Source organism: Macrobrachium nipponense, chromosome 18 (assembly GCF_015104395.2).
Source record: "Macrobrachium nipponense isolate FS-2020 chromosome 18, ASM1510439v2, whole genome shotgun sequence".
NCBI classification, from domain to species: domain Eukaryota; kingdom Metazoa; phylum Arthropoda; class Malacostraca; order Decapoda; family Palaemonidae; genus Macrobrachium; species Macrobrachium nipponense.
In genome coordinates, this window is record NC_087211.1 from 17,736,837 (window position 1) to 17,808,181 (window position 71,345).

General features: G+C 42.3%; 3 protein-coding genes across 6 annotated transcripts; 2 read left to right on the top strand and 1 right to left on the bottom strand.

Moving 5' to 3' along the window:
* Positions 1-1,899: 1,899 nt before the first annotated feature.
* On the bottom strand, positions 1,900-7,831 carry LOC135196726 (vitelline membrane outer layer protein 1 homolog). 2 transcript variants are annotated; one of them, XM_064223549.1, is made up of 5 exons: positions 7,707-7,831; positions 5,231-5,464; positions 3,839-3,951; positions 3,075-3,254; positions 1,900-2,276 (listed from the first exon to the last, which is right to left on the bottom strand). In XM_064223549.1, exons 2-5 carry the CDS (start codon positions 5,274-5,276, stop codon positions 2,034-2,036), a joined length of 582 nt encoding a protein of 193 aa, XP_064079619.1. In that variant the 5' UTR covers positions 5,277-5,464; positions 7,707-7,831; the 3' UTR covers positions 1,900-2,033. The 2 variants fall into 2 exon arrangements, with proteins under 2 accessions (XP_064079619.1, XP_064079618.1); XM_064223548.1 differs by lacking the exon at positions 7,707-7,831 and having other exon boundaries at positions 5,231-5,999.
* LOC135196524 (vitelline membrane outer layer protein 1-like) lies at positions 5,414-8,114 on the top strand. The gene is made up of 4 exons (XM_064223371.1): positions 5,414-5,489; positions 6,883-7,001; positions 7,197-7,373; positions 7,739-8,114. Exons 1-4 carry the CDS (start codon positions 5,414-5,416, stop codon positions 7,979-7,981), a joined length of 615 nt encoding a protein of 204 aa, XP_064079441.1. The 3' UTR covers positions 7,982-8,114.
* Positions 8,115-8,928: 814 nt separating this feature from the next.
* Positions 8,929-58,827, top strand: LOC135196894 (MTOR-associated protein MEAK7-like). Of its 3 annotated transcripts, none has more exons than XM_064223682.1 (10): positions 8,929-9,149; positions 18,512-18,647; positions 26,737-26,946; positions 30,828-30,968; positions 33,015-33,188; positions 34,241-34,375; positions 48,857-48,959; positions 49,846-49,967; positions 52,543-52,722; positions 54,044-58,827. In XM_064223682.1, the coding sequence occupies exons 2-10, from the start codon at positions 18,522-18,524 to the stop codon at positions 54,161-54,163; spliced, it is 1,311 nt and encodes a 436-aa protein (XP_064079752.1). In that variant the 5' UTR covers positions 8,929-9,149; positions 18,512-18,521; the 3' UTR covers positions 54,164-58,827. The 3 variants fall into 3 exon arrangements, with proteins under 3 accessions (XP_064079752.1, XP_064079754.1, XP_064079753.1); XM_064223684.1 differs by lacking the exon at positions 8,929-9,149 and adding an exon at positions 9,302-9,451; XM_064223683.1 differs by lacking the exon at positions 8,929-9,149 and adding an exon at positions 9,345-9,499.
* Positions 58,828-71,345: the final 12,518 nt, after the last annotated feature.

Genomic DNA, 71,345 nt, shown 5'->3' on the forward strand with positions numbered 1-71,345 from the left:
GTCTGTCAGGGGGTACACGCTCCCCATGGCACTCGAATGAATGTTAGATGCCGACCTTCAATGCTTAAGCAAAAACTGCTCCTCGACCAACTAGGATGTTTAATGAAAGCATTTTCAGCCATTTCATTAACTCCCTTTGCTGCTGATGTAATACTAATGTATTGGGTTTTGCAGCTCAGTAGTACCAAAACCTTGAACATTTACTACATAGCCAGAGGTAAATAATTATAGAAAATTGTCTTTATTTTTTATGGGATTCTTTATGTTTACAATGCCAGGAGAATTCTGTGCTTACTTCCATTCTGTACAGTTTTTCCGAGTTGGTTTTGTTTTCCACGTCATGCAAAGTGAAGGGGGTATATACATTACTGACATTACAAATACCCGAAAGGGCATGGAGGGAGGAAATTGTTGAAAACCCCTGGTTGTAACTGGTAGAAATGTCTGTAAGAAATATTATACAGTAAAAACGGTATTAAGGATGATGATAATATCAGTACTACCAGGTAGGGACTTCTTTGGTACAGACAAGCTTTTGAAAAATGCCTCGAAATTATTGCTTCAGAGCGGAAACTGTCAAAAAACCAACAATTTAATGCCTACAGTTTATCATTCGTGGCGTCCTCTAAATCATTCATCGACGACATGAGGTGTCACCTCCTCTTCATTAAAAAATAAATAAATAAACGCTTCAGTCTTTTAAAAACAAAACAGGTGGGCAGCACGTGACTTCGTCCTATTTTCTGACGTGTAGGTATACAGGAGGAGAGCTCATGAGCACACGATAAGATAAAAGAAAAAAATTAATAGGTACAGGACCTATATTAGTTTCACAGCACTGTTCATGATCCATCATTTTTGTTACTGACAGCAGAGACGCCTACAGACAAAGGATCATGACGAAGGGGGAACAACTTGTGATTTTAGCTGTTGTGTGCACCGCCCTCGTAACCGGTAAGAATAGTAAAGTGTTCTTTTTCTCAGCTTAATCCTGATCGCCGAACTCAGAATGTGTATTCCTGGCGGTCATAATAAGATAATGTTTGAATTATTGCGCTGGCTCGACCCTGTCATCTCTGAAATGGAGTGTATAGCTTCCACAGAATGCCAACCGGATTCTTTGTAACTTCTTTTTGTGAGACATTTAATGTGGCAGGAGTGACACCCGCAAAGCATTTGATATTTATTTATCATAACATAACAGTGAACCCTAGTGCGATAAACTCAGACCTGACTTTCTAACTGGAAAAAAAATTGTGCTAGTACCTACCATGAGTCCATGATAGAAGATTTGTCAGCACATTTTAGTTAATCTTCCAGCGCGTAACTAAACAGAACATTTGTTCTCAAACAGATGTGAACAAAACGACGCTAAACAATATTTGTTCAGCGATGAATGATAGATATGCTTGAATGAAGTCTACTATAGAAGTACCGGTGGTTAATTCTTAAACTATATACGATCTGATAGAGATAGGTCTAGCGCAGGCCGGCCTTATATATGCATCAGTTTACATTACTATAAAAAAGGGGAGAATTAGCTTACTCTCTTCCCTTGTTGAGTGTTTATTATTTTTATTTATTGATTTATTTATTTATTTAATTTATTTATTTATTTATTTATTTTTGTGTAAATGAAGGGAGTACCTGTGATGTCATTTAGCCGCTATAGTTACCTACAGTTTCCTACATGAGGTACACCTCCCAAAAAAGTCTCCTCAAATGTTTTGTAAGGGAAAACCAGCATATAACCTGTTTCTTTTTTTTATCAACTGCAGGTAAAAGAACAGGAAACTATGAATAAAAAGACCGGACCTTGAATTAGGAATGAAATAACCACTAGGTAAGAGACCATCAATGTTTAATAGATATCTTTTCCTTAATCAAATCAGGCTCAGCTGTCATAGGACAATCTATGCAAAACATTTGTCAGTTCTTTGTGTGACGTAAAAAACGACTGACAATTAAATTTCGGGGAAGAATGCTTTCAAGACATCTTGCACACTCAATGGACCTTTAAACTGAGTCTAGTACTACTGAGGTGCGTCACAGCAAAGAAACCTGACATCGTTCAGGGCGCTGTCATCCAGAAGAAGGCCCTGGTCCTCTTCCACCCTCGTCATGAGGCCGCAGATGACCTTGTCCTTCTTGCAGCTGACATGCTCCAACCACGACCCCCACTTGTTCCCTGGGGCCTCCAGTCCTTCGGCAGATCCGGAACACCACATGCGAAGAGCGTTGGCGGCAGTGTTGTCAGTATGGCCACCACTCTCACTCTTGGTTAGGAACAAGAGAATGAATGCCTAAATCATGAGGAACTGTTCTAGTGTCAAAAAAAAAAAAAATCACAGAATGTTTAGAAGTGATGGGTACATTTCTACTCAAAACAGCATCCACTTCTACATTCATACCTTATCTGCAGTATGGCCACTACAAAATCATAAATCTGAAAAGATCAAGTGGATGGACATTTCTTCCTCCTGTCGTCTCAACAGGAAACTTTTCCTAATTAGGAATACTTCTGGTATCCAAGTAAGCCAATTTAAGTCGCTTAATTCGACTTTCATTCAACAGCTATCAATACCTGGTGCCTTTCTGGTCTTCAGATTTTGTTCTGCTGTCTACTTTACACTCTGAAAAGCTATTTCAACCAGTAGACTCGAGTGTAAACTGGTCCCATCACATCTTATACCAGTAGACAATGCTTCCTTTATTATATCATTTTTAACACTTAAAAATACTCATTCCGTCAGTACAAAAACTTCACCATTAACTTATACAGCTGTTGACAGTAAGATTTTCAGCATTTACTCATCCTTTCTCTTTCCATTCACAACTTATCTGGAAAAGTTTCGATCTTATAGTCTCACAAAATATGTTTTTCTCTCTACATCTTGCCTTTCCCACCTTGTTAGGCTCCTATCATCTTTATCAGTCTCTTTTCTCCCTTACTTTCATCACCCTTCTCTATCCTCTCTTCTTATTCATATGGAAGTTCGGTGATCAGTTCTGTGAACTGCAGACGAAATATTGTATCCTTAAGGACCATTGTGGTCCAATCAACTTCACCTTACCTTGAGCTGATACCCTTTGAGGAACGATCCCCGTGGACAGGCCTTCACTCCGGTCCAACTTCCGCGGTTCATGCTGTCAGAGGTGACTTCCCCAACTAATGCCCCATCAGGGGTCGAGCACCGGAGTCTGATTGCATTGACGCTCGTGTCGTCATCGAAGGCGCCTTGTGCAGGCTCAAGCTATACAAAAAATAATAATAAAAAAAAGCAAGATTACCTATTAAGCCATAGCTCGGTGGCAGAACACTGGATTAACGTTTACAAGGCCAGAGGTTCCTTACTGCAGGCCATGCAGTCACCCCAAGAGTGAATAGTAGGTCAGGCGAATGAGCATAGGCCTAGAGACTACATCTCGGGATTTGCTGAGAACCGGAAGGCTCTGTTCCACTAGTGCCACTCTCTCAAATTTATATATACGTATATATATATATATATATATATATAGATATAATATATATATATATATATATATATTATATATAATATATATGCAGTAATTTTCATTAAGAAAAATAATTTAGCATACTATCAAAATTCCACTTAATTTAAATCTCTGTGTTTGTGACTATACGCTACCAACTACGCCACAAACAATAATTATAGACCTTATATTCAACCTGAATGAAATCAAAGCATTAGGTTACTAATGTAACAGAAAGGTCTACATCCAGCTCTGTCTGGAGGACCTTCTAATTCTTCATCCCAAAGGGATCTTATTTTTGCAAGCAGAAAAATACATTTAAAAAAAGAAGGTCAATACAAACCTTTATCTCGAATGCAGAGGCATAGGATCCATTAGGGCAGGCTTCCGTTGGTCCCCAGTATCCGAAATGGCTAGCGCCTAGGGCGTGGATGAAATCGTCCGGTGTATAGGCTTCTGCGCGTCAGTTATTTAGACCAAGAGCAGAAGATAAAATCACCGATATATCAAGGAATTGTTGCAATAGGCCTAAGGTCTGAGTAAGGTCAGTTGATAGATGTGGTGGACAGCATTCTTTGACAAAGGTCTTCTACAAAGTTTAATTGGGTTTATTATGTGATAATTTACGGAGATTATTGGAGACACGTTTTATCTTGAGTACAGTACTATTGGGTGTTGGGTGGTTTTGGGTAGAACCTCCCCTTCAGAAATTGAAAGATGGCGAGAAAAGGGTCGAAAAATTACAATATAACCTAGCAAAATTATTAAACTTATTTACAATGCTACGACACAGAAAAAAAAAAAAAACAGTAGAAAGGTTATATAATATCATCATAAATTAAGAATCCTTCTTGATCTACAGTAATAAATAAGAATCGGTAAATTCCGTTATGATTTTTTAAAATCATTCTCTAATCAAAAATGATATGAAAAAAATGGCAACAAAGTAGAAGGAAAAACAAGAATGTATATATATATATATATATATATATATATATATATATATATATATATATATATATATATATATGCAGAAGCCAGGTACTATGTCGTACCTCTAAGTAAATGGGGATACAATCCACAATGAAGTAAATTCCTCTTGTAGTTTAAAATATATATTACTTGTATAGGATTAAGCTTTCGACCATCAACTGTGGTCTTGTTCACTAAAGTGAACAAGACCACAGTTGATGGTCGAAAGCTTTAATCCTATACAAGTAATATATACTAAACTCAAGAGGAATTTACTTCATTGTGGATTGTATCCCCATATATATATATATATATATATATATATATATATATATATATATATATATATATATATATATATACTATATATCGAGCTACAAATGTCCTTTAATATCTAATTCACTCTACCTTGGAATTAATATATTTTCATATATGTTTAACCGAGGGGAATTTATTAAGCGATAATAGAATTGGCGGCCGACAGGAGCGAACCATCGACCTCTCAATTCCAGGACTGGCAGTGAAGCCTTAGCCAAGGCTTCACTGCCAGTCCTGGAATTGAGAGGTCGATGGTTCGCTCCTGTCGGCCGCCAATTCTATTATCGCTTAATAAATTTCCCCTCGGTTAAACATATATGAAAATATATTAATTCCGAGGTAGAGCGAATTAGATATTAAAGGACATTTGTAGCTCGATTTATGTATATGAATCACGGTAATGTGATAGACTTATATATATATACTATATATATAGAATACTAACCACATGCTGAAACAGCAACAGTAACGAGAATTAATAGTACTATCATGGCTGTTAGTACTACAATGCCAACTCCGACTCCTGCTGCTAGACTGATCTTCTGGCTCAGAGTCGCTTTTTTCTTAAATCTTCTGGCGTGGCATCAGTCAGGCCAAGGACCTTGAGTCAGGGTATGCTGAGAAAGTGATGGCGGTGGCCACTTATCCCAGCAAGCAGTTGAAACTGTTCTTGATCTGCCTGGATATTAGTGAAATAACAATCAGTATGGCAGTTTAGTCTATCAATACAAACAGGAAAATCGTTAAAATTCGGATTATTTCTTTTCTATGTATACGTGTAAATTGAAAAAGCCTTGTAATATGGAAGTATAACGTCAGAGTGGAAACTACAGCGATAAGATACACGTGATACAGTCGCATTTTATGTAACATGTGAGAACACGACAAATGGAGATGAGAAACTATAGAGCTCCTGATAAGACTCCTGTTATATCACTCGTATTCCCTTTGAGTGCCCATAAGTATAACCCTTGGTAAATACATTAAATATCCATAAGATCCTTGATGATTCAGCCAAATTTAATGGTGACAAAATTGATTTGAGGGAAACACTAGACTCATTCAAGAGCCTTAGTCAGTCAGTTATCTCACACTGGTGTTGTTATTCTGCGTACTACAGTCATATGGGCGTCTTATGGTTATGGTTATGGATATGGGTCGAGGCAATGCCTTTGCAACGGCGCCTCTTAATCTTTTTTTTTTTTTAATTGTTGAGCTCTCATTTTTTTTCTCTCTTTTTTCCACATCATGAATATGGTTTTTTTTTCTTATTTCATTATTAGCCTGTTAATAGAAATTTTCCAACTTTGTAACTTTCTTTCTCTTCATAGGGTTGCTGTAGCCCAATTGCTTCAACTCGTTCTTCTCTATAAGTACAACAATATAAGAGGAAATGAAATATGTCTTCTACTGTATTATGGCAAAAAGGACAACAGGTCTTCCGTCACTTCGTATCGAAACGTTCAAATTTCTCTGTCGTGAATTACCCCTGTAACATTTGTCACTGCATAATTTCTCCCAGTGACGTCGAGGTCAGTGAATGCGCCTCAGCTATGTATAGTCAAAAAAAAAAAAAAAAAAAAAAAAAAAAAAAAGTGTAGCTCATCGATCCACGACGTTCATCCATTCCTAATTATTTATAAGTTTCAGATTTTCACTTTTTTTCAACGGGAAATTTCACACGTAGCCCCTCCCAACTGTTATTCTTCAGGTAAAGTTACTCAGCATCCCTATAACTTTAAATCGCTGATGTACTTGAGGTGCTCTCAAACTAGTAAACGCAGTTTTAAATAGTCTGCTAATTGTATAAGTAAAGTCGTGCCATTTTTCCATTCTTTAACGCTTTTTTGGGGGGTGACAATTGAAGGTCCCATTTCAATCAACTCGCCTAACCTTTTACAGAATGATATACTGTATCAAATGCAAATTTAATTTGTCCGTGAACCATGTAAGAAAATTTTGTCCCCATTTTACGCCTTTTTTTTTGGCAAATCGAGATCCCATTTAAATAAACACCTTTATTATTTTATTTTACGTAGTAGACAGCAATTTGCCGTAAGTAAAGACGACATCTTTTCTACTAATCCTGTTTTCTAGGCCTAGACGTTGACAGTCCCGATGATTACATTCACACTCTCGGAGCAACACACTGGGGATATTGGGGGTTAACAGAGGCCTGTGCAAATGGTTCTTACGCCTATGGATTTGAAATCAAGGTTAGTGACTGAATAAAATAAAAAGAGAAAGAAAGAACAGCTGTCATAATAAAAATAGCAACGCGGTCTAGCTTTATCACCAATAATATACTGATATAATCCTGAATTACTTAGTGATAAACTATTCAAAATGAAGGGATTGAATTTTTGAATGGTGTGCTTGGCTTGTAAACCTTTCATTACGACTATTTCCAGGTGGAACAAGAACATGGGGCCTTCGATGACGACACCAGCATGAACGCCATCCAGCTCTTCTGCCGCACGAAGGAGGGAACTCACACCGGTGAAGTCACTTCCTCCACGATGGGATTCGGTTCTTGGACTGGCTCCCATCATTGTCACAGCGGATACCTCATCGGATATGACTTGAAAGTGAGTCATATTAGATCTCTGCTTCTCTCTTGAATCTCGTTGAAGGTCTTGCACTTAAGTTACCTCTCATAAAGTGTTATTGCTTATAACTATAAAACTAATTTATCCTTATAGCTATGTCTATTTATGGCTGCTTTTGTTAATAATCACACAAAGAATCTCTCGAGACACCTAATACACCGAGAAAACTTGCCAGTTTTGACTAGGAGCTTGACAGCATATGTTATTTTTAATGAAGACAGCAGATTTAGATATATTTTAGGTAAAACGTCTGCGCATCATGAAATAAACTTTAATTGGAAGTTCAGGACCACCAGCAAGGTATCTACCTACATGTCTAATCTTCGTACAATTTGCTAACTTAGGTTCACCAAGACGCCGGTGCTCTGGGGGACAACACTGCCGCCAACGGACTGAAGATGTGGTGCTCAGGGGACACGGAGCCTCTCGAAGCACCGGGAAACCACTGGGGTCATTACATTGGAAAGTCGGCTTGCCGGCCTGGGATGGTTATATGCGGTCTCATGACTCGCGTCCAGGAAGAGCAGGGTGCTCTCAGTGATGACACGGCTTTAAATGATGTCAAGTTCCTTTGCTGTGATCTCTAGTGAACCGATAGGATGAGAACTGTTTGGTTTTCATATTTCGACTTTGTCTTCGTTCAGCAAAATCCAGCTAACTGTTCGTCTGTGCATTCATGAAATTGATGGTTTAAACATCAATCCCAGGGGTCACTAATTACATAGCCTAGTAATGTCAATGCTTTCCTTATCCTACCTATTATGAAATTCGGCCGATTTGAATGATCTGTGGACTAGTTTAGTCGAGGTGATGTTTACGAAATTAGTACTAATGTGATGGAATCATCTCAGGTAATAGAAAACAGTGTAACTTTAACCTTAAAAGTCTACCTTTTTTTTCTAAAAGGAACATCTTGATCTCCTCTCACTGCCTCTGCCTGCAGTTAGTGCAGTACCAGTTGAGAGAGAGATAGAGGTAGAGAGAGAATGTCAATGATCTCATAAATGAATTAGAGAAGAAGGCAAAAAATGCAAGAAAATTTAGGAAGAAACTACGGGGTAGGAATAGGAGAATAATACAAACATTTCTACAATGGAAAGAGAAGTTAAAGCAGAGTCCAACGTAGCAAAGTGGAGAAAAGTAATTGAGTCGGTTTAAAGGGGAACTAGGTGAGAAATAAGTTACAGTATTTGCCAAGTAATAGAAGTAGTCTCAACCTAAGATTACCATGAACTGACCAATAAAAGGACTCTGTATTATGCAACTGTACGAGTATGTCCAAATAAATGAAAAATCAATCAATCAACGACGGAAACAGGTTAAAAATGAACAAAATACATGTTTGCTTCGTTGAATAAGTGTAAACCAAGATCATTTCTCACTTTACTGCCTAACACATGCTGTAACAATATTTAGGTTAAATACAAAGAAGGTGAAGACAGATACGGTGCTACAAACAATCATAATATAAAAATTCACACCAGGAGACCATCGAGCTCGAGATGGGGAGCTGCTTCATGGCATCATCTTCGCATTACTACTACTGTCTACTGCGGCGTACGACTGCCCCGCTACTAATATTATGCTGGCGAAATCTGCAATTACTATTACTACTACGGAGCCCAGCTTAAATTTACAGAATTTAATAGCTCGTAAACGACCATACTTCGAACAAATAGGAACTGTTGGAACGGGATAGAATATACAAAGGTCTAATCAAGTCTTGTGATTGAAATACGGACGCGTCTGGAGTAGGTACGAGGGAGTGAAAATGGTGTTGTCGGGATTTTTTTTTTTTATAATACTACTATGTTTATTTATTTCGACCCTCGTTCCGTTGTGTTATGATGTCTTTCTTCCATCGAACGAGATTTATATAAATTTGTCGCTGAATTTTATAGAAATTGAGATGGGGGAAGTTAGTTTTAGTAGCTAGGTTTGTTGGTGAGTCAGGGTCAGCGTGAAAGTGTCATGGGAGCGTGACTGTCGGGATCGTGTCTCCCCCGTACTATCGATCCTGTTAAGGGGACAGCAGAAGACTTTTGGCCTTTATTTCGGTGGGTTTCGGCCAGCTTAGAAGCAGATTGAAGATATATTCATCAAGGGTAATCGCTATGCTAAGTCTATCCTTAAGCTTAATTTATCCCCCCCCCCCCTCCTTAACCTAAATGTAGTGGACTTGCTTTTTTCCTTTGTAGGTAGACCCCTTGAGCTTGTAGCATTCCACTTTTGTGATTAAGGCTGAAGCTTTGTCATTGAAGATAAGGTAATTTTTGAGAAACCGTTTTGCGTTTTTCATGCAAAAATGACCTACTATACCTAGGTAAGCTGAGTATTTCTACAGAAGCACTCCGCACGGACTGCAAGGAACGTAACTGCGGATATGACATCCACTAGGGATTGGGGCGTCCAATGTATTTCGCAGTGTTTAGTACTGGACCCTGGGGGTTAATTACAGTCGTCCGAATAAATATTAATTAAAATTTTTGTTCAGTATTTAAAACTGCATAGAAAAACCGCAACTGCCATAGTCTAGGCCGCCGCGGATAAGTACCCTAGATCTACCGTAAGCTGCAATTTGCCCAATTTTTTTTGCTTATTTGTGCAGGTTATGTATTGAGAAGAATTGTTTTGTTTTGATGTGTTTTACCCAAGAAAAATATAAGTTATAATGTGGGAAGTGGCTGGAGTTTTCAAAAAAATAACCAAAGATAATACTAATAATGATAATAGGCTAAGTTCTTCTAACTTTGGTGAGACCTAATACTATATACAATTCAGACTAGGGCTATATGATTAAAATTTTTGGCTTGTATCTTGTCTAGTTTAGAATGACATACAGTGCCTATCTCATTAAAACTGAAGACTGCTAGTCCTATTGTGCGCCTCAATGTTCAGTTTACATAAAAAATAGCTGCCGTTTTTAGTACCAGTACCTTGGAGACGAGTGTAAAATCACAAAAAGACGTAACCATAATCAGAACCTTAAAAGTAGTAAAAATTCCAACAGGCAACTGGAAGGAACCAGGCCACAGTAGTATTCTTCACTTTTACCAATCATTCCAACACGTACTTTCACTTTGGCTTTCAACGCAATCAACACAAAATTGTCTTCAAAGGCGATGTTATAGTAGGGACACACACACACACACACACACTCCAAGGTCCATGGGTGTAAGCCCTTGGGCCGGGTTAGGAAACAATGCCCTAGGCATGGGACATGTCTTTAATCACATTTCAGGTAGGCCACTCTATCATGATGGGTGAAGCTCTGTTCTTGGGAAATATGTCTTTGAGGATAATTTTTTGATTGAGATGAAAGCCAAGGCTGATGCACATGTTAAGACTGTTCAGTAAGTTGCTATAGTACATTAACAGATCAGAGTGTTTTCTTCCATGTAAATTGGCAGACCGTGTGTTGTTTTGAGCCCTTTTTGCTATATTTTTATTTCTGGATTCACTCAGAACTTATAAAACCAATTACATATTTGTTCCGATACGTAATACAAACCATCGGTCCTTTAACAATAGGAAGTAGCTAGCGGCAGCTGGAACGGTCGTAAGCTTCGAACAAGGGGAGAACGGTAGTTAACTGCTTGTCCGACAGTCGCGCGGGAGGTAAACAAATCACTTTTGCTTTCGGCCGCGGGTGTGAAGGACGTGTTCGTCATCGCTCTCTGCCCGCTTCATCGTCGTATGCTTTGTTTATATTGTGTTTTCTACTAATGGTTTGTTTGACTTGAAAATGAAACTGTAAGTACACTGTTTTCATTTTCATTACTTAATTATGAACCAACATGGAGTTATCGCCGTAGATGCGGCGATTTCCTCTCTTTTCATGAATTGAACCCTTGAATTATGTCTCGGTGCCGAGGGCGGGTGCGCTCGCGCCGAGTCATGTATTTTGGGCGAAAGTGTGTAATTGAAAAATGTAAGTACTCTTTTCATTATATTTTTGCCCTGTGCGTTCGTTACCGAGAGTGTGATTGCGCTCGGCACGAGCCTTTTAATTTTGTATAATAGAATGCAATGAAAGTGGATTCGCAATTGCAATATTCTTTTCATTTTCATTTATTTATTTGCATGGAATTTAATTTGGATCAATTTTCGTTCTTACCCGGGAATTGATCCTTACGATTTTTTTATGTGAAAATGAAATCGCAAGTGCAGTATTCTGTTTCATTTTCATATATATTTTATGATAGCATCATATTATTGGATCAAGTTTCCGTTCTTACCCGGGAATTGATCTTTTTCCCCTTTAAGTTCTATGAAGTGAATCGCAAGGGCAGTATTCTGTTTCATTTTCATATTACTTTTCACTGCTGTGCGGGGGTAGGGGAAGCGAAGATCTGCCAGGAGGTCGTCGGAAAGCTCTCCCGCGACTCCCTTGGTATCCGATTCTTCGTCTTCCTTCCTGCACCCCGCTCAGCTTCTTCGTTGTATTTTGTATTTGGGGTCTTCCTTGCGTTCGGGGTGGGGCATGTCTTCCCCCCGTGCGTGAGGGAACCCCTCTTACTAATCTATCTATATTACCGCAGGTGCTACATCCGTGGGAGACGACCTTGGACAGGTATGGACCACCGCGGAGGCAGGGCGTGCCTAGCATCCACGGGCTGCTGCAGCGTCTAGCGAGGTCTGGGGCGGTCTCCACTACTACCACGGCCGCTTATGCTGCTCCCCCCCTCCTGGTCTACACTCCCCATGCTGTGTCGATGACGCCGTCTGCCGCTACTAGGGCCGCAGCCGTACCGAGGTGGGGTTGCGCCGCCGCCTGTTTTCTTCGTGTTGCCTGCCCCAGACTTCCGCTGTTCCAGCAGCTCGCCCCTGGACCGGCCGCCAGGACCCAGGTTCCGCTGGCTGCCGATGATTCTAAGAGGCGATCGCTGGGCTTGCCGTACCTGCCGCTGATGTGATTCCCGCTGTTGGCTTGGCTGTCCCTTCTGGGTCTACCGCTGCCGCTGTTCCTGCCGCTCCTGAGCTGGTTGCTGTTCCTGTCGCTCCTGGTTCCTGTGCCTGTCCATGCTGGTCCTGCCCACGGTGTGTCTTCCCCAGTCCCAGGTCCTTCCGGACAGGTGCAGTCGGGCCGTGTTGCTTCGGCAATAGCCCCGGCTCCGGCCTGGATGGAGGACCTGACGACTGTCCTGCGTGAGCTGACGAGGAAGAGGAGAAGAGGAAGCTGTCATCTTCGTCTTCATCGTCTGCTGCTGCCTCTTCCCCTTCGACTTCTAAGGCCCATAAGCCGAAGAAGAAGAAGGGGCTGCCTTCCCCCCTAAGAAGTCTCCTTCGGGAACTTCTAAGGGCCCGTCCCACCCCGGTGGGACGGGGGGTCCTTCTGCTGGTCCTCCTGCTCCTTCGGGAGCGGGGCCCGTCTCCCCTTCCGTAAGGAAGAGATAGACGGGGACCAGAGGAGTATCGGTTAGCGCTGGTACTTCCTCGCCTGGTGCTAGCGGCGATGCCGCTACGCCAGGTTCCGGCTCGGTCTCTCGTTCGCGAGAGATCCCGAGTGTACGTTCTCCCTCGGGAGACCGTGCAGCCAAGTTTCAGCGCCAGAGTTCGCTCGGCGCCAAGACGCGGCACGGAGCAGAAGGCTGGTGAGAGACGCTCAGGTGACTCTTGCCAGGCCAGCGGCCGCTCTTGCAGCGACCAGCTGGTAACCCGGGTTTTCCCCCCTAAGAAGGCTCCTTCGGGACCTTCTAAGGGCCCGTCTCGCTCCGGCGATTCGGGGAGCTCTTCTGCTGGTCCTCCTGCTCCCTCGGGAACAGGGCCCGTCTTTTCTTCTACCAAGGAGAAGAAGACGGGGACCAGAGGAGTACCAGCTTCGGCTGGCACTTCCTCGCCTGGTTCTAGCGGTTCTGCCGCTAAACCAGGATCCGCCTCGGCTTCTCGTTAGCGAGAAGTACCGAGTGGACGGTCTCCCGCGGGGGACCGTCCAGCCAAAGTCTTGACACTCGAGCTCGCTCGCCGCCAAGACCGAAGCGCGGAGCAGAAGACTGGCGAGTGTCGTGCAGACGACTCTCGCTAGGCCAGTGGACGCTCTCGCAGCGACCAGCTGGCTGCTCGGGTTGACGTGACGGTCGCTGACCAGCCACGGGTTGAGGCGAGGAAGGGGTCCCCGCGGTCGTCGGTACCAGCCACGGCTGGTACCAGCGGCTAGACGCACCGAGAGGACGCTCGCCGGTCTCACCGCGTCAACGAGCCTAGCAGGTCACCTGACGCCGCTCCCATCGGGACCGGGCGGAGACGGTAACCAGCAACAGCTCGCCTGACGCTAGAGATCAGCGTCGACGTTCTCAGCCGAGCCTCTCGCCCCAGGCGAGCGGCAAGGCTAGGCCTGCTGCTCGATCGCCACTGCGGTTGGACGATCAGCAGCAGCCCTCCAAGCACGCTGGTCCTGACAGCGAGCTAGGGGGGAGCGTCAGGTCTGCCTCTCCTGTACCTTCAACCTCCTCGGGCTACACCGGGAGGAGCGAGGTACCTATGAGTGATCGCGAGAGGTGCGCCGCTCGCGATCCCGCTATGACGCCGTATGGACCAGGCACGGTTCTAGGACCGACCAGGACATACGCGCAAGTAGCTGGAGGCGACCGTCAGGGGTCTGCCGCTGTTCCTCCTTCTGAAGGAGGAGTATCTCGGGATCTGTTCTTGTTGGAGGGACTGGACGGTCCTACTCCGCAAGACACGGTTACTCCCGAGATACAGAGGAATTTGCAGAAGTCATTAAGCTGATTCGTCAGCATAATGACCTTGCGGAAGGATTGCCGCTCCCACCAGCAGAGCCCACGTCTCTGCTCGAGTCGTTTTGGGGCCCGAGAGGGAACCCAAACCGACGGTGGGTCTGCCGCGATCGGAACTTGCCGATTCTGTCTCGAACCAGAGTCTCTCGTCTCCGGACAAGAAGGCTCTCTCAGTTCTGGCCGGTCGATCAAGCTACTTCCACCTCCTCTACTGCGACAGCGGCGTTTCTACGTGTCTTCGGACACCGTATTTGAATACTCCTTCGGTCCTCCTGAGAGGTTTCGACCTCGACGAGGACTGGAATGAGTCGGAGGACGGTATCGGCTCTCTCCTGTCAGGTGTCGATCAGCCCCACCCAGACGACGTTCACAGTGGCGGCAGACCCTTACCTACAGTGAGAGTTCGTAACCCTCCGCGGGAAAAACGTTTTCTCCTGACGATACGTTTTCCCAGACTCTGAGAGGCCATCGCCGCAAGGCGATGGCTGTTCCTACTCTTCTCCAACTGCTAGTTCCACTGGGAAGGCGAGCGAGTATCCAATTCCTCCCCCATTCCCTCTCTCCTTACGGTTACGAGGGAAAGGGGAGGGATCCTACAGAGATTTCTCTGTAGGATCCCACGTTCGGGACTGCGCTACCGGGGGGGACCTTCGGGTCCTACCTGACGTAAGCCCCGGTCGTTGAGGAGGAATCCTGCCCCATTCTCGTTTTCTACGGGAATCGAGAGGACCACCAGCCGATATCGTTTGACGAATTCGGTGGGGGTTTCGCAGACTGCTTAGAATTCTACGGAATTTCTAACGCATTCAGTATTCGAGTTTTACGATCTCTAAACACTTACGCGAGACCACGGTCCAAAGTGAGCGAGATGAGAATCCCCGATATACACGATAATCGGGAACCTCGCCTATGCTCGAATTCCTGGAATTTCTAGCATTGGGAAGAAGACTGCTGCTGAAGAAACTATCTCACAGTAGGCGACCAACCTGGACTAGAGAAGATCGGACGGGAATATCCAGTTTGGCTTGAACTATCGTCTTAGTATTCTGTTCACCATTGAAGCTTTCCTTCGAGGAAGACTTCTCCTTCACTCTCTTTGATAGAGATCGAAGGTGGTCGATCTCCAATCCTTATTTTGTTTTCTTGAAGGAAAGAATTTAGGATGGAGATCGTTGTTCAGAATCCTACAAATATACTACGTATATTAACCTCGCGACATGATTCTACTAAGCAGTTGAATTGTCCGAGGGGTAGGCGCATATCCTAGTTAATCTACAGATTGCGACTTATAAGAAAAGTATTCTAATTGAACTGCAACTCGGGGTTGCCTGCAACCTCCCAGGAGTTTTCAGTTTCAATTTTATATACTTATGGTTTTGTCACGACAACACCATTTCAACTTTTATATTTACCGAAATTCGTTTCGCCTAAATATAATTGCTCGAGCATATCTTTTATGCTCGGTAGTTCTAGCCGAACGCATTCCTTCGTGGAATAATGGATTACCTGGCAACTCAGGATGACGAGTCAGCGAGAGCTCAGGCTCAACTACTGCGTATTGGAACTGCCTGATAGCAGCTCAGTATCAGCTGGGCCTCCGATATGCACGGTCATGTATGTCTCTCTCTGCCCTGCTTTGATTGACTACCGAACCGTATCTCTGCCCAACAATCATGGACTTAGGTCTCTGATTAACGGGGATTCTCGCAATAATGAAGGACCATCTACTGCTGTGACGCTAGATTCCATCGCCTTCGACATTGCGAGAATTTTCAACAGAGATATCTCTTGGACTCTTTCATCTTTCTGTTTACCGCACGGTAACAGAAGTCTGTACAAGTCTCCCGCTGCATCGCACTGCGATAATGCGAATGATTTTGCAGACATCTGAGTTTGTCTTCAAAATATCTCTTATTCGTAGGTGTACAATTGTTCATTGTTCAACCGAATTACGAGATGTGTCAGAAGACATCGCCTACTCTCCGACCTGACAGCTCTACTTCCAAATGTTCAGCCCATGAGAAGCAGTTCTTCAGGCGGCTTTCCCCTGTGTTTTCATTACTGAAGAACGCCCCGCTTTCATTGCAACTACGACTTCTCACCGGACAGCAATGAAATAGCGGTTAGCGTTTTCAGTCATTTGTAAGCACAGGTTATGAATCTTGAGAATCCTTCTCTCGATTCATCTGTGAAGACGTAGGTTGCATTCAATATCTACCTTCGTCTTCAACGGTACATAGTTTTGTTTCTCCTTAGCTGAGATTCAACAACCATGAGATGTTTTACCTTCAGGGACCTCGGTCTCTAGAAGGCAATTGACTTTCGCCTGTTGGGCACATGCCTTAAGAGAATCATCACCTCGCTGTCCGGCATCGGTGACAAACAAATACATTATTTGTTTGGTCTCTCGGCATAACCCTTTAAAGGCGAAGGTCACGTGACTTACTCGGATGCTTTGACAACTTGCCTCCTACCGAACGCAGAGTCAGTCGGCAGCTGTCAGAGCGGCCGAGTCAGTTACGAATTACGCTGTTGACTTAGTTCGGTTGTTACAGAGCAATCATTACTTCGTTTTAATAGCTTGTCACAGTACCCATACCATTGACACCCACCATGGAGTGTCGGTGTCCTATCCACTACCGAGAACTTCGCTGCATGGGGATAGGAGGATGCGAGAGACTTCGTGGCAAACGGACAGACCAGTATGGGTACTGGACATCACCGAAGTAGAGAAGAAGGATAGGTCATGCGACTATTTCCTTCTTTTCCTCTGAGGAACTGCATGACTTCTCCTGCGAAGTCAAGCATCCAGGGGATGGGGATCCGTGACGCTCGATTTCGTACCGAACTTCGTAGCGAAGACTCAGAACCCTTCGGTCCCTGACGATTGGTTCGAGTCGTTCACAATCCCCTCCCTAATGGACTTCACCGCCTTCGATGCGAAGGAGATGCTGCCTTGTCCGCAAGAACTTCTCCGTGGCGCAGGTACTGAAGGCAGGGGTCTGGTCAACCAGACCACATGCCCTTCCTTCTACCTTCGGGATATTGCCCACAGGTCCTTGGATCTTTTTTCCTTGGGCCGGCCCATGGTGGCTGCTCAACACGTTGTGTAGCGAACCCAGACCCTCGCAGGCTGAACAGCATCGAGTCCTGGTGTGACCATAAGAATGGATGAGTGAATGAGAGTGTGACTGGCTCCTCTTCCCATCTTTTTCTTCCCCTCTACTGTGGTTAGAGGGACATGGTCGTCACCCTGCTGGATAAGGACAAGATGCAGGTGAGCTACTCAACAGAGCCCCATCCTATCCCTTTCACTAGGGATAGGAGCGTATATCCACCACTTCCTCCAACAAGGGGGAGGAAGTGGATGCCAGCTTGAGACAACCCATACTTTATGTTGCCTCTTGCAAACAGGAACAAGTTCTTGCTTGCTGGTACGAAGAGATACGCTTGCCTCTCTCTTAGTACTCGGCCCAGAGGTCTGACCATTGATCCTGCGGTGCACACCCCGATCAATCGGACAGAGGCTTGGATCCCTCCCTCGCTCTTACGACCAGGGAGGCATTCCAGGGATGGACGAACACCAGTCTGTTCATCAAAAGACTCAGATTCCTCCCACCAAGAAGTGAGTCTTCCTATTGTTAAAGGACCGATGGTTTGTATTACGTATCGGAACAAATGACAATTTGTCGAAAATTGCATTTTTCCTAACTATACAAACCTGAGGTCCTTTACATATAGTCCCTCCTCATGCCACCCCTCACTCTGCGTATTTTGCATGGGCCAAAAGCAAAAGTGATTTGTTTACCTCCCAGTCGCGCGGCGCGCGACTGTCGGACAAGCAGTTAACTACCGTTCTCCCCTTGTTCGAAGCTTACGACCGTTCCAGCTGCCGCTAGCTACTTCCTATTGTTAAAGGACCTCAGGTTTGTATAGTTAGGAAAAATGCAATTTTCGACAAATTGTCATATTACATTTTTTGTTCCATTGAATTCTCCAAACATGCAAAACTTTATAAAGCTATGATATTAACAGTTTGTCCCATTATCATTTCCAAACAACACTTGTCCACCAGGCTACATTAGTTCTAGTTTATGTAGATATAGCATTCCCTTAAATTTTAGACATACAGCCTCTCTCACCCAAGTGGCTGTAGGTACATATATTGATTTAAGAACAAGCTTCTTACTTTGAGAGTAATTAGAGACTGGAGTTTATACTACACATGAGGTAACTTGCTTTTGTGAAGAACACCTTCTGGGTAAATTATTGAAATTTTATATTACCGTATATAGAATCTTATTACTCATTCTCAAGTTACTGGTTTCAAGATACTGTACCCTGTATTTGAATTGTAAAGATTGGTATTTTATATTTCAGGTTTACTAACATGGGTGCTGAGGGAAGTAAAACAGAGAAAAATCAGCATTTCTCTGCTGAAGAACATCAGCTTCTTTTGCAAACGCTCAGCAAGATCGACAGTAATGGAGAGAAACTGTCTATTTCATCTTTGGAGGTGGGAGATTCTAATGCTCAGTGACTTTTTATATGGAATGTTGTTCTTTTTTGAGGTCAAGAAATACAAAGAATAGATATGTTTTGGAATAAGTTTAAGATTTTCTGTGTTCTAGGCCAATACATTTTGAGATTGTTTAACTGATTAGAGTAACCAAATTGTGCTGCCGAACATTCCCTATGCTTCACACAATATTATCCTTGAAGCACTTTTTGTATGTTCATGTGAGATAGCTTCTGTTTTGCAACCAACTTGTTAGTAGTTTGCAAAGGTAGTATGTTATAGGGATGAAATTGGTTCGTACATACCTTCGTATTTTGTATAGAGTATGTACTTCTTTTTAATGATCACCATATTCTTTGGAAGCTCGAATTTCAAGTCATTTGCACCTGCCTTGGGCCATTTTTTTTATCCAAAATAACTCACAGTTGCTCAATAACTGAATAAGCTTACCAGGAACTACCAAAGATTAAATGAAAAAAATAACTGATCAAGTGCAACAAGATCCAGACTCCATAAAGTTAAGAATAACCACCGAAAGAGAAATGAAAGTCCAAGATGTTGTTCACAGGCTTGTGGATTTAGTCATAGATAAAAACCTGGTTCTCTCACACTTGACTCAGTGCAAAGACATAGGACTAGTTGCAAAAGTATAAATGAATTACAAGGCACTTATTAAAATGGTAAAAATGACATGGCTAAGCAAGCCATCAAGACTCGCCAGTATGAAGATACAAGTCCAAATATATAACAGATATGTAATTAACAGGAAAAGTGGCTGGACCCCTTCCAGACTGTCAAAACAGGTAAATGGCCAGGTTTACAAGTCTGTAAGCAGGTTTAGGTATGTAAGGCAGTTATTCAAGCTGGCAAAGGAGCACACATTCAATACTTAACTTCAGTAGTTACCACCACCAGTTAGTCATGGAAGGGAGAATAAGGTTCAAAGTGAGGTTGATCTACTGACTTGAAGGGGTATGGATGAAGACAGAAAATGTCTAAGGTATGGGTCTTTGTTATATACTACCAGTGTTCATTGCCGGGGGCACTCGGAGACCCATATACAAACTTTAATAGGTGGAAATGGGTGCTTCTATTTCTGTGATGTGTCTGGAGGTCGCTACTACCATAGGAAGAAGGGGGTTTGTGGTGAAAAAATTTACACTTTTAAATATACTTATTGTAAACAAGCCTGTCACAGTGAATAGAATTTTAATAATGAAGAAATATATAAAAATAAGCATAGAATTTACATTAATTACAAATTTGTTCATGCCACTACCATGACAGATATATATATAGCTGTATTTTCTGACGTCCGACAGAAATTTCAAAACTCGCGGCACACGCAGTGGGCGGCCAGGTGGTAGTACCCATTCCCGCCGCTGGGAGGCGGATATCAGGAACCATTCCCATTTTCTATTCATATTTTTTCTGTCGCCGGTCGGTAAACATCTGTTTACAGACCTCTGCTCAGGATTTTTTGGAATTTGACTCGTTTCTAAGTATCTGATTGATTTTGTTGGTATTGAATTGGATTGTTGAATTGGCATGCGCGATAGTGGACCGTTTTTTGATTTTGGATTGACTTTCTCTATAAGATATGTCTGGATCAAGTGGTGTGAGTTTCAGAGTGTGTGTGAGTGCTGATTGTAAGGTGAGGCTACCGAAAGCATCGGTAGACCCCCACACAGTATGTATGAGTTGTAGGGGGCTTCATTGTTTGATTGATCATCGGTGCAAGGAATGTGAGAGATTGACTGATGATGAATGGAGAGCATATGAGTCCTATCGCCTTAAATTGGAGCGCGATAGGATCAGGAGGTCTTCCTCAAGGAGTTCTTCCAAAGGTAAGACTAACGTTTCTCCTGCACTAACACCTGTAGTGTTTACAACCCCTAAACCTGTGTTGCCTTCGGGCTCTGATTCTGTGTCGGGAGGAGCGGATGCTCTCTCTATGATTTTGGAGTCCCTTCGCACTCTGGAGACCAAAGTGAAAGCCTTGGAAACTGGCTCGGTGCAAGTGTTGTGATCGTGCCCCAGTGTTGTGGAGGGGCGTCAGATCGGCCCCATAATGCTTCTAGGCCTAGACCTCTATCAGACTCCCAAGACCCAGGGAGGAGGTATGTCGAAAGCCGCAAGAGGGTTACGGGGGCTTCCCACCGATCTGGCGTCCCTTCGGCAGACCATGTAGCAAAGACCCAGGCTGCCAAGGACCGTGCACGAGCACGCGTCTTGAAGGATTGCTTTTCGTCCTCCGAAGCGTCCTCCCCGCGCAAGGGGTGGAGCGCTCGGAGAGACTCTCGTCCGTTAAAGAGGACGTTTCTTGCGGAGGACGCTTCACGTCCTCTTTCGTCCGCTTTCGTCGGAAGACGCTTATGATGTCTTTCCTCCTCAGAAGAGAGGTAGGATCTCCTCCGATGAGGACGCTAGGTTGCGCGCACAGGCGCGTACACCTGAGAAACAGGTAGCTGTTCCTTTGAGAAGGAAGGAGGCGTCCCCTCGCCCCTCGTCTTCTCACAGGACCAGTCCTGCTTCCTCGTCTCATTCTTCTCCAACGAAGAACATTCTTTTGTCCCTTCAGGACCAGCTATCCTCGCTTATGGCTCAGAGGACTTGCCCAGCAGCAGTCGAGCCTAAGCGGAGGAAGGACCTTAGACTGCCTGTAAAGAGGACTAAGCAGTCTCCGTTGCCTTCGCCTCCTGCGTCTCGTTCGCCGATCGCTTCTCCTTCAGCGATTCGCCGATCTCGTTCGTCTTATAGAAGGACGTTACGACACATCCTCCCCCCCCCCCCACACCCCCTCCCCCTCCCGGACGTTTTTGAAGACGCTTTGTGCAAGGACGCTCGGCAGGACGTTCGGCAAGATGCTTGTCGGGACGCTCGCGCTAGGCAGGACGTTCGTCAGGACGCTCGGCAGGACGTTCGTCAGGACGCTTGGCAGGACGCTAGGCAGGACGTTCGTCAGGACGCTCGGCAGGACGTTCGTCAGGACGCTTGGCAGGACGCTAGGCAGGACGTTCGTCAGGACGCTCGCCAGGACGCTACACAGGACGATCGGCAGGCCGCTCTCCAGGACGCTAGACAGGACGCTTGGCAGGAAGTTCGCCAGGACGTCCAGGCCTCCTTTCAAGACGCTTTCGGGGATTCTGAACAAGAATTCTTACCCCCAGACACTTTGTTACGCGCTCAGGCACGTATGCCAGCGAAGAGAGGTAAAGACGCTTCTCGGGTAGGTGGAACTGCCGCGGAAGACGCTCGTCCGCCTCAGGACGCTCTTCCATCAGCGAGCAGTAAGCGTCAGAAAGAAGACAGCAGTGATAAGGCTGCAGCTTGCAAGGAGAGGGGTCCTTTGATCTTGCTAAGAACCGCCAATAGGACGCCTTCGCCTGACAGACGTTCTCCTCTTCCTTTGAGAGAAGAAGGAGAACTGGGTAGTTCGGCTGAATCGGGTGTGAAGATTGAACCCTGCTACAGCCCCTTCTACCTCGGATTACAAAGTCCTAGTCAGACTCTTGCGTTCTTCTTTTGAGGACAAATTTCAGCCCGCAGCTCCCAAGTCTCCTCCTTCACAGTTTTCTTCATCGAAAACGGGGAAAATCCCGGAGTTCGTAGAGATGAAGACTTCTCTATCGACGAAACGTGCTTTCAAGAAGCTCCAGGACTGGATGATAAGAAGGAGAGACCAAGGCAAGACGACCTTCGCCTTGCCTCCTACTAGACTTAGTGGTAAAGGAGGCATTTGGTATAAGACCAAGGACGAAGTGGGAGTTCGTATCCCTTCGTCGGCTCAAGGAGATTTCTCCAGCCTTGTAGACTTACAGAGGAGGTCACTTTTACCCTCTGCCAAGGTAACTTGGACCGCGTCGGAGACAGACCATCATCTGAAAGGTCTGCTTAGGACGCTGGAAGTCTTCAACTTCCTTGATTGGTGTTTGGGAGTTCTGGATTTACAAGCGAGAAGCCCAGAATCTCTTAGTCTGGGGGAGCTGTCCAGCGTGTTAGCATGTATGGACAAAGCCGTCAGGGATGGTTCGGAAGAGCTAGTATCTCACTTTGGGACAGCTTTGTTAAAAAAGAGAGCTTTGCTGTGCAACTTCACAGCTCGGTCAGTGACGCCAGCTCAGAAAGCGGACTTGTTGTTTTCGCCTCTTTCGAACCATCTCTTCCCCCAGACTTTGGTAAAGGACCTGACGAACAGCCTACAAGAGAAGGCTACTCAGGATCTTTTGGCCCAGTCTACAAGACGGTCGGCCGGACCTTCAACATCTTCGGCTGCAGTTCGTCCACCGAAGAAAGTAAAGCCCTTTCGTGGGGCTCCCCCCTCGAGAGCAGCTCCTCGAGGGAGAGGGTTTTCACGAGGAAGAGCTTCTTTTAAACCAAAGCCTTCCAAGTGAAAAGCATGTCCTTCAGACACCAGTCGGAGCCAGACTGAAGTATTTTGCGGGAGCGTGGAGAGAGAGAGACACGGACTCTTGGTCCCTCAAGATCGTGGAGCAGGGGTACAAGATCCCCTTTTTAGATCTTCCTCCTCTTTCTACGACTCCCAGAGACCTTTCTCCATCCTACCAAGGAGAAAAGAAGAAAGTCTTGTTCGATCTCCTTCAACAAGTATGATCGACAAAAGAGCGGTGGAACAAGTCGCGGACCTGCGGTCGCCAGGTTTCTACAACAGAATCTTCCTAGTACCAAAGCAGTCGTCAGGTTGGCGTCCAGTTCTAGATGTAAGCAGGCTCAATCTTTTCGTGGAAAAGATAAAATTCATGATGGAGAGCCTCCATCATTCTGTTCTGGGAGCCTTGAGACCGGGCGACTGGATGGTATCCTTGGACTTGCAGGACGCGTACTTCCACATCCCGATCCACCCTCTTTCAAGAAAATATCTAAGATTTGTCTTGAACAACAAAGTTTGGCAGTTCAGAGCGATGTGCTTCGGACTGACCACGGCTCCGATGGTGTTCACAGTAGTGATGAAGAACGTAGCGAGATGGCTACACTCTTCGGGAATAAGAGTTTCCCTATACCTCGACGACTGGCTGATCAGGGCGTCGTCGAGAGAGAAGTGTCTGAAGGACTTGCAGTTCACTTTAGCCTTAGCGAAGTCCCTGGGACTTCTGGTCAACCTCGAAAAGTCGCATCTGACCCCAACACAGTCCATCGTGTATCTGGGGATTCAGATGGATTCAGTGGCTTTTCGAGCGTTTCCGTCCCAGGAACGTCAGCAGCTAGGCTTAGGAAAGATCTCAGCCTTTCTAAGGAAGGAGACTTGCTCGGCGAGGGAATGGATGAGTCTGCTGGGGACCATTTCCTCGCTGGAAAGGTTTGTTTCCTTGGGAAGACTGCACATCAGGCCTCTCCAATTCTTCTTGGCAGACGAGTGGAAGGCAAAAGACGATCTCGATGCAGTATTGAGGATATCGATTTCGATCAAGAACCACCTAAGATGGTGGTTGGACCCTCAGAAGCTGCGAGAGGGTGTGTCCCTAAGTCTTTTGAGCCCCGACCTAGTGTTGTTTTCAGACGCTTCCATCACAGGATAGAGCAACCACTATGGGGGGAAGGAAGTGTCAGGCTCCTGGAGAGGGGAACAGGTAGCCTGGCATATAAATGTAAAAGAACTGGCAGCAGTATTTCTGTCCCTGCAGTTCTTCGAGAAGAGTTTGGAGAACAAGATTGTTCAGATAAACTCGGACAATACCACAGCACTCGCTTATTTAAAAAACCAGGGAGGTACACACTCCAGGGCGTTGTACTCCCTAGCGAGAGAGATTCTGCTGTGGGCAAAAAGGAAAGAGGTAACGATCCTGACGAGATTCATTGCAGGTGTGCAAAACGTCAGGGCAGACCTTCTCAGTCGTCGGGACCAAGTCCTTCCGACGGAATGGACCTTGCACGAGGACGTTTGTCGAGACCTATGGACGCTGTGGGGACGTCCACTGGTCGACTTATTCGCAACGTCAAGGAACAAGAGACTTCCTCTTTACTGCTCCCCGGTCCTGGATCCAGAGGCAATCGCGGTGGACGCGTTGCTGTGGAATTGGACGGGCCTGGACCTTTATGCCTTCCCACCATTCAAGATTCTGGGGAAGAAGTCATGAGGAAGTTTGCGGCCTCGGAAGGGACAAGGCTAACCCTGATCGCTCCGATGTGGCCAGCAAGAGAATGGTTCACAGAGGTCATGTCTTTCCTTGTAGACTTTCCAAGGACATTGCCCTGGAGGAAAGATCTACTCAAACAGCCGCACTTCGAAAGGTTTCACAAAAACCTCTCCGCTCTGAGTCTGACTGCGTTCAGACTATCGAAAAGTTGGCCAGAGCGAGAGGTTTTTCGAAGGCAGCTGCGAGAGCAATCGCACATGCGAGACGTGCTTCCACAAGAGCTGTTTACCAGTCGAAGTGGGCTTCCTTCAGGGCATGGTGTAAAAAGGAAGGAGTTTCCTCTTCCTCGACCTCTGTGAACCAGATAGCTGATTTTCTGCTATTTCTCAGAAATGTGCAGAAATTAGCGGTCCCTACCATCAAGGGATATAAAAGCATGTTGTCAGCGGTTTTTAGGCACAGAGGCCTAGACCTGTCTGACAACAAGGATATTCATGACCTTTTGAAGTCTTTCGAGACCTCGAAGGTTCCGCAAATGAGACCACCTTCATGGAATCTGGATGTAGTCCTGAAATCCTTATGTCAAACACTTTCGAACCGCTTCAGACAGCGTCTCTTCGGAATCTGACAAGGAAGGCTCTTTTCCTAACTTCTCTTGCGACGGCTAAGAGAGTTAGTGAAATTCAAGCGTTTAGCAAGTTAATGGGCTTCAAAGGGGACAATGCTGTCTGCTCATTGAACCCATCTTTCTTGGCGAAGAATGAAAATCCTTCGAACCCTTGGCCGAAGACTTTTGAAATCAAAGGTATGTCAAGTCTGGTGGGCCAAGAACCAGAGAGAGTCCTTTGCCCGGTAAGGGCTCTCAAGTTCTACGTGCATAGAACTAAAGAGGTTAGAGGTCCCTCAGGTACCTCTGGTGCTCTGTGAAGAGGCCAGAGTTACCTTTATCAAAGAATGCAGTGGCTTTCTTTCTAAGGGACACCATTCGGGAGGCTCATTCATCTTTCCAGAAGACTGATTTGAGCCTCTTCCGAGTAAAAGCGCACGAAGTACGAGCCGTCGCTACCTCTCTTGCCTTCCAAAAGAACATGTCAATCAAGGACATCCTCGATTGTACCTTTTGGAGGAGCAACTCCGTCTTCGCCTCACATTACCTAAGGGATGTGAGAACGATCTATGACGATTGCAATGCACTGGGGCCATACGTTTCTGCGGACACAGTATTGGGGTCCGGAAGTAGCTCTTTCCCTATTCCTTAGTTAGGTTAAGTTAGTTGTTGTGTTTTTAGGTTGTGGTTGAGTCTTATGTGAAGATCTCCCATCCGTTAGCTAGTTTTAAAGGGGGTTTGTGTAATAGTTGGTCAGGTGGTGGTCAGTTGCTTCGTTGCCCTCATTTGTATGGCCTCGATGATCTTGTCACGCTGAGGTCTCGCACCCGTTGACAGATCATCCAGAGCGCACCAGCACTACAGGTCTCCACCTGGCTGGCAACTCTGTAATTAAGCAAAAGCAGCCTTACGTGACAGTAATCACATAGTCTACTTTGCAAACAGGTAAGGAACCAAGATGTATATCATCTACTTAATGTTAGTTTCCCAAAAATCCTATTCTGTCTTTTCCCACCATCCGAAGGTGTGATTCAGCTATATATATATCTGTCAGGTAAGTGGCATGAACAAAATGTTATTGTTATTATACAATTAAGTTTGTTCATACTTACCTGGCAGATATATATAATTAAAGTGCCCGCCCTCCTCCCCTCAGGAGACAGAGGCATTAATAAAAAATATGAATAGAAAATGGGAATGGTTCCTGATATCCGCCTCCCAGCGGCGGGAATGGGTACTACCACCTGGCCGCCCACTGCGTGTGCCGCGAGTTTTTGAAATTTCTGTCGGACGTCAGAAAATACAGCTATGTATATATCTGCCAGGTAAGTATGTATGAAACTTTATTGTATCATAACAATATCATTTTATTATATCATTACAGGCTTACTTTACTCGTGAGGTCAGCGCTGAATATGCAGCTGCATTTATTCAGGCTTTGACAAATGGGAAGAAGGTTCAAAGCTTCCCAGTGTCAGGACTTGCAGAAAAACTAGGGTCTTTGATAAAAGGTTCAACAGAAGAACATATAAATTTGACATTAACTTTGGCACATGGAGGAAAGCTTGGTGTTAATAGTAACCAACTCCTAAAGGTATGTGGAAATCTTTTATATGAGTGTGAAGACAGTCAAATGATTTTTGGTACAGTTGTATGATGTATTGCTTAAATGTTATGCAGTAAATATTAATTGTAGAAACACTAATAATAAAAATTAAGAATTCCTTTAACTAACAAATCTGTATTTTACACACACTTGTATCAACCATTGATGAACGAATACCTTATTTTTACTCTCAGAAGTTACTACGTACTTAACTACAAAGTAAAATCGGCTACCCCAAAATGGGAAAGCCTCTGTGTAACTATATCAGCACTTGTGTTTATATGAATTACACTCCTTTTACTTTACCTTTGTTCCTACACAATATACAAACCCTCGGTCCTTTACATACACACATACAATTTTTTCTTGTGACTTACGAAATTTTATCATTGTTCTGTAGTACTGTATTTATATATACTTTTCTGAAGTTAATTTCTCAGAATTGGAATATTAATGTTTTAGTATGTTATCTGTTACATTTTTAAAAGGCATTGCAAAAATTAAAATGAAGAGTACGTAAAGTGCTTTTTTAATATTATTTTTGCTTTCTGGGATGAGCTTTTGCATAAGGAAGGATAGTAGGATTCAATATCACCATGTCTTACCATAGTAGTACAGTAATAGCCCAAACTTACGTGAGGTTAGGTTCCAGACCCCCTTGTGTAAGGGGAAGTTTCATGTAAGTTTGGCATGGTCTCTAAAAATGCTAATACAGGCAGTCCCCGGGTTACGACGGGGGTTCCGTTCTTGAGACGCATTGTAACCCGAAAATCGTCGTAAGCCGGAACATCGTCAAAAATCCTTAGAAAACCATACTTTTAATGCTTTGGGTGCATTCAAAACTATGTAAACTGCATTCTTATTGCATTTTTATTCAAAAAAAACCTTCAAATATTCATTATTTTGCATTTTTGGTGTCATATTTCTTCTGCCAGATCAGAGTTGTAGGCGTTGTAACCCTGGAAATAATTTTTGATGAATATAATTGAAAAGCTCCTTAACCTCGGAACGTCGTAAGCCGAACGCGTCGTAACTCGGGGACTGCCTGTAAGTGCTTACTTCTACAGTTTGAACGCTAAATATGACCCTAATCATGCTCCCAAAATATCAAGCCAACTATTAAATAATATTAAAGTTACTGTAATGCCCTTTAAATGTTAGCTTAATACATTACCCATGAAAAAAGAAATAAATGATTGGTAAAAATATAAGTGTGTGTGAAGATTACATACAACATAGTTCTCTCTTCTTTGCCCCTTCCGACCAACCATTTTATTTTTAGAAATCTTCTTAACTACTTTGCTACCCTGACTACAAGAGAGAGAGAGAGAAAAGAGTAGTATTTATATAAGTATGAAGCTAACTTTTAAATGTTAAAGTAACTGTAAAGGACAGTGTGAAGATTACATCTGCAGAGAGAGAGAGAGGAAGAGAAATAATTATTTCTATTATTTAATATTTAATTTACACAGAAAAGCATGAAAACATATAAATACATAAAAGACTTGAACAAACACCTTTGCAGGGTTTCTCCAGGTTTCGAAAATGTTACGTTTGAGTTCGCATGCCTGTGAAATACTCGTATATGACAATTAGTTAGGTTCCAATGAAAAGATCGCACTAGTATTGTGAATTCGCGCAACTCGAATCGCATACAATTGAGGTATTATTGTATAAAGGACTGGCAAACAGCAGGTCATGCAAAATGTTCATGGCTTCTAATGACAAAGGCCTTAAGTAAATAGTACTTGTTGCTGAGGTAAGGATTTCTTATTGAAGAATACATGTCCTGGATGCATCCATGGGTTAGTGCATTGATGACTAGATCTAGTGCAGGTCAAGGTGGCTTTAGGTAGAAGGAAGAATCTAAAACAACATATTTTGGGATTGTTTGCGGGCAAACAATTCCACTTCATGAAATACCAAGCCATACAGGCATGGCTTGGTTTTTTTGGTGGTCAGGTTAAACCCATGTTTTTTAGGATGCAGATGTTGCAAGAGATGAAAAAGCTGTCTACTAAGCTGCGACTGGTTGGTCAGCAGTGATATCAGGAACTTCCTGGACAATGAAAACAGAAGTTCTTTATGATGTTACAGGTATAATTCTTTTATTGGTTTTAACACCAGTGGTATATTGTTGCCTAGTATAAACTAGGTCGTTAGTCAGCATCAAAACGAGAAAGCCCAGACCTGAAGAAGTCAAATATGGAGTGGGGCATTAGTTAGCCAATGGCACAAGGAAGCATTCAACAGGTTCTGGTTGTGGTGGAATTATACAACCAGGAACAAGCCAGCACTATTCCAGTATATAGCACTTGGTCTTCAGAGACATAGGTTATGAATGGAAAAGTTGAGGCTGAGAAATTACCATGTCAGACAAACACATACAGAGCAGATAGATTACAGTCAGGATGGGCATAGTCATCCAGGTTGATCAACTGTGGATTCATTGTTTGTTCTTAGCTGACATGGGCAGTAGTACATCAAATCTTCATTTTCATGGGAAAGAGAGTGGGATCATCCCAAACAGACCTTTATTTAGTTTGCTTTATGATGTAATTTAGAAATAAAAAAAGACATTTTATTGTGTACATATATTCAGATTGATAACGTAAAGTAACTTACGCCATGTATCTGTACTTGGTAATTATTCATTATTTTTTCATTTTGTTTATGAAAATGAATTAAACACCAGAATTGATGTATAGGCCATGAAATTCAGTCTGTTTACAGGTCTCTATCTTCCAGATGGAATATGGATATTGATTGTCTATACTACTCGGTTTTTTTCCATCTGTCCAGCCGCCTGTGGTGTTTGTGCATGGTAACACTGCGTCCGGGGCTTTAGATAGTCACATTCAGCTTACATTCAACAATAATAACAATATCCTATTTCAAATATTAACGGTGTAATTCGCATACAGTAAATTATTAAAATGCTTTTCAGTTGCAAATGTACACCTAAATATCCTTTTATTTATCTAAAATTTACACATAGCGTAACTATTTAAAGCCCTGGAAGCAGTGTTACCATGTGAAAACACCACAGGCGGATGGACAGATAAAAAAAAACAGAGTATAGTAATTTCACTTCCTTGAAGAGCTGTGTACTTGCTTGTATATTGTATCTGTGAGATTTAATCCCCAGGTCACCATTATGTATGCTGATCCCAGCCTTGAAGTATGCGAAGAGGATAGGGGTCACTCCTATCACATTTATTTTTCGTATTTCCTAACCATATTCCCTTCTTTTAAGAGATTGGTACTCTGGAGACTAAAGCCTTTGCTTTGTTTGTGGAATGAAACGTTTATTGATTTATAATTAGACCAATGTGAACAACACAATTACAACCCCTCCTATGCAAGGTTACATTGCAGTCCATTCATGACCCACACCATATAAAATAGTACTGATTTGTAGCCACACTCAGAAGACCGCCTATCTTAGTTTACTCTTTCCCACCTAAATTGGTACCCAGGCAATAGCAAATTAATGGAGTTGTTTGAAAACATTACATTTTTTAAAAACAAGGATCACTTTTTTAATTCAACCCCATCAATTTACCGATAAGTGTCCTATTGAACTGTCATTACTTGTGCATAGTAAGTCTAGACAACAGTGAATTACTTACTACCACTAGAAGCATTGATGTGGGGATTCACAACCACCTTTCTCATTGAGTGCATTTGCATGAGTTGCTGATCAAAGGTTTTGGCAAGAGCAAACTGGTGGTTTTGTATTAGAATGAAAAATTTAGACATTTTCAAAACTGTTTTTAATTTTGAACAGTCATAGAACATTAAACATGAACTGTAATTTAAGGGTGTATGGTAGAATTTATTCATTTGCACTGAATTTCTTTTTGCAGTACATGGAGATGATAATTGAATTTTATGAGAAAGGTATACCCGAGAAAGGACGCTGGAAGAACAGTCCTGATACTGTTAGGACGCAGATTGCTTTCGCTGTGTTACTTGATTTATTCTTCCCCAATGAAGGCATTAAAAAGGTAATAACATTACATTTGTCTCTCATCTTGTACAGAAATTTAGTTCCAACTCTTAGTGTTTTTGTAATGTTTGACACTAAACTGACGTAAAATTCATCCATAATTAAAGACAGATCTTAAAAAATAAAAATAAATTTTTTCTAAAATTTCGGCAGTACTTCTGGAAATCATGAGGAACAACACAGTAAAGAATGAAATATTATGATGATAGAGAGAGAGAGAGCGAGCGCAAGCATAGACCTATCGATAGAGATACTTAATTCATTATATATTTACTTTGAGAGATTGAGTGATAATATTTTTTCAAATGTGTTTCAAAAGTGGAGAGAGAGAGAGAGAGAGAGAGAGAGAGAGAGAGAGAGAGAGAGAGAGAGAGAGAAGTGGTGATGGGGAAAGAAACTTGGAGAGAGAGAGAGAGAGAGAATGCAAGCATAGGCCTATCTATGGAGATACTTTATTCATTTTTTTTAGTTTTATAGATTGAGTGATAATATTTTTTCAAATGTGTTTTAAAAGTGGAGAGAGAGAGAGAGAGAGAGAGAGAGAGAGAGAGAGCAAAATCTGCTTATGAAAGCATAGACCTATTTATAACTACTTAATTTTTTATTTTCTTTGGGAGATTGGGTGGTGATATATATTTTTAAAGTATGTCATAGAAGTGGAGAGAGAGAGAGAGAATTATAGTATTGGTAACGGACTTGTGATGGGGAAAGGCAGAAGAAAGAGCGGTAAGTCGGTGCACAGATACCTGAAACGTGGTGATATGGGTGCCAAGATCGTGCTACACTATGCTAGATAAAATTTGAAGGACCATAGTATTCAAGTTAATTTTCTAAGAAATCATACCCTAATCTTGATTTCATTCGACAGTTGCCGTAACATTCAAAGATTGTAAAAAGACATGGAAAATTTCAAACACAGGCTGCGGTCATTCTTGCTCTCTTGATATAGTCTGTACTTTTGAAAATCGGTTTTCATCCACAAATCATTCACAAAAAAATCTGTTAAGTAAAAATATTTATTACCACAAATAACTCAATATGTATTACGCAGATAATTAAAGTTTTATATAGTGCAAAAATGATGATGTGTTGGGAGATCTTTCAGCATCATGGCAAAGTAATGCAGTCATGTAGGCTAACTACGAACTGCTTTGTAATGGGAGCATAGCCAGAAAATCTTTGAGCTGACATTCTACTTTAACTTTGATAAAGATTTATTTTTAAAGTAGCTTTGTAAACAGCCACTAGCATTCGATCCATGTCAACATCAAAGTAATCAAAGTGTGAAATCTGTTACGTAAGCCAGTATCCAGTGGCTTGCGTTTTCCCGCTTGAAGTTCTAGGGCTCCTCCTCATACATAGAAAACGCTCTTGTGGATGCAACTAGATTTGCTTAACTTACCTTAGCCATCGCAACATTGACTGCCATTGATGTCAGCTAACTTTAAACACTTTGGAATGCAAAAGTAAATTTGTAGAAACTCAAATAATTACATTCACCACTTACAATGATGCAATAATATTCCCGTTCATGAAGGAAAACTATTAAATATTGTCGTCTTGATACATAGTATTACAATCAGAAATTCACATTCTATCTACCAGATCTCTATGAACGAAGCCATCTGAGAAATTCCAATTACTTCAGACATATACCGTGTTTTTAAGTATCTGAACGGTTTTGTTTTGCAGTTTCAACTTTAGAATGTGAAAATACATTGTAAATTATATCATATGAGTAAATTTAGCGAGATTTTATTTTTTCAGTAAAAGCAAATGGGAAATTCGATGAATGAAAGCTAATGAAAACTGTATCTTCACTTTTCTTGTCGATAGTACTATAAATCATTTATATAGAATATTTATACTGCCATACTGAACCTTGGACTGTGGCTTTCTTCTCCACATAGAATTTCATTTGTCGTATATGTAATTTAGAATATTTTTGGATTTGAAAAGAAATTCAGTCAGAAGTAGTGAATGCATAATTTTATATCCTTTATTATTTTCTTTTGTATTCATATTGATAAAATTCATGTTTCAGGTTTGGGGAAAAGGTCCTCCAGAATCTCTCTTGATTTCTTATGATGCATTTGAGAGATGGTGGTTGGGTCACTGTATTTTTGGTAACCTTGAGATGGAGATGTTTAAGTATTTATTCAAGTTTAGCCCTCTTGGTGAGAGAAGATTACTACCACAAGCAACTCAACTTCCTAAGGTAATTATATATGCATGCACACACATGGTCCTTATAGACTGTAGTTGTTTCAGCACAAACCCTTGTTCAATAGCTTATCTTTTTTATGCTGAACTTCCACATTCCTCAGAGGAAATCCCCCCTCACCAGCCTTCTAGTGGCAGTTCAGCATTAATTGTGTGTTCACCACGTTTAGCACATATATATATTTGTAACATCTTTTTTTTTCTTAGTTTATATAGTCTTAATAGAGTATGTATTTTTAGTGGGTAAAACCTTCTTACTAATTGTTATTAAAAGTCTTGGTTCATTTCTGGAGAATCTTAGGAAATTTTGTGAGAAGGTTCAGAACCTTCTGCCTCCCTTTGGCAGGTAGGGTGTTATTAGTCATCAGAAAAACACTGCATAGGAATATCACTCCTAGCAGTGTATGGGATACAGCTCCAAAGGTAGCAGATGTATAAAGTATAAAGTGCAGAACAAAAAGCTAAGGGTTAGATCGCACACTTATCTGGCTCCACCAACAACACCAGATTCATGTGACTGTTGCCCACTCTCTCTCTCTCTCTCTCTCTCTCTCTCTCTCTCTCTCTCTCTCTCTCTCTCTCTCTCTCTCTCTCTCTCTCTCTCACCAGATAAACACAGGTCAAGCAAACTTGCTTAGCTAAAGATCTTGGAATCAAATACAAATTCAAGATATTTACAGCCAATAACATTTCTAGTATCAGTGACCCTAGTCATTGCAGTACAAAAGTTATACTATAAACAAATCATTACTCAAACTTTCATTGAATTAGAAATTGCAGTTATCTCCTTGAACCTTAAAGCATTTTGTCAGGCTCTGAAAAAAAAGAAATTCATGTAACATTTAAGAATATTGAGGTCTTTGGAATATATCAATGATTGATGTCTCCTCATTAGATTTGAAATGTATGTAGGATTTCAGGTTGGTGGGTCTTCTTATTAAACATGATTTGTTAACATGTTCTCATAGCATCTTATGCCAGTTTATTTATTTTTATATGAATTTTAGTTGTTTGGTAATGATTTCCTGATATACCAAAACATTGCAGGTGTTCCCCACAATGCTGTCGGCTGCTGAAGTCATGTTTCTTAACGGGGCTTTACCTATGAATCTGCAGTCCGAGTGGCGTTTCATATTTTCTACTGCAACACATGGGTGGAGCTTTAGTATATTTATGAAGCAGGTATGTATTACTGACATATTCAGAGCTGTAGATCTATTTTAGGTAAATTTTTGTAGTTTTGCAGATGGTCTGCCATATGAGATCCAAATATTTTAACTCAGTGATCTGAAGCAACAGTTCATACTGGTATTTTTTCAGTGCTGATTGTAAGAGTTACCAAGTAAATCTCAGTGTTACTGTTTGTTTGAAAGAAGTTGTTTGCTAGAAAACCAGCCATTATTGGATGGTTGGTATTTTCTGCAGAATATAATGCTAAGAGGAAAATACAGTAAAACTTCAAAGTTACTAAGTTGGGGAGGCAGCCTGAACTAATACCTTATAAATTAACTAATACCTTAGAATTATGAATAGAAGTAATATGGAGGTCAGATATGGGAAAATTTACTCAGCTTAAATAAAAAAGAAAGAAATTATAAAAAATTTTGTGTAATCTCCTAACTTCTGTATTTGTTCATATATTTTGTACATGGAACTTACCCAGCAGATATATACTTAGCTATAGACTCCGTCGTCCCCGACAGAAATTCGAATTTCGCGGCACACGCTGCAGGTAGGTCAGGTGATCTACCGCCCCTGCCGCTGGGTGGCAGGAATAGGAACGATTACCGTTCTAGAACCAGATTTTCTCTGTCGCGGTAGTGTCAACATACGTTTTTGCTACCTCCTGACTTGATTTTCGTTTTTTCATCGCCATCGACCTTCTGGGCTGTCTTTTGCAGGGAAGTACTGGGTCTTTGGTTTGGCATACGCTTTTATTAACTTTTTAATGAATTTGGCTTCGAAATTTCGAAGAATATATTACGTGAAACTACCGAATTTTTCGGTAGACACTCATATATTTTGCAATAAGGGAATATTGATTTTTTTTTTTTTTTTTTTTTTTTTCACTAATACGTGTATAAGTGTTAGAACTTGATGAAGGAAATATAAGATCTAACTTCCTACTTTAGGAAGTCAGAAAGCATATAACTAGATACGCTTCCTTTAGAAGCTTTAAGAGCTCTCGTTCTAACGAGCAGTTAGAGTATTGACAATTCTAGTAGTTGTTGCATCCTCATCACCTTCTTACTCCACAGAATCTACAAATTCATATGTGCAAATTTGAAGCTCAAAAGGCGAGCTCTTAAAAAGGTAAGAAGTGAATATAGTGTTCCCAGTGCAGTGGAGGGTGCGCTCTGATCGGCTCCGTAGCGCTTCCAGGCCTAGACCTCTTCCAAACTCCCAGACCCAGTGGAGGAGAAAGTCGACAGCCGCAGGAAGGTTAGGGAGAACCCCCACCGGTCAGGCGTCCCCTCGTGGCAGGTTCTGTAGAACGTCCCAGACTGCCAAGGATAGCCATGATAAGGCATCCTTAAAAAAGTGTGTCTCTTCATCTTACATCCGAAAAGACGAAGAATGTATGTTTGGAGTTTCGATGATCTAGCGCGTTCTCTGAAAGCTAAGAGAACACTGAGCAAGAGCCAGCGGCTGCCAGCCGCTGCCAGGAAGCCGCGTTCCAGCAAGCTAGCGTGAGCTACGTTCCAATAGCCAGCAGCGAGGCGCGTTCCAGCTGACAGACTAGCGCGAGCCGCGTTCCTACAACCAAACGCGAGCCGCGTTCTAGAAAATTTTTCTTGTTTGTTTTGTTTGTTTATATGGTGTTTTGTTCATGCAACTTACCTGTCAGATATATAGCTGATAATTTCCGACGACCGACAGAATTTAAAACTTACGACACACGTAGTGGGAGTCAGGTGGTTAGTACCCATTCCCGCCGCTGGGAGGCGGGTATCAGGAACCATTCCCATTTTCTATTCATAATTTTTCTGTCGCCGGTGTTGTGAACATCTGTTTACAGCACCTCCGTCTGGATTTGGAAACTTTTTGCTACTTGAGTATCCCTTTTGGTTCTTTTTTGGATAATTGACTTGGATCGGTGGCCTAGGCGCCACGTTAAGTTAGTGGATTGATTTGATTTTGGTTTGGATTTCTCTTGGATAATATGTCAGGGTCTAGTACAGGTAGCGCTAGATTTTGCTCTAGGACTGATTGTAGAGGTAGGCTACTGAAAGCTTCAGTAGACCCACATACGGTATGTAAGAGTTGCAGGGAGCATGAATGTGTGTATGAAAGCCGTTGCAAGGAGTGCGAAAGATTAACAGATTCTGAGTGGAAGGCGTATGATACCTATCTTAGGAAACTTGAAAAGGATAGGTTAAGGAGGTCTTCCTCCAGGAGTGTTTCAGGTGTGCAAGAAATTAATGTTTCTCCTGTTAACCCTCCTTCTGTTAATGCTCCTAACCCTGTAGTGTTGCCTCCGGGCCCTGAAGCAGTGTCAGTAGAGAGTAATACTTTGTCCTTAATTTTGGAGTCGATTCGTAATTTTAGAATCGAAAGTGTTGGCTCTTGAGAGCAAAAGTGATGTGCAGAAGTGCAGTGATACCCTTGTGTAGTGGAGGGTGCGTCAGATCGGCCTCGTTTCGCCTCTAGGCCTGGACCTCTGCTTGACTCCCAGGACCTGGGGAGGGAGCATGTTTCGAAGCCGAAGGAGGGTTACAAGGAACCCCCACCGATCTGGCGTGCCTTCGGCAGTTACTGATGAAAATCCCCCAGACTGCCAGGGAGCGTGCGCGTGCACGCTCCTCAAGGAGTGTTTTTCGTCATCGGAGGCTTCATCCCCACGTAAAGGGTGGAGTTCTCACGGTGCTTCCCGTCCGCTGAAAAGGACGGCGCGTGTTGTTGACGCTTCACGTCATAGTTCTCCGAATCTGCGATCTTCTCCTGACAGTGCGTTCGCTGCTTTTCCGCCGCAGAAAAGGCGTAGAGAGTCTTCGGACTTGGATTCGGGTAGTTCGTGCGAGCGATACAGTCGCTCCAGAGCTCGGGAGGAGGCCGTACCTGGGAGGAGGAGGGAGGCGTCCCCTCGCCGCTCTCCTGCTCACAGGATCAGTCCCTCCCCGGAGCAGGAAGTTTCGCCAACCAAGAGGATGATTCAGTCACTGCAGCAGCAACTTCAGGACGCTCTTGCTTCTAGAGAGTCTCTTCCGCGTCGTAGAAAGGATGAGAAGCTTCCTGTGAAGAAGTCAAGACCTTCTCTTTCTCCTCGCTCGCCTCTCTCTTCGTTCGAGTCTCCCTCTAGAGTTCGTTCTGCTCCCCAGCAGCTCTCTAGAGGAGGTGAGAAGTTCGTTTCTCGCTCTCAGGATGAGATATCTCCCGCTCGCAAGTCTTCGAATGTTCGCAAGCGAGCGGTGGACGCTGAGCGCGCTTCTGTGCAAGTGGAGCGCGCTTCCGTTGCCGCCAAACGCGCACCTGTTGTTGATAAACGTGCACCAGTGGACGCTCGGTGTGCGCCAGTGGACTCCAGGCGTGTTTTAGTAGATGTCGAGCGCGCACCTGTCGGCGCCAAACGTGTGGATTCGGACGCCAAGCGCTCGCTGGTGGCGCCAGTTCCTCACCAACGCAAGTTCAGGTGGAAGAAGGAACCCTACCTGTTAGTCATTTTTCTTCAGAGTTTCCTCCTACTTCTCCAGTTTCTGAGGAAGGAGTTAGCGATAATTTAGTCGAAGCAGAGGAAGAGCAGCAGCCAGTTCCTGTCTCATCAGACTATAAAGTTTTGATGCGTCTTCTGCAGTCGGAGTTTTGGAGAAACTTTCCAACCGGAAGCCCCTCGTACTCCCCCTTCTCAATTTTCTTCTTTTAAAGCATCGAAGGCATCGGGGTTCGTTAAAATGAAGAAGTCGCTTTTCCACGAAGCAAGCGTTCCGGAAAGTCCATGAGTGGATGGAGAAGAGGAAAGCCTCAGGAAAGTCCTCTTTGGCTTTTACCGCCATCAAGACTCTGCGGTAAAGGAGGCATGTGGTATGAGAGAGGGAGAGGACATAGGTGTTAAACTACCAGCCTCTGCTCAGGGTGATTTCGGGAGCATTGTGGACGCCTCCAGAAGAGCCCTTCTGTCTTCATCAAAAGTCACTTGGACCCATAACGAGTTCGACTTCCATCTAAAAGGCCTCTTCAGGACTCTAGAGGTCTTCAACTTTCTCGACTGGTGTCTTGGAGTTTTGGATGCCAGGTCAAGGAGTTCTGATACTATTAGTCTGGGGGAGCTGTCCAGTGTACTTTCTTGTATGGACAAGGCCGTCAGGGATGGTTCTGAGGAGTTGGCTACTCACTTTAGCTCGGGGATTCTCAAGAAGAGAGCACTCTTCTGTAACTTCACAGCCAAATCTGTCTCTCCAGCGCAAAAGGCGGACTTGCTTTTCGCTCCGTTTTCAGACCATCTCTTCCCCCAGACTATGGTTAAGGACATAGCATCGAGCCTTCAGGAGAAGGCAACGCAAGATCTTCTTGCTCAGTCTTCTAGAAGACCAGCAGCTGCTTCATCTTCTGGAGTTTCGTTTACCAAGAAACCGAAGCCCTTTCGTGCTGGATCTTCCTCGAAAACAGCCTCCCGAGGTAAGAGCCTCCTTCCAGAGGAAAAACCCCTGCTCCGCCAAAAAGAGTAGGAAGTGATTTGGAAGTCCTTCAGACGCCGGTAGGAGCCAGGCTTCTTCTCGTTCGCGAGAGCCTGGGAAGAGAGAGATGCCGACCCTTGGTCGCTAGATGTTGTGAGGAAAGGTTACAGGATCCCATTCTTGAAGTCACCCCCGCTATCCTCAACACCAAAGGATTTGTCTCCCTCTTATCGAGGAGAGAAACAGAAAGTGCTTTTCGATCTTGCTGGAACAAATGATCGAGAAGCAAGCGGTGGAACAGGTCTTCGACCTGGAATCTCCAGGATTTTACAACCGTCTGTTCCTGGTGCCGAAACATTCGGGGGGGTGGCGACCCGTCCTCGATGTCAGCAGCCTAAACCTCTCTTCGTCATAAAGAAAGAAATTCAAGATGGAGACGCCTCAATCTGTGCTGTCAGCTTTGAGACCGGGGGATTGGATGGTCTCACTAGACCTCCAAGACGCGTATTTTCACGTCCCCATCCATCCCCAATCAAGGAAATACCTGCGATTTGTCCTGAAGGGGAAGGTATTCCAATTCAGGGCACTTTGCTTCGGTCTGACCACAGCGCCGATGGTTTCACATTCTGATGAAGAATGTGGCAAGGCTGCTTCATCTGGAGAATATAAGGATCTCTCTCTACCTAGACGACTGGCTTATTCGAGCTTCATCGCGAGACCGGTGTCTGGAGGACCTGCACACGACCATGTCGTTAGCGAAGTCCTGGGTCTTCTGGTAAACCTCGAAAAGTCGCATTTGACTCCTTCTCAATCTTTAGTCTATCTGGGGATTCAGATGGACTCAGTGGCTTTTCGGGCTTTTCCGTCCCAGGGGCGACAACTTCAATGCTTGGAAAAAGTGGCAGACCTTTCTGGGGAAGGAAACATGCTCGGTGAGGGAATGGATGAGTTTGCTGGGGACCATTTCCTCACTGGAGAAGTTTGTTTCTCTGGGAAGGCTGCACCTCAGACCTCTTCAATTCTTCCTAGCCAACAGTTGGAAGAACAAACAAGATCTGGAGGCGATCTTGTGTTTAACGAGAGAGGTGAAGGATCACCTAAGTTGGTGGTCAGATCCACGGAAGCTCGCAGAAGGGTCTCTCTCACTTCGGAACCCGACCTAGTGTTGTTTTCCGATGCGTCGTCCACGGGTTAGGGGAGCAACACTAGGAGGGAAAGAAGTGTCGGGGCACCGGTGGATGAGGGGAACAGGTGCCCTGGCACCCCAATCAATCTGAAAGAGCTGTCAGCGATTTACCTGGCTCTTCAGGTTCTTCCAGGAAGAAATATCCGGCAAAGTCATTCAGATCAACTCGGACAACACCACAGCACTGGCATACCTAAGAAATCAAGGGGGAACTCACTCGCCTTCTCTGTTTGCCATCGCAAAGGAACTCCTTTTATGGGCGAAAGCGCAAGAAAGTCACTATCCTGACAAGGTTCGTGTCAGGAGTACAGAATGTTCGAGCGGACCTTCTCAGTCGACGAGGACAGCTGTTGCCGACAGAGTGGACCCTTCACCAAGAGGTTTTGCCAGTCGCTGTGGGACCTGTGGGTTGTCCGCAGGTGGATGTCTTCGCAAATTCCAGGACGAAAAGACTTCAGAGCTGTATTGCTCCCCAGTTCTGGACCCGGGAGCAGTCGCAGTAGACGCCCTACTTTGGAGTTGGTCAGGTCTAGACATATACGCTTTTCCCCTGCTCAAGATCCTCGGGGAAGTGATGAGGAAGTTTGCGGCATCGAAGGAGCGAGATGACACTCATCGCCCCCCTTCTGGCCGGCAGCCGACTGGGTCACAGAGGTGATGTCCTTCCTGGTAGACTTTCCGAGGACTCTGTGGGGCCCTTAAGGAAAGATCTACTCAGACAGCCCCACTTCGAGAGGTACCACAAAAAACCTCCCCGCTCTGAGTCTGACTGCGTTCCAGACTATCAAGAAGTTGGCCAGAGCGAGGGGTTTTTCAAGACCTGTGGCGAAGGCGATTGCCACCGCAAGGAGGCCCTCCTCAATCGCTCTGTACCAATCGAAGTGGGCTGTCTTCAGATCCTGGTGCAGGAAGAAGGGCATTTCCTCCACCACAACCTCTGTGAGCCAGATAGCTGACTTCCTTCTTTATCTGAGAGAGGAAGTGAAGTTGGCTGATTCCAACCTATTAAAGGCTACAGGAGCGTGCTTTCTGTAGTCTTCAGGCACAGAGGACTCGATTTGACTAATAATAGAGACATTCATGATCTCATTAGATCTTTCGAGACTAAGAAGGTCATCCAGCCTAAAGTACCCTCGTGGAACTTGGATGTGGTGCTCAAATTTGATGTTCGAGTCACTTCGAACCGCTTTCATTCAGTTTCTATCAGGAAATTTCTGACGAAGAAAAACGATCTTCCTAAACCGCTCTGGCGACGGCGAAGAGGGTTGAGCGAAATCCAGGCCATTAGCAAGCAGATTGGGTTTTCAGACAGTAATGCGATTTGTTCTTTAAGTCCCACGTTCTTAGCAAAGAACGAGAATCCTTCCAACCCGTGGCCGAGGACCTTTGAAATCAAAGGGTTATCAGAAATAGTGGGAAATGAACGTGAGAGATTCCTGTGTCCTGTCAGGGCTCTAAAGTTTCTATCTGCAGAGAACTAAAGCTTGCAGAGGTTCGTCTGACAATTTGTGGTGTTCAGTGAGGAAGCCTGATCTTCCTATTGTCGAAAAACGCACTGGGCGTTCTTTCATCAGAAGTACGATTAAAGAAGCTCATGATAAGTGCAGTGATAGTGATTTTGAAGGCTTCTGAAAGTGGAAAGCTCAACGAGGTGAGAGCTATTGCTACTTCGGTAGCTTTTCACAAAAATATGGCGCTCAAAGATATTTTGAATGCCACATTTTGGAGAAGCAATTCGGTGTTCGCTTCACACTACCTGCGGGAGTGAAAGTGACATACGAAAATTGCTTCTCCCTCGGACCATACATTGCTGCAGACACTGTTTTGGGGGCAGGAGGTAACACTCATCCTATCCTTTAGGGATTAGGGGGGGTTTTTAACTTGTGTTTTATGGTTGTGGGGTGACCGCCTGGGGCAGGTCTCCCTTCCATTAGCTTAGTTAAGTGGGATACCTTTGGTAAACTAAGCCAGGTGGTGGTATTTTTGTCTCGTTGCCCTCATTAGTATGGTCCATGGTCTAGTCACGTCGTGGTCTCGCCCCTGTTGACAGATCATCTGGAGTGCACCAGCTTCATAGGTCTCTACCTTGCTGGCAACTCTAGTAGCACAAGCAGACTTATGTGGCAGTAATCACGAAGCCAGCTATGCTAACAGGTAAGGAACCAAGATATCAAATATCTGCATATATGTGTTTCCTAAATCCTCTATTCTGTCTCTCCCACCACCAAAGGTGGGATTCAGCTATATATATATTCTGACAGGTTAAGTTGCATGAACAAAATGATATTGTAATGATACAATTAAGTTTGTTCATACTTACCTGGCAGAATATATAATAATTAATTACCCGCCCACCTCCCCTCAGGAGACAAGTTGGAAATTAAAAACTTCATGGAAGTAGAAAATGGGAATGGTTCCTGATACCCGCCTCCCAGCGGCGGGAATGGGTACTAACCACCTGACTCCCACTACGTGTGTCGTAAGTTTTAAATTCTGTCGGTCGTCGGAAATTATCAGCTATATATATATTGCCAGGTAAGTATGAACAAACTTAATTGTATCATTACAATATCATTTTTACGTTGCATGGAACCAATGGTTATTCAGCAACGGGACCAACGGCTTTACGTGACTTCCGAACCACGTCGAGAGTGAATTTCTATCACCAGAAATACACATCTCTCACACCTCAATGGAATGCCCGGGAATCGAACTTGCGGCCATCGAGGCAGCAGGCCAAGACCATACCAATCACGCCACTGAGGCGCTTACTTGGCGCAAGGCGCCTTCAAAGAGACGAAGCGCCAGCCTGGCGCGAAAAACAGACGGCTAGAGCAAGGAGCCTTATAGTAGAGTGGCAATCAGAACGATCCTTCCATTGAACGTTTCCGAGCAGCGGGCTCTTTCTAAAAGGGGTATAGTAGGCGCTCGGAACTATCAAGGCGCACGGGACCTTCCACGCAAGCGGAACGTTCCAGGAGCGAGTCTCCTTTCTAGCGTGCGGAACATTCCAGGCGCGCGGAACATTCCAGGCGCTAGGTGCAAGGAGCCAGGCGCCAGAATATTCCTAATCTTCTTATGAGAGAGAGGTCAGTCGCGAGGCTCCTCGTTGAGTTTTCAACTTGAGTAAGCAACTTTCCCTGGCAAAGGTGCAAGATGTCGCACAGGCGGCCGTCGCTTTTGCCAGAAGGATTCTGATACTAAGGGAAGCCATTTTTCATTATTCAGAGGACTCTCTCCTTCATTCATGCTCTTCCCTCGTTATGAAGAGGCAAGAGCTTTGGGAGTTTTCTTATAAGAAGCTCATCGACGTTTGGGTATGATGGCGGATAGGAAATATCTACTTCCTTCCGTAAACCCTACAGATGAACAGGAATTCTGTCTCTTCCACGATTTATGAGAAAATCACGAAGATTTAAAGAGTTCCTGGATTAACTTCCTTCCTTAAGGAGATATATTATACTCTTTCTATCGTTCTATTCGAAAAGAACGAAGATAGTAAAAACTTTTTCCTTTCTCTATCTGCCTCGGCAGGGAAAGAAGGTAGTAGAGTATCTGCTGTATGAGAATACGATATGGCAAATCATAAGCACATACCGTATTTACTTCTTTGCTGAGCAACTCAATTACCAGTATCCTTCCAGGAATTTCCTAGGAAGGACTACGCTTAAAGGGATTGTTAAGACAACACCTACTTAGCTTCTAGATTTATTGAAGTCTTGTTTCGCTTAGATATGCATTATAAGAACTTCCTGAAGTTCGATAATAATTTTATAAGATTCCTTTATTAAATGGAGTAGCTGGCAACTCTGGAAGAGTAAGGCCAGTCGGCTAACGAGACTGCTATCGCTTAGACACCAATGCAGTATCATGTAGGTGTCGGTCATGAGTGGTCGGTTACATGTCCTCTCTCCTGCGGGATGGAATGACTAACCGTGTCTCTCCCCTACAATCGTGGTTTTAGCCTCGGATTGAGGGGATAGTTAAGCAAACATAAATAAAATATTGTCTGCCTTTTGCTAAGAAACTTTCAATAAGAAAGATATTACAACATTTCAATGCTGTTTACCGTAGGTAACATTTTTTAAAGGATTCTAACGCAGCGGAACTCTATATTGTATAATGCTCTCATGCTTACGAAAGCATGGCTTATTAGAGTACATGCTTAGTGAGAAGATGAATGTAGTAGAGAATTCACTTTAAGACTACGGTATGGTCAAGTCTTATGCACATACCGAGGTTAACTACAGAATTCCTAGTATCCTTACAAAGGTTTCCTAGATTAATGCTGTTTACCACAATGTGACAGTATTATAAAGGATTCTAATACGGCAGACGCGCGAGAATATATAATTCTCTCATCCTTTCGAGAAACGCACACAACCTTTTAGAATCGGATATTGCTCAAGAGAAGTTGGGTGAGTCGGATGGGAAACATTCTCTTAGTGGCAGAAGTTGTTTCCCTGAATGGATATACTACGTATATAAAAGTTTTTTCCCACAAGAACGGGAATTAAACATTGATAGGAAATTGTCGGTGCTACCATAAAGGCATAGATGTTATGGCGCACATAACCTAAAAAGAACTCGAGGAAAGCGCCAGACTCGCGCAAATTGCGCCAGAAGAACCAATCCAAGATATTTTCTCGTTTTAGCGAGTTATTAACCTAAGAGTCCAGTAGCCTCTCGGACAGCAGGCTCGGTAACGGCAAGATTCGTTCCTGATTTCGTTACCCATTTAATCGAAAAGGGTCGCTTACAAGGAATGATGAAATGATTATTTTAATCACTTAGGCCAATTCCACGACTCTCTCATATCGCAAAGAGCATCGAGAATCTCTTTTTTTTCGTCTCCTGTTCGCGTTAACAAAAGAGAACCTATTTGGGAACAGACACGGAACGTAACGATCCTTAAGAGGTTTCGATGCAAGATTTTGCATGTCCGTGAGAACCTTCTTGATCGAAGATAATAACTGTTAACGTATGTCTAACATTTATTGAAAAGAGTTGTGAGAACCTGCGGAAAGTCTTCTTCATAGATCTCTTTGTAAGGTAGAAGACGAACAGGCTTCCTTTAGACTGCTTCTTTTTCCTCGAACCAAGAGAGGTAGCAATATAAGACATCTTTAAATTTAAAGAAGAGGAATAAACTTTAGTCTTTTTTCCCCTAGTTATAAATTCTTAACAGATATTAAGATAAATGGGCGTCAAAGGAAGAGAGGATGTATGCCTCATTTTGGCCTTGGAGAGGTTGATTCCAGAGAATCACGTTCTTCTCACAGCATGTTTCGTAAGGCTTTTCCAAGAGTATCTGGATATTCTATCAGAATCTATTATAAATAGACCTATAAAAACCTCTCCTCTCTGAGTCTGTCCGCGTGCAGACTGACCAGAAGTGGACATGAATGAGGTTTTTTTCAAGGTAAAATGACAATAGTCATGGCTAAGACATAGAATTGCTGCAGATCGTGCTAGATGGAATGAGGAAACTGTCCTCTTCCGATTACCTCTGTGAACCACATAGCGAGGTTTTTCTTCACTTTCAGAGGGAAGAATCACCTATGTATTATATCTGCTATCAAAGAACGCAGTAAAAGGCTATACTCTGTCTCTACAAGGGGAATTAGAGATAACAGAGGATTAAGATCTTCGGGATCTTATACGATACCGCAATACGACAAGAGTAGGATATCATGTACTTCGAATGGGATCTTTTTGTGGCCACAGATTCCGTGTTCCGACAAAATGGAACTGCTCCTCATCAAACTTCTTTGAGGAAGTTTATGAAGGAATTCTTTGTTTCTCTTAGCCCTAAACGACCAAGAAGACAAGTGAATTTTTTGTGCATTGGAATCTCGCATCAGATTCAATGGAGACTCGGCAATGGTTCTTGGCCAGCATAGTATGTCTGGCAAAAGAACTAAATCCCTCTAATTCCTGACGCAACACTTTCAGATAGAAGTTTCGTTGCACCCAGGCAGGGTACTTACATTTCATCTACAGAAGAAGAGATGGTTTAAAGTTGCCTACAGAGTCTTCGGGGTGTGCGATGAGGGCTCAAAATGCTTCCAGAGGTATTCAGAAGGATTCAATAAGAGTAGAAATCAGGGTTCCGCCCAATTTCAGCTCAGAGTCTCCTTCGACTTCCAGACTCCTTCCCTTCCTTCGGGCAAGGATAGGGAAGATTCTGCAACGAGGAACCTCATCAACATGTAAGAAGAGATCTCGTTAGCAAAAGAAGTGTTCACGAAGGATCCTCCTCGGAGGAAGATTCTTCTCTCTCGTATTGTTAGATATCCTGTCGTCTACTGGGTGTAGCTGACTAAAATCACCTCCCCTTGCCAGAGGCCAAAAGCTCAAAGGGGAAGAATTTCTTCCACCCTTCTCCAGTCTCCTGATAAACTATGTGGTTGTTCAGGACTCTCGGACAATCTAGCGCCAGCCAAGCGCAAATGCCAATACAGGCGAAAAACGCCAGAGGCGGACAGTTCCAAGGAACTCTGTCATGGTCGGATACTGAGAAGGAGCGGGCTCCAACCTGGCGCAAATGCGCCAGAGGCGAACAAATCGGACAGATATAAGAGTGTCCGATGTGGACATCGCCAGACAGCCTAGAGACTCTTCCAAGCTCGAAGCTCCAGCAAGTGTGGAGGAGCCAAGCCAGGTGCGAGGCGCCAGCCAGGCTCTAGGAGCTAGCCAGGCTCTAGGAGCCAGCCAGGCTCTAGAAGCCAGCCAGGCTCCATCCAGGTGCAGGCACTCCTTCAAGGATAGGCTCCAGTCAGGATTGAGGATCCATCCAGGCGCCAGGCTCCTTCAGTAAAGAGAAACCTAAAGCTCTGTCATGTAAGAGGGCTAGTCCCCATTGATAATGAATACAGGTAGGCTCTGCCATGTAAGTGGGTCAGCCCCCATTGGCACGATCCGAGAAGGCTCTGTCGTGTAAAGCGGGCTAGCCCCCATTGACATGATCCAGAAGGGTTTGTCAGTCATAGGTCCCTACCTCGCTGAAACTCTTGAGGCATGCAGACTCCATAGACAGTAATCATGAAGTCCTTCTGCCAGGCTCCAGGTGCCTTTCAGGCGCAAGGCACCAGCCAGACGCAAGGCTCCAGCCAGGCGCGAGGCGCTAGCCAGGAAGGAGGAGCCAATCAGGCACCAGCCAGGCGCGAGGCTCCAGCCAGGCTCTAGGCGCCATTCAGGCGCAAGGCTCCAGCCAGGCGCGAGGCGCTAGACAGGCGCTAGGCGCCTGCCAGGCACGAAGCGCTAGCCAGGCTCCAGGCTTCACCCAGAAGAGATCTATATCAAAGAACGCCCTGGCCTTCTTTGAGACATTGTGATCTCCTAAGCACTTGATAAGTGCATTGATGATTCCTTCAAACAGCTGAGAATTAAAAGCGCATGAAGTGCGAGCTTTTCCGAATTCTTGTTCTTTCCCTAACAATATGTCATAATGGACATATTAGCTGTCACATACGGGAGATGCAACTCTGGGTGTTTGACTTCCCATTATCCGAAGGATGTCAAGATAACCTTCGAGGGATCCTTCTCTCTTGGTTGATACGTGTCTGCGGATACATTGCTGGGATAGGGAGCAGATACTGATCCTTAACTAGTGAGTTAAATTTTATTTAACGTCGTGTTTTTTCTTTGGGTTGTTTGAAAGGAGTTTGTAGATAACTTTTTTCAACTTAAGCACTAACCCTCGTGTTAGGATCAGGTGATCGGGATCGGTGTTGTGCTCCTTAATTATGCCACTAGGCATAGGCATATTGTCATGTAAGAAGCTCTGTCAAGTAAATGGATAAGACCCCATCGACAGACCCACAAGAACTCTTAGCCATAGGTCACATCCTCGCTGAGGCTCTTTAGGCGAAGCAGATTCCTAGGCATTAGCCATGGAGTCTTCCGCCTGATCAAGTAGGAACCAAGGTTTTATTTATTTATTACCTACAACGTATGTTGTTTACCTGTCTATTCAGTAAATAGTTGTCTCTTTCCCACCACCAAGGGTGTCAATCAGCTAAGTATATATCTGCTGGGTAAGTTCCATGTACAAAAATGATATTGTTAAGATACAATAAAGTTTTGTACATACTTACCTGGCAGATATATACGATTGATGGCCCACCCAACCTCCCCTCAGGAGACAGGTGGAAGAGAAAATCTGGTTCTAGAACGGTAATCGTTCCTATTCCTGCCACCCAGCGGCAGGGGCGGTAGATCACCTGACCTACCTGCAGCGTGTGCCGCGAAATTCGAATTTCTGTCGGGGACGACGGAGTCTATAGCTAAGTATATATCTGCCAGGTAAGTATGTACAAAACTTTATTGTATCTTAACAATATCATTTTTCTCAAAAGAATCATCATATGATATGCCCAAAATACCCAGTTACTAACCTCAATGGTATGTCAACTCTTTGTCTGCAAGACTAGCATTGAGATAAAAGATGCATAAGAGGATTGTATTTAAAAAAAATTTTGTGTGAGATCTTGTAAGAACTGCTGAAGTTGGGAGTCATGATATGAAAGATTTCAGTACTAATAGTATATCCTAACAATGCCCAGTACATTTTATTACATGATCATTACTGTCAATATTATCTTTGTGAACATCAGTTGAACATATTTTGATGAGTGGAATACTGTTCTTCAATGAGGTCTCCTAGAATTTGATACATCTTTTAATTATTGCAAAATAGTGTGTTGCTTTACTTTTACTGTTTTGTGTATTCAAGTATGTACTGATCTCTGTTAATCTGTTGTCTTCCACTTGGAACTTTTATAAATTGTCCATTCTAAATTGTCCACTGTTATCTTGAAGCAGAAGCAATATATTTTGCAATGTCTTCTCTATGTTTTTCAGATTGTTGGTAAAGGGCCAACAATTATTGTTATTGAAGATCAGTCTGGCAATAGATTTGGGGGTTATGCATCTGTCTCTTGGGAGGTCAGACCACAGTTTCACGGTAAGCTTTTATCAAATGCTTATGTCAAGTTTCTGAGTGTGAGAAAAGTGAACATTTGTTTCAGTTTATATATGACAGAATTTCTGATTTTGTGTTTTCAAAGCATGCTGTATGATTTATTGCAGATATTCTATAATGCTTATTGTAGATATTCCTTGAATAAGATGGAAATGCCTGGAAAAGGTTCATTAAAAAAAGTGACCGTAGGTAGGGAATAGACTAGGAAGAGTGAGTTGATATTTCTGTAAAAAGATAGAAAGGTCAAATACTGTAAGCCAGCAATTATCTTTTTGTTAGCCACATAAGGCATATGATTCATTTCAAGCCGAAGTTAGTACACATCAAATGTTCCCAAATGTAAGGGAACATAGCTTATGCGAACACTATCTGCTTATAAGCTAATAGGTTTGGAAGGTCTCCAGCTGACCTGAAATCTAAAAAGACATTTCTTGATATCTTGTACAGTACCTTTTTCCATGGTATCATACGTTGATCTTTTTTTCCTTCTCAGTTTTGTGCCTTCTTATATATTCTCTTTACTATCCTCCAAAAATCTTTTCCCCCCTTAAAGCTATCACCTCATTTTTTTTTCTCAATCTCCCCCTTAATGTAATGGCTCAGCTATTTTCTTAAGTGGTGCAACTTAGGAAGATTTGGATAATAATAGTGGAGTAGTTTTCTACCTTGATTCAAAGACTAGACCTCTATGAATTCTCTGTTTTCCCATTTTTGCTCCTTGCACTGGCCACAGCACTTAAGTAGTAAATGTTTTATTATGTTCAAAATGAATGAAAGAAAAAGACCTTGTGTATTGTGTTTGATTAATGGGTAGTACAATTCATGATTGCAATACGTACTAGCTAATTATTGATTTTCCTAATTACAGGAACACAAGATTGCTTTCTCTTTTGCCTTCAGCCTCAGGCAGGAATTTTTCATACTACTGGATACAACAGTAACTATATGTATCTCAATTACTTAGAAAAGAATACAATGCCAAATGGATTGGTAAGTACGTACAGTATTTTGAGTTTTTGTCATATGTGGAAAAATAGGAGTTTTACAGAGAAAATTTTTTAGTACAAACCAGTCCATTTACATTTGGCTATTCCTGCAGTCAACAGCTCTTTAAAGAACTCTTCTTGTGGATGTCACCTCTAGTGGCAGCAGCTAAGGCATTCCCAGTTTTCCAGACTTATTACAGGAGTGTGGGGCTTGAGGGGCTGTCCCTTTGAGTAAACTGATGGGTTTGCATTAAGAAATAGATTTTATCACAAAAAAAATGTCACTTTTTTAACAGCTCTTAGTGCACATTTGCCTGAGTAGTTATATAGGCTGGAATATTCATTAAAGGAAGTTAGAGTCTGGGTGCTGAGACAAAATGCAATCTCCTAATTAAAGAAAGGAAGAAACAGGATCTATGCACTTACAATAGGTCAAAACTAAACCCATATATTACGGTAATGTTATACAAAGATAATTTAAGAAAATAACTCATATAAATTCTCCATAAAGAAGGCATAAGTTCCAATAGCCCAAGCACCATGTTCTTAAAGAAATGGAATACTATGATGGACTGGAAGGATGAGACTATGGCCTGCCACAAATAAAGTTTCAGAATTCTTTATACCTTTTTTACTCATAATAGCCTGAGAATCCAGCTTATTTGATAACTTGTTTGAGGAACCCATGATACAATACAGTGACAGGACTTCAATCCTTATTATGGTTTAAGCCAAGGGAACAGGTAAATTTTTTCACCCCTAGGTTCCTGAAGGTGATTGAGATGTCTGGGACTCACATACCTTCCTAGAATACCTTATCTACTCAGAAGGAATTATCTTTGCATATTCTGGTTAACAGAAGATAGTATGTTAAGTATTCCCTGCTCCAGTATCGAACAGGTAAAATTCAAGATAATTTAGCTTGAGAATTGTGGGGAGTTGGTAGTAGATATCACAGGGCTTAGAAACCGTGTTAATTATTTGTGAGCAAAAGCAGTTGGATGAGTCAAGAGGATGCTTCCTGTCTCATGGAGGCCAGAGAGGTAGAGAGGAGAGGGCTTGTGTAAAAGCATCCAGTTTCTCCAAAGCTTTGTTCAGGCAGGCATATGCTGAAATTGATGAAGTTTGTATGGTTAAAACTAAATGCTGTACAATAGACCTCATTGTCTCTATGAAATATTTCATGTAGATGAAAAACCCTGCAAGTAATCAAGGAGCAAAATCAAACCCCATGAATTTTGAGGGACAACTGTGATGCTAATATGCATTGAACATACAAAACCATGTACGGCAGAAATAATAATAATTATAAAAGATGTAATAACTGTATTCACACTGTCTGAAAATACTAGAGAGAAAACATGCTCAAACCAATCCCAAAATCAAGAAGACTTAGTGAAGTGAAACAAGGTCACTGAAAATTGTGCAAAACACAGACCAATACTGAAATTAATAAAATGCAAAAGCTCTTGCCTAAAAATTAGAGTAAACTTTAGCTGAAGTAAATGATATTCAAATGAAGTAAAACTTATACATAATCCACCAGTTATTGTATATGTATATATATTACATAATCCAAGAGAATTCATCAGTGATGGTGAATTGCTTTTATTCTAAGAAAAAGTTTTACTCATAAAGGCCAGCAACTTTGGAGTTTTACATAAGCCATTAACACAGGATACTTACTGAAAACCCAAGAGAATTGTTGCTGAAGCAAGAATAAAAAAGCAAAAAGAGCACATGTATGGAGCACTATCAAAAGTGATTGACCAAGATCAACACTAAGGAGGAGCAAGCAAGAACTTCAGAAAAATTGAGAAGTTTTATGAAAAATTCATGAAGATGATCAGAAAAAATTAAATTGTGAATAAGAAAATTGACATTCAAAATGAAGAATACGCCAATTTTAAAATTAATCAACTCCACAGCCAAGCTTCTGAACAGAAGAAAAACATGTCAAATTCATGAAATTTCAAAAGAACAGACAAAATGGGCAAAATAAGAATACTTACATTTAGAGTTTCCCTGTAGAACAAGGTTGAAAACTGCAGAGGATAAGATTATGGAGTAAAGTAAAGAAAGGCACATTTTAGGTGATAAAAAAAAGAAGCAAACAAAAAATGTTTGGTAGTGTCCTCCTTTCAGCTGCTTTTGATCTCTGAGGCATCTTATGACAACTGTGAAAATGATAATAAAGAACACTCTAGGTAGGTTTACTCACCAGTAAAGAACACTAAGTTCTTGCCTTAGTTTTATACTTGCTGTGGCTTTACTCACCAATTGAAATGACTCAGTTATTGCCTAACACTACATTGTTATGAACATTTGTAGCATAAGAAAAATAAGAGGTTTTTATTTCAGGAACATCAACATTATCTTAAATTATGTTTATTTGTATCTTTATATTTTTTTATTTATTTCAATCCGTTTTGAGTGAAATCCAGGCATATTACTTGATATCTACCATTTAGGACAGGAAAGGCTGTCACACTTCACTTTGAAGGAATGGTAGCTCACCTGCTGAATGATGTTTCATATTTAAATTTACCTATTTGTTTCTAAATTCTGTACTCTTGCAGGGTATGGGTGGAAGAGAAGAACTTTTTGGACTGTGGCTTGATTATGACTTTGGAAAAGGGACTGTTGCACCAACATGCACGACTTTTGCAAGCCCCCAGTTGTCTCCTAATCAGGAACTTGAGATATCGAGCATTGAAGTTTGGGCGCTTGGTCCAGAAGAGGAAGACTCAGATGAGGAGGTAATAATGTTTGTTGGGATTATTAAGGATATGATTTATACCCAATGGCATAGGATTACTCCATGTATGGTGTGATAAGCTCGGTTGTGTTAACCTTCCTCTTAAAAGAAAAAAGCATGACAGTTTACACACACAAGATATACACCACACTCATTTTCAGTACGTTCCAGTAACAAATCAGGATACTGTACCTCTCCTAACATTATTTTCACTTGAAAAGTACACTTTCCCCTCCCCAATTTTAGATAGATAGCTCCATGTTATTCATAAAGATACATACTCTTCTCATGCTTGTAACAAACAAGAATAACACAATATCACTTCTAGAGACTAACCTGAGTGTTTTGGGTTTGTAGTAAGATCTGAGGTGTAAGGTAGATGTACATGTATTTAATCTTAGTTCTTTCATAAGTTTTATACTTACCCTTATACTTCCTTGACATAACTGTCTTTTCTGTAATAAAATTAAAATACCTTTACAGTATCAATAAACACTACTGTATTTGCTTTTGTTTGATGTGATCAAAGCAACATCGTTTCAGGGTTATGGTATTCATTTTATTTTTCCACAACTTCTTTTTCTCTCTGCAAGTGATTATATTTAGCATTTAAAACAATTGATGGATTGTCACTGCATAGATGATAGTTATGTTACAAGAGAAATTTTGCAGTATGTTGTTGAAAATTATTTATTGAATGGCTGACCAGGTGTCTTATTAATAGTAAGTTCCAGAGGAATGTATGAGAAGAATATTTGTTTTCTCTCCATGATGGTACAGGTGATAGAAGTAAAAGAAAGAATTATAGGTACATAACAGGCCTTGATATCAATGGGAAGGTGTAAAGTACGTACAGTAATTGGATTTGATCGAGCAAGCACCGTAAATAACAGAGGTACTAATTGGGGAAAAGCATCAAAAGGATTCATTCAATGGCTTTGTGAGTAAAAAGGTAGAAGCTGTACTAGGGATGCATGTTATTCTTAGCTGGCCTTATGCCAGCACGGTTTCTTTCTATTGCACAGCATGTAAATGAACTCAGTGGCAGCAAGGCTCCAAAGGCAGCATGGTAAGTTGTAATTGGAATACAGTATATGTGCTGCAAATCGTATTTAAAGATTTTCTGGGTTTATTTGACAAAAATAAGTGATTTTAGTATATGATTTATTTTTTTTTATAAAGATCATAGTAATGGTGGTAAATGTTCTAGCATTAAATAGTTTCACCATTCCAAATGTGAAACTATTGAACCATCAGAGCATTATTACTGCAAATTCCTAGTTGTTTTGATAAACAAAATTCAAATGTGTCTTTCATTTCAGGAGGGAACACGTAAAAAGAAAAGCGCACTCGATAAAAACCCTGAGGCACGTGCCATGCTGGACATGATGGGTAAAGTTGCTGTTAGCGATGGCTATAGAGAAGAAGACAATGATGACTGAGTTTTTCCAGTATTGAGACTGGCATAATTCTCCATAGTAGTCCAGTAGTATAGATATAGATTCATTTTACTGTGTTCATTCCATGTATGGATAAGAATGAGTGTATACTAGGTTGCAACAATTTTAACTCTTGGTAAAGGGAAATTTGATTTATGAAGCCACATCTAGAGGATAGCATGAAGATGATATTTTACTACATGTGCGATAGCAAATGAGAGTTCAATATTTTTAACCCAGAGGTGTATGATAAGGTTACCCAAGGAAGGATCGTTGATTTTTGTATGAATTTTGTCTGGAATGTTGTTTTAGTTTTGCATTCCAAATATGTATGTGTCTTATTTTTGTATTTCAAATACGTATGTGTCACTCATTTGTTTTGGATCCTTAAAGTCTATGTAAGTAGAGTGTAAATAAAAAAATTTTTTCCTTAAAACTTTTCAAGCAGGCTCATTACATTGGTACCCCAAATGACCAACTTAATAATCAGTGAGTCAGTGTAATTCACACGTTTTGAATGCAGGTGTGCATGCACACCAGTGAACCTGGTTTATTCATTTGAATCGTAATAATAACAAGCTGTTATTAGGATTAGAATGCAGAAATTCTTTTAAATCCTATCTGAGGGATATGATACTGATGATAAACATTTTATTCATAATAATAATACGTAATGTTGTATGTACACACAGTGCCCTACAGGCATTACTAAAGGGTGTTTGCAGCATTCCTTCAGCCTGTAGCTTCACTCACTTTTGGGCCTTTTACCTTATCTGCATTCCAGCTTCCTTTCTTCAGCTCTGTCCAACCTCCTTTACCATTAATGACTTCTTGGTGCAACTGTGGTGTTTTCTCCCAGTTTGATCTTTAGGACCTTCTACTTCATATCCTTCATTTTCTGAATATCTTTATCTTGCTGTGCAACCACTCCAACTCCCTCTTTTCACTGTCTGAAACACTTCATTGGCCAAAAGTGCTTGGCTAGGGAGCCAGAATTTCTAAAATCAGATCCATGCAAACGATCATTTCAAAACAAAATGTTCCTAAGGCAACCCTCTAATGTAGAGGGTTCACTTGAGTTTCAAGCCGTGTTAGGTTCCTTTCAAGATGAGAGAATATACAGAACTGAAGCTAAGAAAGTCAATAAGAGTACAAAGAAAAATTATGTGTAATTTGTAAGGTTGACTGCTCTGTACGCATGAAAAATATAATGACGCTGACTTTTATAACAACCATTAAGTTACAAGACTGGTGTAGCTTTCCCAATGCTACATAGTTGTTTTGGTGGGCCCTTAATGTTTACCAGATATTGAGCACCTTGCTTTGAGGCAGGGGTCAGGATGTATGCTGTGAATTTCTAATTTACGACGATGTGCAATTTACCTTTCTGAAGTGCCAGTCAATTTGTATATATGTTTCTAAATTTTTGTAATCAGGAGTCTGGGAAAGGTCAAGGCTTACAGTTTTGATATAGTAATGGCATGCAGAAAATTTGTTGAAAACATCTTGTTTAGGATTAAAGACATCTTTTTCATGATGGTGGTTTTAGAGGTGTCGTGAGGGGGAGGGGCTGGGGGAGGACATGTTCCTGGGCGCAGCATTGAGGGGGCACCAAATTGAAGTTGGGAAGACATCTATTGAGGGGGCACCAAATTGAAGTTGGGAAGACATCTATTTTGGGAGAAATGGAGTGATGAAGCCAGTAACTTAGAATCTTCAAGTTTTTATGAGTTTTCAGTATATATTTTATATTTAATGAAGATTGACTCCCTTTAATGTTCATTATATATAAATGTAATCATCGTGTGTTAATTACTAAACTATCAAATTTTATTACGTACCTATAAAATAAGTGGTTTAGTGACTGTGAGTCAGAGCAAAGATATTGGATAGTTCCCCATCAATCTAGTGTTACTTTCTTTCGTGAGGATTTTTTTGTGCATAACAAACTGCAGACTACAATTATTTCTACATTTTCATAAAGCTGATGCTGATGTTATAATCAATACGTACATAAAGTATTTCATTTATTTATCTTTTTGCAAAAAATATAGTAAGAAATTTTAATATATGCAACTTTTTTCATTCTCTAATGAGAAAGACGTCAGTCACAACAACACAGTCAAGTTGTCAACACAACTTCACAATTTTATACACGCCATGAGAACCAAGGTATGAAACAGATGCAACGTCACTATTGACATAAATTGCATAACTTGGATTCAAAAGTTTTGGCTTCTTTTGGATATTAAGGAGTTGCCGTCTACAACCAATGAAGCATACATAAAAGATAGGTGCATTAATATGGCAAGTTTCTATGACACTGACTTAGATGGCTTGGAACTGTTCAGCTAAATTGTAGATTGCAGAATGCTGCTCAAAACACGAGATATGTTCTGATCACTAAACCAGAGGAATTACTTTGTTGCTTCTTGTGAGAGATCATTTAGTAATTTGAAACTTATCTTGTCGCATCTGTGAACATCTATGGGGCAAGAGATTGTCAGCTTTAACTCTTACTACTAAGTGGAGAGCAAGAGATCACAAACAAAATAAACTTTGATGATGTGATAGACAAATTTGCGGCTGTAAAAGCTAGGGAAATAAAACTGTAAACACATTGTAACATGTATTGATACTTAATGTCGCACAATTCATTGTCAATCATTTTCTTTGTTTAGGTTTTCTGTTATCAATATCTGTCTAATTATCTTTACATTCCAATACCTTTATACTGTTTTATTTCCTTGCACATGGTTGATCCTAACCATCCATCACTTTAATCTTTTTGTTTTCAATATTTTGATGCATGTTCAACATTCTTTAAAGAAAAGTAAGGTTTATAGTTAGTGAACTAATTCATCTTTGTTCTTATCAGATTTCTTTTCAGGCATTATAACTATTCAGTCTTAACCACACAAACTATTTTTTTCTAGTACTGTATTAACTTCTATGCTGGCAACAAATTGTACATTTTCATGATTTTCTGAGCCCCATGTATACCCTAATGTTTAACTCCTTTTTTTAGTCAAATTTATTTAATTTGCCATTTGTCTTTGGTTATTAAGATGTTACTGGTTACTGTGATGCTTTACTATAATCTACATTTTAGCTACCTTATCAACATTTTGTAATTCATTTATGAGGGCTAATGATTAATTAATGACAGTGTATCTATTATATGTAAAATAAACTGTTTCAGTTTGCAAATTCGGTATGTTCTATCATTCCAGAATATTATTATGTAAATTAGAATGTTTTGTTTTCAACACAATATAGGTATCTGAAATAATGAAGGCAAACATTTCCTGTCAAGATTAGCGCACTCAAATGAAAATAGTCCTCCGGCCCCTTCCCGCTGCCTCCCTCTTTGGGGCCGCCATAAAAGACTTTGCCCCCCGGGCGCCAGCAACCCTCACGATGCCACTTGGTGGTTTGAGTTTTAATTAAGTTCTTGCTGTTTAGCCCCTGAATAAGTTACTGTAATGAATTTTGTATTGAAAAAAGAAGTCAATTTTCCATGTAAATGTCTTTGAAAATAATGAAAGATATGCATATTGATTAAAACCAGCTACAACGTGACATCTTGTTGGTCTCAAGAATATATTTATCACAGTCATCGTTTTTAACTTTATATTCTTCGGTTGTCTATGTAGATTGAGTGACCCGTTTTCTATAACAACGTGAGCGTCATCCTTGGTTTTGAAATTTCAAAAAGATCGTAAAACGCCATATCGAAAGTTTCTTTAAACCCTGTTAACTTAATCATATGTTAAACGTAAATAAACTAGACTCGAGTGTTTTCTGGGCATTCTACACGCCATTAGAACAGAGTTCTGGTGATATAGGTCTACAAAGGTTTACTCACGCTTCTTGTAGGTCTACGAGTCATCATTACCACTATACCATCTTCCCTTCCACCTCTTTGGATCCCTGTACTTATAAAGCCTTCTTTTATATTTAAAAATGTTGATTCATAAAAGTGTGGTCTAGTGACCCACCCAGACTAGGTGAACTCTGTGTTATAGTTAAACTTTACAGGAGGTGCAAGTGTGTCAGTTGGCAAGCTGCTCTCGTCTTTTTTCAAAGATGCAACAAATCTGGTTTCTGTAGATAAACAGTGGTATTTTTTTACATGTTAGTGAGGACAATCATTCTATTAACTGTGAAGGATTATGTATTCTTATAATGTAATGGATTGGAATATCATTGAATCTAGCTTTATAAAAGAAATTTACAAACATAATATGAACATCAGTCAAGGAATGTATAAAGTTGATCCTTTAATATCTAATGAAATTTGTAAATTGTTTAAGTTTTAAGGTAGGCAGTACAGATGTATGGAAATAGGATTGTTATATCTGTAAACACAGTAAGGAGACATGTCCTACCCTGCCTCCTTGATACCTGTCAGGTGTGGATTGGTTGTTTCCTACGGTGGGTACGTTTGTCTTTTGAGAATATATTGTGAATTTTAGCCAAATGAGTTTTGAAAGCCACTCCTAATTTGACACCTGCCTGTGGGTGGATCTGCAGTCTCATACGGTTGTGTGTATGTTCGTCAGTATACTGTCTCTGTAGTATATATATTTGTGACTTCCAATACATACTATGTATCAGTCCTTTGTCAAGGGCTTGGAAATAAAGTCGAAATCGGTCAGGACCTATACCTGTGTCTTATTTTTCACCTGTGGATATGTGATATATTATATATATATATAGATATATATATATATATATATTATACTATATATATAATATATATATATTATATATGTATATATCACGTGTAAGGGACGAAACGTCTTGTGCACCACTTCCTGATTTCTTTGATGCCTCTACTTTCCTTAATTCTTTTTTATATGAGGGCCATACGTATATAGATTATTTACCTTCTTGTTCATTGTCTCTTTCATTGCAGCAGGACACTTTTTCTTCAGTTTCTCAATTAGTGACTGATAAGCTGCATTTATTTTGTTGTTTGTCAATATTCTTTACTTCTTATATTCCACAGACATTGCTACGACTTATAAATCTCAAGAACCCCGACCTGAACTCTTTATCTAACGAAAGTCTGACATGTTGAACTATATCTTCTTCTCTGCCATTTCTTGGTAAATGAACCTCCTAGTTCATCAAGCCTCCCCGAAGACCCCACTCATTGGCAAACTATCAGTTCTGAACGATGTAATCAGGAATAAGCCCTATTTGACTGTCGCATCGGACCGTGAATTGATCATTCAAACCTCAAATGTCAGGTTTGTCGGACCCGCTTGACATCCGGGCCTGATCAGATCCGACTTGACTAAAAAAAAACGCTTAACCCCGCCCACTTCGATGTGAGTGGCCGGCCAATTAGACTTACAGGCCTCTTCAAGGCTTTAGTTTGTTTAGTTTACAGTCTGACTTTTGATGTTTATGTGAAATATACAGTAACTGCGCCTCCCAGGATATACAGAAGAGATATAAAGACAGAGTACTATATATAAATTGACAGAGTATTCTAATGATATCTGGATATGTGTGTGTAAGAAGAAAAAGAAGTAAATAGACACTTTTTCAAAGCTATGGAGACCGAAATTGACCTAAACATGTGAGTTGGGAATCTAACTGAAAGTTTTATGGTGCTTGCTGGTAGATTTTGAAGCGCTGATGAGACCGCACATATTTTGGAGAGAGAGACTTGTACATCCATGCATCTCTGCTTTGTTATCATTCATGACTCGACTCCAATAGATATATTTTTAAGAGTTCTTTCAGAATTGCCCCTTTTTCTTCGCTTATCAGAATTCCCTTTGCCAGTTTCTCGATTCGTAATGCTGCTCCTTAAAAGCCTCGTGCCTCCGTTATAAAAGAGATAACTGCTGACGGAAAACAGTCATATTCACCAGAGCTACTTTTAACCTCCCGTGTGGTCGAAGTTTGAACCCAATCCTCCCCAAAGTAATTCGTTTGTTTACGGGTCATTTTGTTTTATTTTATTTATTTATTTATTTATTTATTTATTCATTTGCATATTCATAACTTAATATCCTTTGCATAAGTAGTTCGGATTGCAAACTCAAAATCAAGATGAATTACTCTCATTCTTCGATGACTCAATCTTAGGATAAAAAAAATCTCATTAATTGTTGCCTTCACTTGAATCTATAAACGATTTCCTAAACAATCATGATTGTTTAAAAAATATATTTACGAATGTCAGTCTTAAAATAATACACCTTTTATTAGCCATCAATATTCTTTTTATTTCTCTTTCAGAATCCTAGACTCTCTCTCCCTCTCTCTCTCTCTCTCTCTCTCTCTCTCTCTCTCTCTCTCTCTCTCTCTCTCTCTCTCTCTCTCTCTCTCTCTCTCTCAAGCAGAGGTAGATTAATAGTACCGAAAAGTATACCAGGAAAAATAAGGAGAGCACACAGGACATTAATCCACTACGCACCAGCATCGATAATGCAGCGTCTATTCAATGCGTTGCCAGCTCACCTGAGGAATATATCAGGAGTGAGCGTAGATGTGTTTAAGAATAAGCTCGACAAATATCTAAGCTGCATCCCAGACCATCCAAGATTGGAAGATGCAAAATATACCGGATGATGTACTAGCAACTCTCTGGTAGACATTAGAGGTGCCTCACACTGAGGGACCTGGGGCAACCCGAACAAGATGTAAGGTCTGTAAGGTCTCTCTCTCTCACCTACAGTCATTGGTACTGTATTTTCAAAGGCAGTGATGCCCAGCCAAGTTGTAGTACCACTTACTATCATGCCTCTTTCTTTTAGAATGGCCTCGCCTCCAACCCCACCCCCTAAGAGCTTTTCTGACATCTTACCATGTAATCTCCCGACATGCACTGCCCAGACCCAGTATTGCCTAATTTGACTGATTGCTGTATTTTTCTATGAATTTACACTAAAAAAAGCAACCCTATTTCATTTAATTATTTGGTTTGATAAAAATTGGAGCATTCCTTCGTCAAATGTGTACATTTTGTAAAAAGTTAACATTCGTGGTTTTCGTTCGTAATGATAATTCGTCTGCTCCGATTGTGTTACCAAAGTGCACAAAACATAAATCCTTAAAGGTCACTCTTTTATGATAAAATACAAAATTAATGAAACAAATAATTATTTTTTAAATAGAAATATGTATTTCTGATATTAAGAAATTAACAATATTTTTTTATATAGCTATAGATATCCTAATACAATATTTCTGTTTTTGAAGATGACCTGCAGACAAGATAGTGTAGACGACATTTCTGCAGGGAAACAAGCCTCCAATTTAGCTATAACTATGGGAAGAAATTACTAGGAGATAGAAATGTACCGTCTTCCATTTTAATATCTCATGTATGATATATTTACTTTTATTCTATCTTAGCTTAAATTACTTAAACCATAAGCTATCGTGTAATAAGTATGTTCAAGTTACGCACTTTGAAAAGTTGCCAGTCATTATTTTAAATTATTATTATCTGACAAGTTTTCGTATCGTTCACTGACAAGCATTAATAACTGATTAGTGAATTTTTATTCATTTATTAATTCTATATGTTGAAAACGAGAATAAATTCAGCAAAACACTCTTCAAATCATAGACAATATCTTATGTCTTTGCAAGATACTGCCATTGAATCAGCGCGGGATTATTTTACGTAAAGCTTGTAATTAATCCAGTTCTGACTCAGCCATGTGCCTTTAGATGTAAATATATAGCAATTATGAATATTGCTCTCTTATCAGACGATTTTCCGCGTAACAATTCCGAGCTTGTTGTATTTATTTATTACTTCTGTTTCCCATTTATAATGGCGTCTGCTCATGTTTTACAAAACGACCTAACAAAAGGCCCTAAACATACCTAATATTTCGGTATTATCTTGATTTTTAGTTCTCATTAAGCATAAATAATTAATATTTTATAATTTAGTTCCACTAAATCATCGTTTATGACGTTTTTAATATTACGTTGTGTTTTACTTTTAGTTCTTCATCAACTTTTTAGAATTCGTCGGCAATATTATATTTACAAAGCATTAATGAAGAGCAAAACCTGTATAGAAGTACTAGTTAGGTGTTACAACAAAGAACTAGAAATCAAAGAAAAGCCTGAATCTTGGAAGAAATTTAGAACAAAAATGATAGAAAAGAAAAGGAAACCAAGGGCTAAGGATTTAAGGCCTATAGCTTTATTAAATATATCATACAAAGTATTCATGATGCTGATAAAAGACGAAATAGAAGCACACCTCAGACTGAATGAACAAGATCACGAATGCCAAGCAGGATTTACAGGAGGGAGTAGGATAGAAAATAACATCCTTACACTACAATATGGTGTAGAAGAGAGCTACAGGAATAGAAAACCATTAATAATAATAGCTATCGATTACAATAAAGCATTTGACTCAGTAAAACGAGAAGTCATGATCGAAGTCATGAAACAGTTCAAAATACATCCAAAAATCATAGAGGCAGTAGTTAACATATATGAAGGGGATAGCACAATAATAGACCTAGGGGAGGGAGTCGAACAGGAAATGGGAATTACAAGTGGGATTAGGCAAGGTTGCACAGGCTCTACTTCACTTTTCAAACTAATGACATATTTAATAATTAAGAAAATGGAGGAGGAAGGGACAGGATTTGAAAATGAACTAGTAAAGATAGGGACACTTTCCTTCGCCGACGATGGATTAGTTCTAGCAAGTAATATAGAAGATGCAAGAATAAACATAAAGATTTTAATAGATATAGGAAACAAATGTGGGCTAGAAATAAATAAAGAGAAAAGCAGCATCATTATTTTCAACATGAAAGATAAACCAGAAGAGATAGAGAACATAAAGGTGAGGGAGAACATTACATATTTAGGAATAAAGATAAATGACTCTAGAAATCTGTTTAAGCTACAGAAAAAAGAAATGTTGAATAAAGCACAGAAGTTAGCCAACCTAACCTACTCCGTGATAGGAAAAAGCTGCAACAAAGTTCTAATAGGGAAAACATTCTGGAAAAACATAGCTCTACCATCAGTCTTATACGGAACCAATGTGGTTAATCTAACCGACGCAGAAATAGAGAAATTATAAAGAATAGAGAATGGGGTATATAGGAAAATATTAGGGGCATGTAGAAGTACAGTAGTAGCCACATTAAGGGGGGGAGATAGGAGCTTCTTCAATGAAAAGTAAAATTATGAGTGGGAAGATAAGCTATGTAAATAATACTTTAAATGGACGGAAAGAGATACTGAAGAAAATAATTACAGATATGCAAGAAAAGGAAAGAAAATGGTGGAAAACAGTGGAAAAGTACATGCATGAAGTTAAAATAAATTTAAGAAAATTAGAAGGAATGTCCAGAGCAGAAATAAAGGACAAAGCCAGAATATGGGACACAGAGAGGTGGAAAGAAGAGTTGGAAAATAAAGTGACTGTGAACATATATAAAACGTGGAAAAGAGAAATAAAAGATGAAGAAATTTATGACAACTCTACGGGTTCAGTCCTTCTCTTCAAAGCCAGAACCAACTCTCTTAATTTAAATATAGCAAAAAGGCACCAGAATGAGAACACCTGTTGTCCTTTTTGCAATGATGCAGTAGAAGACATATTTCATTTCCTTTTATATTGTGGTACATAGGTATATAGAAGAACGGGTTAAAGCAATAGGGCTACAACAACCCTATGAAGAGAAGGAAAGTGACGTAGTGGGAAAATTTCTATTTTCAGGTAACAACGAAATAAGAAAAGAAACCATATACTTGATGTGGAAAAAAAGAGAGAAAAAAGGAAAGAGCTAAACAAATAAACAAGAAAAAAATACCAAAGATTAAGAGGCGCCGTTGCAAAGGCATTGCCTTGACCCATAACTACTACTACTACCAGATATTTATAGCAGAATATCTTTAGGACTGTTCATATGTAGTTAAAATGCGCCATTAACATGATACGTTACTGATAAATAATAATAAATTTATTCATTTATATTTGTTTTTATGTCTATTTGTAGGTATAAATAATTATTTACTAAAATTTCTAAAGCTTAAACAATAGTCATATACTGCAAAATTTCCTGAAGTGCAATAGCTACTATGTAATGATTTTAAATGTATTTATTTTAGCAAATTTAGCCACACCAATGAAAAATATTTAAGCTCAAAGAAAAGAAGCATTTATCTTTAATATTTATCATATATTATTTTGATAACTCTGCTGATATCTTACGTAATATCGAAGGTTGAATCTTCGGTGTCAACAAATATAGTTGTCAGTTATTATCTATTGCTTTATTTATTTATAGTTACTTAAACTGTCAATAGATGTCCATAGCGGCGCTGGCCCCATAGATTCACGAAAAACCACGAGCCTAAATTAAATGCATACAATTTTATTAGATCGTTATGTAGATCGAATACTGATATATTCATGCTTCCAATGTTAGTTTTTAATATAATATAATTAAAGAAGGGATATTATGGGTGAATATTTGGTTGGTATTTTATATTTCATTTTTTTTAATGAATTTTTATTTAGGCTCGATGTCTGTCTGTAGTCAACGACAACAACAATGGCTGGAGGATGTTTCAGATTTGGCTAGCCTAGTTTCTAGTGAAATCTAACGTTCGTAGCGCTTATTTGATGAATATATATGCAATAATAGGTTTGTTACAGTCCAGAGCTATTGCGCTGTGCATTTGAAGATGTTTTATTGCATTATAATCGATATTAGTTGTCCAAAATATGGTTTGCTACTTCATTCACCTTTGATCTTGAGGGACATTACCTGCCATGTCAGCCATGTCCAAGGTACCCATTGTAACGTGATGGATAAGGTTTGAACCTTTATTGGGTCACGAGTGTATATTTATACTCTCCAGGTACTTTAGAAGTCCATTAGTAATTCTGCAAAAAATTTTTGTGTGATGCTGTTTCATTACCAGCCCTTCAGGGACGAAACGGAAGGTGGTCAACTATTTTCTTGAAATTCTCTCACCCATAGGTTCATTTATACCGTTCCCAATAGTTCCTTCATAAAATTATATTAATAAACTACTATATCTCCCTGCAGAGCTCTTCTGTATAATTGCCATTTGTGAATACCAAGATCCTGAAGTGAATTTTGGACTACAAGTAGCAAACCTGCTCAACACAATTGAGTGCCATAAACTAGGTAACCCATTGATTTACTTGAAGCCATTAATGCATTTTTGGTAATTTTTTACTAAAATATAATTTACCTCGCGTTTAAAGTACCTATGCTTGGAACGTTTCTGATATTCAATTTGTTAACAAACTAGTATTTTTGGAATACTTAGTAGAACCCACCTTAAGGTATCCTACTAGCTACGTAAGTATTGCTGGTATCAACATATGAAATCAGGTCTTTTGGGGTAGGGTAAAACATTAGAAGTTAAAGCAGAGTAAATATTGGTATAGGTTAGCCTAGGGTATGCGACACTGTATCCTGTAACCCAAAGTTCACAGGCAGAGGTGCATCCATTTCATTCTTGGGTTAGGCTAGCCTACTCATACAAAGTATGTGAATTGTGATGCAAGATCATTGGTGATTTCTATGGGACAGGAGAATGTATGTTCCTTAAGAATGGTTCTACGATGAGGCTATTTGATTGAGTAGCCATATCTGCACATCTGACAAAGGGCATTTGTTTGTCAAAGAACCTTGGGAGAGAGTGTAATATGAGAAGTCAATATAATCTTTATACAGTTTGTTTAACCGATACGTAATACAAACCATCGGTCCTTTAACAATAGGAAGTAGCTAGCGGGCAGCTGGAACGGTCGTAAGCTTCGAACAAGGGAGAACGGTAGTTAACTGCTTGTCCGACAGTCGCGACCGCGCGCGGAATGGGAGGTAAACAAATCACTTTTTGCTTTCGCCGCGTGTGAAGGACGTGTTCGTCATCGCTCTCTGCCCGCATTCAAACGTCGTATGCTTTGTTTATATTGTGTTTTCTACTAATGGTTTGTTTGACTTGAAAAATGAACTAAGTAAGTACAATGTTTTCATTTTCATTACTTAATTATAACCAACATGGAGTTATCGCCGTAGATGCGGCGATTCCTCTCTTTTTTCATGAATTGAACCCTTGAAATTATGCCTCGTGCCGAGGGCGGGGGCGCGCTCGCGCCGAGTCATGTATTTTTGGGCGAAGTGTGTAAATTGAAAAATGTAAGTACTCTTTTTCATTATATGTTTGCCCTGTGCGTTCGTTACCGTGTGTGTGTTTTGCGCTCGGCACGAGCTTTTAATTTTGTATAATAGAATGCAATGAAGTGGATTCGCAATTGCAATATTCTTTTGCATTTTCATTTATTTTATTTGCATGAAAATTTAAATTGGATCAATTTTTCGTTCTTACCCGGGAATTGATCCTTACGTTTTTTTTTTTTTTTTTTTATGTGAAATGAAATCGCAAGTGCAGTTTATTCTGTTTCATTTCATATATATTTTATGATAGCATCATATTATTGGATCAAGTTTCCGTTTCTTACCAGGGAATTGATCTTTTTCCCTTAAGTTCTATGAGTGAATCGCAAGGGCAGTATTCGTTTTCATTTTCATATTACTTTTTCACTGCTGTGCGGGGGTAGGGGAAGCGAAGGTCTGCCAGGAAGTCGTCGAAAGCTCTCCGCGACTCCCTTGGTATCCGATTCTTCGTCTTCCTTCCTGCCCCCCCGCTCAGCTTCTTCGTTGTATTTTGTATTTGGGGTCTTCCTTGCGTTCGGGTGGGGCATGTCTTCCCCCCGTGCGTGAGGGAACCCCTCTTACTATCTATCTATGCCGCAGGTGCTACATCCGTGGGAGACACCTTGGACCAGGTATGGACCCACCGCGAAGGCAGGGCGTTGCCTAGCATCCACGGGCTGCTGCAGCGTCTAGCGAGGTCTGGGGCGGTCTCCACTACTACCACGGCCGCTTTATGCTGCTCCCCCCCCTCCTGGTCTACACTCCCATTGCTGTGTCGATGACGCCGTCTGCCCGCTACTAGGGCCGCAGCCGTACCGAGGTGGGGTTGCCGCCGCCGCTGTTTTCTTCGTGTTGCCTGCCCCAGACTTCCGCTGTTTCCCAGCAGCTGCGCCCCTGGACCGGCCGCCAGGGAACCCAGTTCCGCTGGCTGCCGATGATTCTACGAGGCGATCGCTGGGCCTGCCGTACCTGCCGCTGATGTGATTCCCGCTGTTGGCTTGGTTGGGGCTGTCCCTTCGGGTCCTACCGCTGCCGCTGTTCCTGCCGCTCCTGAGCTGGTTGCTGTTTCCTGCCGCTCCTGAGCTGGTTGCTGTTCCTGTCGCTCCTGATTCCTGTGCCTGTCCATGTGGTCTGCCACGGTGTGTCTTCCCCAGTCCCAGCTCCTTTCCGGACAGGTGCAGTCGGGCCCTGTTTGCTTCGGCAACTGCCCCGGCTCCCTCCTGGATGGAGGACCTGACGACTGTCCTGCGAGAGCTGACGAGGAAGAGGAGAGAGGAAGCTGTCATCTTCGTCTTCATCGTCTGCTGCTGCCTCTTCCCCCTTCGACTTCTAAGGCCCATAAGCCGAAGAAAAGAAGAAGGCTGCCTTTCCCCCTAAGAAGTCTCCCTTCGGGAAACTTCTAAGGGCCCGTCCCACCTCGGTGGGACGGGGGGTCTTCTGCTGGTCCTCCTGCTCCTTCGGGCGGGAGCGGGGGGGGCCCGTCTCCCCTTCCGTAAGGAAAGAGATAGTCGGGGGTCCCAGAGGAGATCGGTTAGCTCTGGTACTTCCCCTGCCTGGTGCTAGCGGCGATGCCGCTACGCCAGGTTTCCGGTTCGGTCTCTCGTTCGCGAGAGCTCCGAGTGTACGTTCTCCCTCGGGAGACCGTGCAGCCAAGGTTTTTCGGCGCAGAGTTCGCTCGGCGCCAAGACGCGGCACGGAGCAGAAGGCGGGTGTAGAGACGCTCAGGGGTGACTCTTGCCAGGCCAGCGGCCGTCTTTGCAGCGACCAGCTGGTACCCGGGTTTTCCCCCTAAGAAGGCTCCTGCGGGACCTTCTAGGCCCGTCTCGCTCCGCGATTCGGGGAGCTCTTCTGCTGGTCCTCCTGCTCCCTCGGGAGGGAACAGGGCCCGTCTTTTCTTCTACCAAGGAGGAAGAAGAGCGGGGACCAGAGGAAGTACCAGCTTCGGCTGTCACTCCTCGCCTGGTTTTAGCGGTTCTGCCGCTAAACCAGGATCCGCCTCGCTTCTCGTTAGCGAGAAGTAACCGAGTGGGGGACGGTCTCCCGCGGGAGACCGTCCAGCCAAAGTCTTGACACTCGAGCTCGCTCGCCGCCAAGCCGAAGCGCGGAGCAGAAGACTGGCGAGTGTCGTGCAGACGCCTCTCGCTAGGCCAGTGGACGCTCTCGCAGCGACCAGCTGGCTGCTCGGGTTGGACGTGACGGTCGCTGACCAGCCACGGGTTGAGGCGAGGAAGGGGTCCCCGCGGTCGTCGGTACCAGCCACGGCTGGTACCAGCGGCTCGACGCGCCGAGAGGACGCTCGCGGTCTCACCGCGACAACGAGCCTAGCAGGTCACCTGACGCCGCTCCTATCGGGACCGGGCGGAGAAACGGTAACCAGCAACAGCTCGCCTGACGCTAGACATCAGCGTCGACGTTCCTCAGTCGAGCCGCTCGCCATAGGTGAGCGGCACGGCCAGGCCTGCAGATCGATCCCCACCGCGGGTTGGTGATCGGCTGCAGCCCCCCCCACGTACGCTGGTCCTGCCAGCGAGCGGGGGGGAGCGTCAGGTTCTTTCTCTCTCCACTACCTTCAACTTCTCGGCTACACCGGGAAGAGCGGAGGTAGCTAGGAGTGACCGTGAGAGTTGCGCCGCTCACGATCCCGTCACGACGCGCACGTGCCACGTATGGTCTTAGGACAACCAGGACGTACGCGCAAAGTGATTGGAGGCGACCATCAGGGGGAGAGGGGGGTAGCGTCAGTTCTGTCTCTCCGATACCTTCAACTTCCTCGGCATACGCCAGGAAGAGCGAGGTATATAGGAGTGATCGTGAGAGATGCGCCCGCTCACGATCCCGTCACGACGCCGCAGTGCCAGGTTGGTCTTAGGACCAACCAGGACGTACGCGCAAGTGATGGAGGCAACCGTCAGATCTGTTGCTGGCCCTTCTTCTGAAGGAGGAGGGTCCTGGAGCTGCTCTTGTTGGAGGGACTGGACGGTCCTACTCTCAAGACGCTGTAGCTTCCGAGATTCAGAGTAACTTTACCCAGGTTATTGCACTGATTCGTCGCACAACGACCGGGGGAAGGATCGCCGCTCCCACCAGCAGAGCCATGTCTCTGCTCGAGTCGTTTTGGGGCCCGAGAGGGAACCCAAACCGACGGTGGGTTTGCCGCGATCGGAGCTTGCCGATTCTGTCTTGAACCAGAGTCTCTCGTCTCCGGACAAGAAGGCTCTCTCAGTTCTGGCCGGTCGATCAAGCTACTTCCACCTCCTCTACTGAGACAGCGGCGTTTCTACGTGTCTTCGACACCGTTTTATTTAATACTCCTTCGGTCCTCCTGAGAGGTTTCGACCTCGACGAGGACTGGAATGAGTCGGAGGACGGGTATCGGCTCTCTCCTGTCAGTTTTTTGTCAATCATCCCACCCAGACGACGTTCACAGTGGCGGCAGACCCTTACTACAGTGAGAGTTCGTACCCTCCCCTCGGGAAAACAACGTTTTCTCCTGACGAAAGTTTTCCCAGACTCTGAGAGGCCATCGCCGCAAGGCGATGGCTGCTCCCTACTCTTCTCCAACTGCTAGTTCCACTGGGAAGGCGAGCGGTATCCAATCCTCCCCCACCTCCTCTCTCCTTACGGCTACGAGGAAAGGGGAAGGATCCTACAGAGATTTCTCTGTAGGATCCCACGTTGGGGACTGCGCTACCCAGGGGGGACCTTCGGGTCCTACCTGACGTAAGCCCCGGTCGTTTGAGGAGGGATCCTGCCCCTTCTCGATTTCTACGGGAATCGAGAGACCACCAAGCCGATATCGTTTGACGAATTCGGTGGGGGTTTCGCAGCAGGGGGGGGGGGGGGGGGGGGGGGGACTGCTTAGAATTCTACGGAATTTTTCTAGCGCATTCAGAGTGTTTGAGTTTCTTACGATCTCCAACACTTAGGCGAGACCACGGTCCAAAAGTGAGGCGAGACGAAGAATCCCCGATATGTTACACGGATAATCGGGAACCTCGCTATGCTCGAATTCCTTGGAATTTCTAGCATTAGGAAGAAGAATGCTGCTGAAGAAGGACTATCTCACAGTAGGCGACCAACCTGGGAATAGAGAAGAAAACGGGACGGAAATACCAGTTTGGCTGGAACTATCGTCTTAGTATCTGTTCACCCATTGAAGCTTTCCTTCGAGGAAGACTTCTCTTCACCCCTTTAATAGAGAACGAAGGTGGGTCAATCTCCAATCCTTATTTGTTTTTGAAGGAAAGAATTTAGGATGGAGATCGTTGTTCAGAATCCTACAAAATATACTACGTATATTAACCTCGCGACATGATTCTGCTAATGCAGTTGAATGGTCCGAGGGGTAGTAGGCGCATATCCTGGTTATTCTACGGATTGCGACTTAGACGAAAGTATTCTAATTGAACTGCAAACCCCCGGGTTGCCTGCAACCCCCTCCCCAGGGAGTTTCAGTTTCAATTTTATATACTTATGGTGTTGTCACAACAACACCATTTAAGCTTTTATAATTTTACCGAAATTCGTTTTTCGCTTAAATATAATTGCTCGAGCATATCTTTTTATGCTCTGTGGTTCTAGCCGAACGCATTCCTTCGTGGAAAGGATTACTTGGCAACTCAGGATGACGAGTCAGCGACAGCTACTGCGTACTGAATTGCCCGAGGCATTCAGTATCCAGCTGCCGCGTTTGATAGACGGTTGGTTTAGTCTTTCTCACCTGCTTGGATTGAATAACAACCGTATCTCTGCCCAACAAATCACGGACTTAGTCTCTGATTAACGGGGATTCTCTCTACATGAATGACTTCTACTGCTGTGAAACGCTAGTATTCACGTCTTCGTATTGCGAGAATTTTAAAACAGAGATATCTATTCGACTCTCATCTTCTGTTTACCCGCCCAACGTAACAGATTCTGTAATAGTCTCTTGCTGCATCGTATCCCGATAATGCGAATGATTTTTGCGGAAT

Bases quoted from the DNA above. Each gene is read 5' to 3' on its own strand.
- LOC135196726 (XM_064223549.1), bottom strand. From the start codon at position 5,276: ATGATAGTACTATTAATTCTCGTTACTGTTGCTGTTTCAGCATGTG. The intron at 3,952-5,230 runs GTTAGTATTCTA...ACTGACGCGCAG, and splicing joins TGTTGCTGTTTCAGCATGTG to AAGCCTATACACCGGACGAT. The intron at 3,255-3,838 runs GTTTGTATTGAC...TTTTTTGTATAG, and splicing joins CCTCTGCATTCGAGATAAAG to CTTGAGCCTGCACAAGGCGC.
- LOC135196524 (XM_064223371.1), top strand. From the start codon at position 5,414: ATGGCGGTGGCCACTTATCCCAGCAAGCAGTTGAAACTGTTCTTGATC. The intron at 5,490-6,882 runs GTATGGCAGTTT...CCTGTTTTCTAG, and splicing joins TATTAGTGAAATAACAATCA to GCCTAGACGTTGACAGTCCC. The intron at 7,374-7,738 runs GTGAGTCATATT...TTGCTAACTTAG, and splicing joins TCATCGGATATGACTTGAAA to GTTCACCAAGACGCCGGTGC.
- LOC135196894 (XM_064223682.1), top strand. From the start codon at position 18,522: ATGGGTGCTGAGGGAAGTAAAACAGAGAAAAATCAGCATTTCTCTGCT. The intron at 48,960-49,845 runs GTAAGCTTTTAT...TCCTAATTACAG, and splicing joins GGTCAGACCACAGTTTCACG to GAACACAAGATTGCTTTCTC. The intron at 52,723-54,043 runs GTAATAATGTTT...CTTTCATTTCAG, and splicing joins AGGAAGACTCAGATGAGGAG to GAGGGAACACGTAAAAAGAA.